The sequence below is a fragment of the Corylus avellana genome, chromosome ca7 (genome assembly GCF_901000735.1).
Source record: "Corylus avellana chromosome ca7, CavTom2PMs-1.0".
Taxonomy (NCBI): domain Eukaryota; kingdom Viridiplantae; phylum Streptophyta; class Magnoliopsida; order Fagales; family Betulaceae; genus Corylus; species Corylus avellana.
The window spans coordinates 16,056,815-16,128,903 of record NC_081547.1 but is presented as its reverse complement, the minus strand read 5'-3'; the positions used below and the strand labels follow the sequence as shown (position 1 = coordinate 16,128,903).

General features: G+C 38.5%; 1 protein-coding gene across 1 annotated transcript; it reads right to left on the bottom strand.

Annotated features, from left to right (window-relative positions):
- Window positions 1-18,317: 18,317 nt before the first annotated feature.
- LOC132186800 (metal tolerance protein C4) lies at window positions 18,318-58,284 on the bottom strand. Its single transcript, XM_059600864.1, has 13 exons — window positions 57,852-58,284; window positions 57,686-57,740; window positions 55,464-55,596; window positions 55,289-55,344; window positions 54,683-54,797; window positions 54,485-54,542; window positions 54,278-54,396; window positions 38,068-38,187; window positions 36,186-36,287; window positions 36,030-36,102; window positions 19,338-19,405; window positions 18,681-18,741; window positions 18,318-18,601 (listed from the first exon to the last, which is right to left on the bottom strand). Exons 1-13 carry the CDS (start codon window positions 58,114-58,116, stop codon window positions 18,477-18,479), a joined length of 1,350 nt encoding a protein of 449 aa, XP_059456847.1. The 5' UTR covers window positions 58,117-58,284; the 3' UTR covers window positions 18,318-18,476.
- Between the last annotated feature and the right edge of the window lie 13,805 nt (window positions 58,285-72,089).

Sequence of the window (72,089 nt, the reverse complement as noted above, 5' to 3'; positions counted from 1 at the left end):
CTTTTACATAACTCGGTAATTGTCTTAACAATAGGTTGATAAGATGCATCAAATGAAATTGTACACCAGTATGTGCGGTATAAAGGTCATGGGCTTACTATATAAAGTTGATTCTATAGTCAAATGTGTATGGATGTGATGTATGGGCCTTGAATCCAATGGTGTAACGCTCCGTGGAAATCAATTAACTGGTAATTAATTCTATGGTTTGTCTCCCAGCCTTATCCCTCACGGAACAAGACTGAGGGATTTTAACCTCTCCTAAATAAGAGAATACAGTGAAAGACTTTAACTATAGGAAATAAGGAAGTAATACCTAAATACCACAATTATAAACACCAGAGTAAAGATAAACATTATAACATAGATAGATTTCCCAAATGTACTTGTCAAAGACCGATGATCAAAATAGGTTACAAACTATAGAATAGTTGTCTGAAAATAAGATAACAGATCAATGCCTAACGCCTAATTTTAAGTGAAGCCAACATGATGACAATCTCAATCATTTCTGCCCGCATGGTTCCTCCATCGTCCCACATGGACTTAAGCCAAACCGGGTCCTTGTCCTAAAAAATGACCTGGATTAGGTCCTAGGCTACCACCATGATTTTGTCTAAAGACATCCTCCTTTATGCTAGCTAAACCGTGCAATTAAACATAATGGAGTGGGAAAATAAAAGGGGGAAGTCTAAAGACTTAGTGAGTAATAATACACATAATACTTATGCTATTTAGTGATAAACTCCGTTTGGTAAAGTATGCAACATTTTATGTATGACAGTTATCCATGAATGTAGTATACATATAGTATATGCTATAATCATGAGAATCAATGATAGTTCAATTATATGGTTTACCCGAGATATTATTGTTGTAAAAATGTTAATGTACTCGCAAGTGCATAAATCATTATGCAATATAGGGATGCAAGTACGAGGTCGAACCCACAGGGAATTGTGTTTATGAAAAACTAAATATATTTAAACTAATTAAATCTTAACCTAATTCCGAAAAAAGATTTGATTCTTGGTTTTGAAAATAAAACATAAACTAAATAAGATAAAACTAACCTAAAGATAAAGTACTAAGGTTTTGGAATCTGTACTTACCAAATCATAGCAAAATTTTCTCATATTCATCAATATATATCCGAAGTTCTCACAATAAAATCTTATGTATGTTCTACTATGTTTAAAAAATTAATTAAATCATTCAATGAATCCGTTCTTTGCACAAATCATAAAAGATATCCAGTTTAAGACCAAATCATCAAATGTATACGTAGAACGAAATACAATGAAATATCCAATATTTGGATAAAAGAAAATCCAAGCAATCAATTAAATGAAACTATCTCAAATCATTACATATATCCGTAAGTCACAATAGATATCCAACAATCATCTCAATAATTGAATTGAAATAGAACAATTGAAATATTAAAACCCATAAAATCATAAATATATATTAACTTACATGAAAATATTGTTGCTCTTCATCGGTGAGGCTTCATTCTCAACCTTAGTTGAGAAATTAGCTACACATGATTATGAAAAATAAACTCTAAACCTAAAGAAAAACTAAACTAAAAGGGAGAAAATGTGTGAAATTTTGGACTTGGTCTCCAGCCTCCTTTTCTTGAGGCTTAGCAGTCTATTTATAGGGGTTTCTAGGGTTTTAAAACCCTAAAAAGCGCGCTGGTGCTTAGCTGTCAGATGAGTGTACTTGATCGCACTCATGCATGCAATCTTTGTCTTGCAACGCAGCGCTCACGTGCTGATGGTTTGTCAATGGACGCAGGTGCGCTCAAGCGTAACCTTGCTAGGCTCAACGCGCTCGAGCACATATGTGCTCAAATGCAGGGTTGTGCACTCGATCTCACTTCCTCAGATGGCTCTTTTTCCAGCTTTCTTCCAAACTTAGCATTTTTCCCTTTAAATGCGCAGTTTTCTTTTATCAACCTATAAAACATTAAAAACACAGAACTAACACAAAATATTAGATTAGGACACACCTAAAGTATTAACAAATGCAAATTAAGAGGCTCAAATATTCAGTATTTGGCACTCATCAATTATCCTTTCTCAGTAGGGTTGACGCAATTTTGAAGGACCTGTAATACAATGCTGGTGCATCGACCATTGTACGCTACCGTCCATAACACTAGCAGCCCAATCGAGTTCAACCTTGAGTGACTCACACTACTAATAATGTACGTCCCATAGTGACCCGCCTATTAAGGGTGCGCTGGTCACAAAATAACTATTGGATCCAAGGCCCATATATCACACACACATTTGACCATAGAATTAATGTGTATAGTAAGCCAATGGCCGTTATCCCGCACGTACAGGTGTACTATGTCATACGATGCAATTAGTCTTGTCCGTATTTTACATGCATGCTTTTATCGGTCTCATTAGTTCATTATCGTGTTAAGTAGCACATTTTTATAAATGATAGAGTTCACGATGCAACAAAATGTATTTTATGAGTGTAGCAAATATGCATGTTTGGTACATAAAATAGTCATGTAATGTGGGAAAAGAAACAACGAGCATTATGTGAGTTAGTACTGTTGTGACAAATACCCCTTTAAATTAATAGGTGAATATCTGTTACGTCTTACTCGCAAGTGCACGAGATCAAAACAATAGTATAGGGTGCAAGTACGAGATCATTCCCACGAGGATTGTTGATTTTGTTTAAAACTGATTTTATGAATTAAATTGCCAAATTGTCACAGATTTGCAATGTTAACAAGATAAAGATAATGAAATGGTTAGAGATTTGACATCTACCACTAATCAGACTAGTTAAGATACAAATATGCTAATGTTCCAATCATGTTGATATATTTAATGTTTGTCAACCTAAGGGCATGATATCTACTCCTTAAGCTACTGATTTCTGTAAGCATTGAATTATGTATGATATCTACTCTAATTCTTTTCTTCTCTAAATGATTTAGCATGGTATCTACTAAGTTGTTCTGTAAGGAAACATATAAATCTATAAAAATCGACAAACATATGAAGCCTAGGGCATGGTATCTACTCCTAGTTCCCTATATTGATTACCCCAAGAACCTGTGATGAGATTCTTTTGTTACTTTATTAAGCACAAGAATCGGTCATCCAATTGACTAAATTAACAGATCCACACATGCAGATAATAATTAAGCACATTCATATGGAGAATTCAAATAAGCAGGAACTAATCAATTTAAATAAACCAAACCATGATTGTAACAAAGGAATATTTGAAATCCAAAAAAGACATAATTAGGGCTTCAATCTAGCGCCTACCAAAAGACTTAGCTAGACATAAAAATAAATTAAAAAGAAAAAGAAAAGAAGAAACCGGAAAACGATTCCTGAAAGTAGCTCCAAATTCTCCTCTCTGGAATTGTGTATTTTTCTATGAGGCTTAGAGGTCTATTTATAGGCTTAGGAAAACCCTAACGACTATAGAAAACCTAATAAAATCGGAGGATAGTCTCCTAGTTAAAACAAGAGACTGAAAACCTAATATGATGTGGAAAAGGAGTATGACTGCGTCTGGGTGCTCGAGTGCCCTCGATCCTAGGGTGATGTGCTCGAGCGCTGATACACTTGAGCCTATTTCTTGTGCGTGCGGACGCTGCTGCACTTTGGCGCTCAAGCACTGATGCACTCGATCGCATGCTCCAACTTTAAACAAAAATGCCCTTTTAAGTCTAAAATTTCTAGAAATGCTTCATTTTCTTAAAAAACCTATAAAAAGATAGAAAACACAAAAAGGAAGTAAAATATGACCAACATAACAATAAATTAACAAATGTAAATTAAGGGGCTAAAATATGTATATTTTAGCACTTGTCAAGTACTCACCTAGGTCATACAAGTCCTCCGAAAATTCCTCCAAATGGTCCGCGTTCTCCAAATCTGTGGAAAGCCTATCATTAGTCCTAAGTCCAAGCTAAAATGAACCTAAAACATTAAATAGGCATTATAGAACGTCGGGCTAAGATGGCGTTCCCCAGAAGTGTTTCTAGGCAAGTGCTCGGACCTTAGGTCGAGCGTTCGGCCAGAGAGGTTCAGGTAGAACCTCATTTGGTCCATTGTTCTCCTAAGCCTCTTCAACTGGTCCCAAGGCTACAAAAGGGTCTTTAACAATTCCTAACCCAAAACAACATCTCCATGCATAAAGAAATACGTCTAATGGAAAGGAAATGCTTATAACATAATCAAGACGTCTACTTATAGGTTTCTAACAACTAATACATTAATAAGCTAGCATAACATCTTAGGAAAAACACTTAGAGAAATGATTACCTTAACACAACAAGAACCTCAAGAAGTTCATTCTTCTCTCCAATAACACCTAGGCAAACACTCAAGGCTCACAAAAATACTCAAGCAGCAATTCTAGAGGGCACAGAGGCTAAATAAGTATCAGGGGTCGAGTGGGGGGGTTCTATATATATAGGGAAAAAAGCTAATGGCTCTGCAGGAGCAGGCCTGCAAAGCAACGAGCACTCGATACAACAATGTCGAGCGTTCATGTACTATTTACCTAGTGATTTTTGGGTTGCAGTCGTACGCTCGGGCAATAACCAGTGGCCAACAAAAAGTCAAAGAGCGTTCAACTGGTCCCTACACGAGTGCTCGTGTACTGTTGACAAGCGAGCGCTCGTGTGGTCCTCACAAGAGCGTTTGGCCAGAGCATCAAATTTCCCAAATTGACCCTCCAGTTGTCCCCAGTGACCCAAAGATCCAATTAATCCCCTACCCAAGGTATCTTAGTGTTGTGTCAAATTACAATATACTCGCAAGTGCATGAATCGTTTGTAATATAATGTATTGCAAGTGCGAGGTCGATCCCAAGGGAATTGTGTTTTTAAAGAACAAATTATATCGAAACTAATTTAATCCTAATCTAGTTCCAAAAGAGATTTGAATTTTGGTTTTTAACCTAAAATAAAACATAAACTAAATAAAATGTGTGGCGGAGCATATGGAATTCGAGGAAATTACTACAAGAATGGTTGGTATAGAGGGTGGGGAATGGCCGTGATGTCAGAATTTGGGAAGATAGGTGGATGGAATCGCCGATGACCTACTCAATTCAATCTCCAGTTCGGGTCCTTGATAGTGAGGCAAACGTTTGTGAGCTAATAGATGAGAACAATAATTGGTGGAATAGGCTTCTCATTGAAGAAATATTTTTGGTAGAGGAGACAGAGAGAATCTATGGAATGGCCATAAGCCCTAACCAGCGAGCAGACCACCTTGTTTGGCCAAGAAACAAATCTAGTGAATATTCTGTTCCAAGTGCCTACCATTTTGCACGGAGTAGAAGGGAGATGGAAGCCGGGAGTAGCTCTAACACATTGGGTGAAGGTCCAATGTGGAAGGCGATATGGAAAATCAAGGCACCTCGGGCTGTGACCATGTTTATATGGAAAGCATGTAGCAATATTCTGCCAACCAAAGACAATTTGTTCCAAAGAGGCATATCCAAAGACCCCCTGTGTCTCATCTGTGGAGGGGCACCTGAAATTGTCGATCATGCTATTTGGTCATGTCCAGCAGCGAAGGATGTGTGGATAGAAATGGGAAGGGGATCCAAAAATGCTAGAGCAACGTTGATACGTTCTTCAGTATAGTGGAAAAGCTTATGGGGCGCCTAAATGAAGAGGACTTCCATAGAGTAGTTTTTGTCGCGAGGCAGGTGTGGTTCAGAAGAAACAAATATATGTCTTAGGCGAAGAGCTGCTTTCCCCAGTCCAAGTGAACAGAATAGCCATCGAGCAACTGGAGCTTTTTAATGCTGGGGAATAAAGGCCCACAAGGAGAAATACACGTCCAGGTGCTCTTGTAGTAACGAATTGGGAGAAACCACGGCATGGGTGGATCAAAATTAATTGGGACGCCTCCATTGATAAAGCCGAGAATTGGATGGGAGTGGACATCTTAGCTCGAGACCATAAAGGGCGGATGGTAGTGGAGTAGTGTTTGACAAAACCTGACATTACAGAACCAGCAGTGGCAGAGGCGGTAGGTGTATGGCGTGCGGCTGAGCTGTGTCATCAGGTAGGTTTTACACAAGTCGCGCTAGAGGGTGATTCCTTGGAGGTGGTGAAAGATTTTTGTAAGGAAGGACTTTTCTGGAGTAAGTATGGGCACCCTATCAACGAAGCTAAATCCCTTCTCCAAGAGGTTCAACAGTGGGAGGTCCACCATGTCAAAAGAAGTCCTAATGTAGAGGCGTATAAACTAGAAAGATTGGTACTAGCCTTAGGAGAGGATAGCATGTGGCAAGATTGTTTCTTGATTGTATTCATGAATTTGTAAGCAACGCTTAAGTCCTTTTGGTTTTGGTCATGTGAAATCAGGGAATACCATTTAAAAAAAAAAAAAAAATACAGAGCAAAATAAGTAAAATCTTTTTTTCATTATGAGTACCTAATAAAACAAAATATTTCACTTAATATTTAATGCAATCAGATAAATTCTCTCAGAGTCAATGTTTAATTATCTCTTTAGTATTTCAAAAGAGATTCTATTCTTTTTGTTGGCACAACAATCAAATAAACTCACTATAATCTTCCATTAGCCCACTAAAAATCCAAACAATTTATTACTTAATTCAAAAGTTTCAATTTTTGTCAAAGAACAAACATTCAAACAAAGTACAAATTGAAAAAATAAACAATCTAAAAATACAGTTAGTATTTAATTACAGTTGTTTGGAGAGTGTTGTGTTATTCTTATTAAGTAGCACAAAAAATTAGTTTCATATCTATATTGATAGCTAAATACAATTTTTTTTTTTCTTTTTTTGTTAAACTGATACACAAAAGGTTAAGAATAAGAATTACCTCGAGATTGAACTTTTAGGTTATTGTTGTTGAGAGAGAGAAAAAAACAAAAGTTAATTCTTGGAGTTGTACTTTTTTTTTCAAATAAAAAACATACACATGGAAGGTTAAGAAGAAGAATTACTTTAGGTTGAATTCTTAACATCTCCGGCAGTATAGCTAAAAGACCAATATTAGCTATATTTAGCTATTATTGTTCTTTTTTTAGCTCCAATAGAGTAGCTTGCCATTAGCTAGAATATCTACATTGCTACAGTGAATAGCAATTTGGAGCTATTCACTGTAGCACACTAGATAAATAAAATATTGTTTATTTTTCTTTTGTTTATTATTTCTTTATTTCACATCTTTTCACCTAATATCTTTTATTTCTTCTGAACACCTCTTCACATCTACTACGTCTTTCTCTCAAACACAAAATTTCTTCATACAGTTAGATGAAAAAATTGAATGCAGAAAAAAATTTATTTCATGGAAACACACAAATGGATACAAATCAATTGCAGTTGGATGAAAAAAATTTATTTATGTTATTAATTTTAAGAATTAGTATATGCATGTGAGATGAATGTTCCTCATATGTGTTTATTTTTGTTTTTATGAATAATTTTTATATATGTGTTTGTTTTTCTCTTTAATTAAGTGTTGGCAATAATATAATGAAAAAAGAATGAGAAATAATATTTTAAAGCAGGTAGAGAATGAAATCCATGATCTGTTGGAGTGTGTAGTAAAAAAACAATAGCTAAAGTAAAGAATTGTACTTTTTCACTAGTTAAAATACCCAATGCTGTTAGAGTTAGGTTGTTACAGAGAGACGTGGAAAGAGAAAAAAATATTAAATTAAATCGGAGAGAGAGAGAGAGAAAAGGTCAGAAAATAAGTTAGAACCAAGAGAGAAAAAAAAAGAAAGAAATAAGTTAAAACATAATTGTATAATTTCGTAAATATTAATTCCTCAATATAATTTGATTTGTATTTACTGTATAATTTGATTTTTATTTATTTGTTTCCTTATTTGATTTAAATATTAATAATAGTTGATCTATTAAGGAATTTATATATTGTATATATTTAAAGCGGTGGCTATGGAGTGATTGTTACAATAAATTATTAAAAGACACTTCTCGCAATTCTATACTACCTTTAAAAAATGATTAAGCTATTATAAATTTATATATACTAGCTTATAACCAACATAATACGCAGAATTTTTCATTATAATTTAATTTTAAAATTTAAATGCATATTTTGTTGGAAATAATTTTGGATGATGCACAAATTTTCATTGATATAAAATCATTGCAATCTAAAAATTAACAATAAAATAAATAAAATACAAGAGATGAAAAGTAGAGTATGGAAAGATCTCACAATGTGCTATAGAATCACGCAAAAGCGTTATCCTTAAAGGCTGATTCGTGCCTCCCGAAGTGTATAACTCGGTGCGATCGGATCCTTTGACACGCAACCTCCCAGGAATAGACTATAGCGTCTACTTTCGTTAAGGACGCATTTCCAAATAACGAAGAGTAATAGAACAACCCAATTATCAAAGTTAGTGATGGACTTCAGAATATTATTTGTAGAAAAAAAAACCAATAATATAGCATATGGCTTTATGCCATAAAACAAGTGTTTTGCAACACACTATATGGCCTTAGCCTTAGATAGAAAAGAAGTGTTTTTTTTTTTTTCTTCTATCTCTCATATATGTTCTTACCTTCAATGTATTAGTATATCTATATATACAAGTGTTGGAAAGTATGTCATAAAGGAAATCTAATGAACAAACGGTCAAAACGTTAAAAAACCCCCCAAGCATAAAACTTGTTATAAAATGCAATAAAACATATTAACTTCAAACGGTTATAAAACGTAAGGAAATCAATGGGTTAATGACATAACACCAAAAAAGGGTAAAACATTTGTTAATAATCAAATGGTCAAACTATAATAAAAGTTGTTAAAGACTAACATTCAAAACTATAAAAATCAATTAAAACTAATTTTTATTTAACTCATAACCAAGTAATAAATACAAACGGTCATAAAAGTTATATCTCATAACCAAGTAATAAATACAAACGGTTATAAACCAAAATGGTTTAAGATGATTTTTATTTCTCATAAAAACTCATGAAGATAATATCAAATGATAAAATATTTTCAAGTGACTAAAAAATGAATGTTTGTAACAAATATTACAACAATCCCCCACATGTTACAAACATTAGAATAAAAGGAGATTGAAAGCATGCATCGATGTGGTACCCGAAAGTTTTAACCGCACCTAAGATAAATAAGTAGGAACTTAATGAATCGTGGTAGAGTTAAACTCTTTTAACCAAATCCACAAGTTAAACAAACTTATCATCCACATAACTTTCTCCAAAAAACAAAAAATTAAATCAAATCAAATAAACCAAAAGTCAAATCAAATCAAATAAAGAAAATTGGGTTGTTCTATAGCGGGTTGGCGCCTTATACAGGCCATGCGCCTCTGGGCTTCATGAGTGCTCTAGAGACTTGCCAAAGTCTCATAGGAAGCGGCACCACCTCCACACTCACATAGGTGGCGTCCATCAAGAATGTGTGCAGAGAACATCCCATCCCAACAAGTAGGGACTATGGACCCATTAAGAGTTTTAAACTCATCCTTACTCACTCTGCATCTTTTGTTATTACACCATAAAATGGCTTTCATGAGCGCTCTAGAGACCTACCCAAGTCTCATAGGAGATAGCACCTCCACACTCATATAGGTGGTATCCATCAAGAGTGTGTGCAGGGAACACCCCATCCCAACAGGTAGGGACTATGGATCCATTAAGAGCTTTAAGCTCATCCTTAATCACTCTGCATCTTGTACTGTCTTACACCATAGGGATGGACTCATAACTAATCTTTTCAACAAGATAGTTAATAAACATAAATTGACAGTACCATACCTCATTTCACTTGTGACTTCGTTTCCCATTAAACCTCATTCATGGGATCTCCAATCACAGAGGTTGGGTATCAATCACAGTGTCATGATTTGGGTATCAGTCCTATCCCCCTCGATGCTTCTCTCACTAGCCTTCTTGCTAGTGGCTTGGTCAAAGAATCTGTAGAATTCTTTTATGACCTCACAAAGTCCATGGACATATACCGGTCTCAATAAGCTGCCTCACAATATTGTGCACTTTCTTATTATAAATTATTTGCTCGAGCTTTGGCAGCCTGAAAATCACAATAAACACATAGGTGGAACTGTGTTAGCTTATAAAGACAAATAAATTAACCAATAGGTTCTTAGCCATTCATCTTCAGTTCCTGCCTTCTCCAAGGCAATTAACTCTGACTCCATAGTAAACCTTGCTAAGCAATTCTTTTTTAAGGACTTCCAAGAGATAACTCATTTAGCCAGAGTAAACACATAGCCACTAGTAGGCTTTGCTTATCTGAATCAAAAATCCAGTTAGCATCACAATATCCTTTCAATATAACAGGATAATCACAACATGACAAACCAAAATTAATTGTGCCTTTAAAGTTTCTCAACAATTTAGAGATAGCATCTCAATGCTCATTACCATGATTATGAGTATATCTACTCAATCTACTAACAATATATGTAATATATATCAAGGCATATAGAGTTTGTCAAAACATCAAGCTATTAATGATTTGTGCATATTTTTCTTGCAAAACACAATCACCGTGATTCTTAACGAAATATATTTTTGAATCATATGGTGTAAACATAGGCGGATAATCAAAGTGCTAAAATCTTTTAAGCATCTTTCGAGCATAATATATCTGAGATAAAATAATGTAATAATTATCTCTAATAACCTTAATGTCCAACATGACATTCGCTTTACCTATGTCTTACATATCAAAATTAGATGCAAGAAATCTTTTAAGTTCATGCACAACATCAATGTTAGTTCACAAAATAAGCAAGTCATGAAAATAAACAAATAATGACACATTCATTATTGTAAAACTTGCTATGCATTTACTTGCATCATTAATCAAATATAAATTAAACAATATCACATTGTCAAACGCCATTGTTTAGGAGCTTGCTTTAATCCATACAAGGATTTCACCAGTTTGCACACATTATATTCTTGACCGGGGATTACTAGCCCCTCGGGTTGCTCCATATAAATCTCTTCATCATTTAGAAAAATAACTTTGACATCCATTTGATGTACAACAAGTTTATAAATATAAACAATGGCAAATAACATTCCAATAGATGCAATTTTAGTAACTGAAAAATAAGTATCAATTAATCAACATTTTGCATTTACTTGTAGCTTTTAGCTACCAAGTCTACCATGTACTTATCTATTGTATCATCCGGTTTAAGCTTCTTCTTAAACACCTATATATAACGAATTGATTTGCTCTTAGAAGGTAACTCAACGAGTTCCAAAGCATAGTTAGACATAATTTATTCAAATTCGTTATTTATAGCTTCTAACCAAAAAAAATGCATTAAAAAGAGATTTAATTGCTTCATCATAACATATTGAATAATTATCAACAATATAAGCAATAAAATCATTACCGAGATTCCTTCCGTTCTAGCCTGCTTGCTTTTTTCTCAATTCTTATACATCACCAATAATTTATTAGAAGCAACAGAAAATTCATGAAAGAATTTTTCCTTATTTTTCAAAGGAAACACGTGCTCAAAGAAAATAGCATTTTTAGATTCAATAATAGCATTGCAATCTAAAATATCACTCTTGATAGTAAGGAATCTATAGCATGAACTATTACATGTAAAACCAATAAAATCACAATCATAGGTTTTAAAACCAAGTTTCCTCATTTTAGGTTTGGGTAACATAACATTTGTTAAATACCCCCACACTTCGAGGTATTCCAAACAATGCTTATGAATGTGACAAACAAAATAATGGCTTCCCCCCACACTTTGGTGAATAACCCAAAACTGACAATTATAGAATTCATCATTTATTCCAATATTCTAATTTCTTTTCATCCCCTTGATGTAGCCAAGATTTACATGTATAAATCTATCATGCTAAATATTAATGGAATAAACCAAATATTCACAAGAAAATAAATTTTCATTAATAGCTCACAAGTGCTTTAAGAAATGACTTCTATGAGCTCATCTTTCTCTAAGTCTGATGTGTCACTTCCTCTTCTTTATTTTCTGTCAATTGACAGTTCTAAAGCTGTTTTTTTTTTTTTTAAAAAAAAAAATATTAATCATCACTTGTGATTTTTTAACATGATCCTTATATATTATATATATAGGGATTGCATATTTCAAGTTCTATCTAGATTTTAAAAATAAAATCTTTTTAACTAAAGCCCCAATAAATATGCAAAGTATCAAGCTCAACCATATAATAATCAACTATTATTGGCTCATTGTCATAAATACGAGATTGGTATCAATCTAATGATATGATAAATTTATCATATATCAAATGATCATCAATATAAAGGAACACCAATAATCACATATATTTTATTCTGAACCATCATATCAGGAAAATTAAAAAACTGAATGATATAGATGAGGAATTACCAAATAACTTAATGTATTTATGCTAATCTAGAATGCCATTGCTAATAAAAATGCTAGATGCTATTTCAATTTTGAAATAGAGTAATAACCTGAGGTTCATCACTTATCAGATTACAATATTCATATAATATAAATTTTAATTCAATCAAGTAGTACCTTCATCACTTGATTTTTTTTTCTTTTAATAAATGAAATTGTATATCGTGTCTTGAAAAATATAAATCAAGATCTATGAATCATAATTTAAGAACTCACAGTGGAGCCAACGATTTTACTCAATATCCTCCAAAATAGATTGTCGCCACTACACACTAACTACGTGTTGTGAGAACCGATTGACTCAATACCCGCACCACATTTTTTCCTCTTACAATGTGCTTACCTGCAAAAATCTTTAGCAAAGTTGTATTCTCTGCACACATTTAGCAATGCTTATGTATTTTTCTCCATCACACCATGAGAAACTACTCATTGTTATTATTATTAATCTACATGGATATTTTCCAGCCAAGCTTAGCACAACATAACAAAGAAAATGCTAAGTTCTACAAATCCATAAAAAGGCTTAACTCTATTTATTGTAAGAATAGTAACCCAACAATAAAAGATTATTTGACAAACAAATTAAATTAACATAAATTTGAGTTCAAATAATCAAAAACTCTTTCAATTAAAATATTTTCACTTTCAATACCTACACACGAGATTAAGCTCTTTTTCTAATAAACAAATCAATTATCAGAATTTTTCACAACAAAATCTTTCCACCCAAGAATTGATTTCATCATTCTCGTATGCGAATTGTATACCACAAACTTTTATAGTATTTGACTTCTCATAAGTTTAAATACTATTGTTATGATACTAATCAAAATACTTGTGCAACCATCATAATTAACCTTTAAGATTGTTGGAAATAATTTTGGATGGTGCACAAATTTTCATTGATATAAAATCAATGCAATCTAAAAATTAGCAATAAAATAAATAAAATACAAGAGATGAAAAGTAGAGTATGGAAAGATCTCACAATGTGCTATAGAATCACGCAAAAGCGTTGTCCTTAAAGGTTGATTCGTGCCTCCTGGAGTGTATAACTCGGTGTGATCGGATCCTTTGACACGCAATCTCCCAGGATTAGACTATAGCGTCTATCTTCGTTAAGGATACACTTCCAAATAACGAAGAGTAATAGAACAACCCAATTATCAAAGTTGGTGATGGACTTCAGAATATTATTTGTAGAAAAAAAAACCAATAATATAGCATATGGCTTTATGCCATAAAACAAGTGTTTTGTAACACACTATATGGCCTTAGCCTTAGATAGAAAAGAAGTGTTTTTTTTTTCTTCTATCTCTCATATATGTTCTTACCTTCAATGTATTAGTATATCTATATATACAAGTGTTGGAAAGTATGTCATAAAGGAAATCTAATGAACAAACGGTCAAAACGTTAAAAAACCTCCCAAGCATAAAACTTGTTATAAAATGCAATAAAACATATTAACTCCAAACGGTTATAAAACGTAAGGAAATCAATGGGTTAATGACATAACACCAAAAAAGGGTAAAACATTTGTTAATAATCAAATGGTCAAACTATAATAAAAGTTGTTAAAGACTTAACATTCAAAACTATAAAAATCAATTAAAACTAATTTTTATTTAACTCATAACCAAGTAATAAATACAAACGGTTATAAACCAAAATGGTTTAAGATGATTTTTATTTCTCATAAAAACTCATGAAGATAATATCAAATGATAAAATATTTTCAAGTGACTAAAAAATGAATGTTTGTAACAAATATTACAACAATATTTATCGTACTTTTCATTATATATTAAACAATGTTGGAAATAATTTGGATGGTGCACAAAATTCTTATTGAAATAAAATATCTCACAATGCTATAGAATCACGCAAAAGCGTTGTCTGTAAAGATTGATTCATGTCTTTTAGAGTGGATAATTCAGTGTGATCGGATCCTTTGATACACAACCTTCCAAGATTAGACTATAATGTCTACCTTCGCTAAGAATGCACTTTTAATAACGAAGAGTAATAAAACAACCCAAATCTTGTAGAACAACAATTCCATAAAAAATTATAGAAGTAACATATATAAAAATAGATATACTCAAGTGCTCTTTTTGTGTCTCTCATAGACAAGAAAGTTGGCTTAATATATATATAAAAAGTTCTGTATATAAGTGGACTTCATTTTCTTCTTTTTACTTGAGAATGCCATTATTGCCGTATGTTATTTTTTCCTAAGAGAATCTTTTATGACCAATGGTCAAAACGTTTTGCAATTCTTTCTCTTTAAAGCAACAATCAAAATGTTAGAAAATTAATGTGCAATGATCAAACAGTCAAACAAAAATCAATGAAAACATCATACCATGCAGTTAAAACAAATCTAAGGTTTGAAGTCCCTAAGGAATAGCTCAATCGGTTGGAGATCACGCCTTATGAAGCAGAGGTCATTAGTTCGAATCCCCTTTCCCCCTCTTATGTGGACATGTCAAAAAACAAAACAAAAAATCTAAGGTTTGTAAAACGTTTAATGACCCAACAGTCAAAACCGCAAAACCCATTAAAATAGAGTTTTATTTTCCTTCATTAAAACTCATAAAAAGTTTTAATATCAAATAGTAATAAAAAAATATTAAGTAATAATAAACCATAACTGAAAAATAAAAATTGTTTGTAACATGATAACAAAAAATATGTATAAAAATATATCTCACATCTTTAAATAAATAAATATTTAATGTTATACACCAGTATATATATTACTAAACATAGTGAGTTATACACTAGTTATACACCAGGATACTTTGTTGTTTCCAAAGTATTTATGTTTCATTTATGCTTATTAATCAAATAAATGTATGCCTTGTTTTTCTTTCAAAAGCATAAAAACAATTTAAAAAATGGTCGAAAATCGACTAAATCACATAAATAAAACAAAAAATATTTTAGTTTAATTCATATACATTAAAACATGTTTAAATCTTTGTTCCTATAAGTATATATGATTTAAAATGAAAAGTATAAAACATTAAAAAAAAATTTAAAAAAAAATAGCAAGAAGAATACATGGATTATAATATAGAAAATTAACAAAAATATTTGATATTTTTAGTGTGATATCTATAATATTTCAATACAAATACAAATCAAACTCATATAATTTTGAACATCCGAAAAAGAAAAATACGGAGGAAAATAAACAGTTTTTTTTAATGAAAATTTGTTCTTATGGGTATACATGGTTTAAAATGAAACGCATATAGCGGGAAAAAAAAAAAAGTATTTATGTTTCATTTATGCTTATCTATATAGCCATTTATTTTATGACTTATATGGCCAATTATGAGTAGTTAATGTAGAATTTTTTTAATTTTAAATGTATTTTTATATTTTTGGAGAGTAATAAATTATGAGAAAATAATAGTGTACATTAACTTAATGAAATCATATAAGGAAAATTACTAAAATATAATTAAATGTCATTAATTAAGCTAATTTAATGCTTGATTTTTTACTTAAAAAAGCCGGTTCACTCTTTAAAATTAATGGGTTCAATGCTTAAAAATTATGTCTTAAAAAACCAGTTTAGCTTTTAAAAAAAATGCATTCATTCCACATGTCGCAATTTTACGCGATTCTATGAAGGGTTTCGTCTATATATATATATATATATATATATATATATATTCTAATCAAATGGAGACAAAAAGATTACAAGAGATGATCATTCTCTTGATCCGAATGGAAGAGATAATGAGAAATCCTATGAAAATGTTCCAAACACATGATGTAAAGCCGCCCATTTAACATTAAAATTTCAATATATAAAAAATAGTTGTTAATATTTAAATCCTTACACAAATGCATTTTTTTTTTCCATAAATAAACTGATAGTATAACATTACAAAAGTGAGTATAAATAATATACTTAATGACACTCACATAGTGTTACTATAAAAGAGAGCATATGTTTTGTTTTTAATCTACTAATATAGGAAGACAAATAAAATACACTCTATAGTAAACATGTATTTGTTTGTCTTCCGTATGTGCAAATTGGCTGACACAAAATGTAGTTTCAAAAAGCACCACTTTTTTCAATTACTCATAAGGAGAACATAAATTCATTCATCTTCTTCATTTGGCGGGTCATAAAGAGAAGTAAAGAGAAGTAATATTAAATCTTTGGCATAGTCCTCCACTGGTTTTAAATGGCATAACTCGTAACCAGATAATGAATTATTGTTAAGAAGAAAGCTTTGCAATACTTTATAGAGTTAAATGCAAAATTGGTCCATTTGCTTTTGGTGTGTATCAAATCAGTCATAGGATTTTTAAAAGTGATAAAATTAGCCATTGTGCTTTCTAGTAGTGTAAGATCAATCATTCTATATACTTCCATTAATGGACTATTTTTTCTTGGACCATTTTTTGTTATAAAAGAAGAATGGTGATGCAAGGGGAACAACAGTGGATTAGATGTGGAAGAAAATCCTCGATTTGATGATGGGCCAAGTGTGATTTTGTTGCTGGTGATGCGGCAAGATTGAAGTGGAGCCAGAAGACTAGATGGAGAACTGATTTAGCAATATTTAATGATTGTCGAGCATTGATTATATCTGTGGAGATGGTACACATGATGCAACATGATTGGACTAATTGGTTTTTTCTTAACATGTGGCAAATGGCCCAATAAAAAAAAATAGGCAAAAAGATTGATTTTAACCTGCCCGAAAGTATGATGACTAATTTTATCACTTATAAAAACCCAATGACTGATTTAATACGCACCAAGAGCACATGGATCACTTTTGTATTTAACCCTAGTTTACATATCTGGGATGCCATCCTTTTTCTAGAAGAGTAAAAGCTGATGATTTTATATTATGGTTAAACATGGATTAACCAAAAGAAAGGAAAAAAATGGTTCAATTATTTTAGTTCACACCGTGTGAAAAGGAAAAGAGACAAAACTAACATACTATATAAACTGTACTGCTCCCTCTCTATGGGCTTTCCTCTTTCTGTCTCTCTCACCCTCAGCAGCCACAGGGGGGGGAGTGAGTACTGAGATTGTAGGAGCTAAATGAATCAGTGGTTTTGGCATTAGATGAATGGTCGATACAGAATTGATTGAATGCATTCACTATTCACCTCGTATATACAAAACACACTCAACTTTCTTTCTTTCTTTTTTTAAAGTGAATACCAAATGCGAGCTGCAAATATTCAAGCACTTTTTGACCAGATTTAGGACAATTAAATCCTATATTGGTTACAAGAATATATAGCAGCCCAAGCTGATCATAATAAAAACGGAAAGGAAGAAGAAGAAGAAAGGTAAACCAGAATGATACAATCCTATATAAAAACACATCAAAATAGAAACTGATGGCTTTTACGTGCTGCAAGAAAATGCAATCATTGACACAGCTATCTATGTATACTAAATGAATCCGTAGATAGAACAAGTCAATTTATCCAAAGCCCAAAACTTATGCCTTGCGTGCCTACCCTACCTTTTTAAACCCTACTAACACTTGGTTAGCCACAATCAAAACCACAGAAATCAACACCTGAGAATAGGTGGGTGTGGGGGGAAGATTTTGGGAGAATATTTGTGGCTAGAGAGTAGATCTTGACCTTTGGTTAGATACTGAAAAGGAGGATCCTTCCCCCTACTTTATGAACAAAAAAAATTCTTTAATGCTGTGCAAATACAATCCTCATCTAAATAATTACAAGTACTGCAGAAATGTCTCCGCCAAAACACTGTACAAATGCCAATTTAGCTGCAAAGAATAAAAAAAAAAAGAAAGAAAGAAAGAAAGAAAAAAAAATCCTCTATTACAGCTGTTCATGCATTCTTTATAAGAAGCGTTTATCCGTCCTATTGGCAATCCTGGATTATATCATTGCTAGGGTGTCCCTTGATAGATGATATATTAAAATTGTTGAGAATCACAAAAGAATAGAGTGAAGGTATAAAAATGTGGATCACGGGGATGGTCCTGTTGGATTGTGAGCTTCAATATCGACATGCCGAATACCCGGAACGAGCTCCTGGATCTCCTTTTCTAGCCTATCCACTTCACTTCCTAAAGCTGTAACAACTTCCTCACCTGTGATGAGAACCAAAGTTATTAGCATCTTGTAATTACAACTTAAACAAGTATGTATATTCCTCATTACAATGCATACCATAATTTGACATGATCTTGAGCAGTGCATTTTCATCCTTGTCCTTTGCCGCGTCACGAAACTGTCCCATCAAGTCCAAGTCAGCTATGCATGGTAACACATGCAGAGACAAAAAAGAGGGGGAGAAGGAAGAGGAAGGGAAGGGGGGGTGTTGCTTGCCCCAAAAGGTAGGCAGATAATTTCCACCATTAATCAACAAAAAATTACTTGGGTCAAGGAGCATCTGTTAATAGACAATATTCCTCATGACTAATCACTTGCAAATATGTCCAATAATGTTTATGTCACAAGTTATGATGAAATCAAACTGATTCCAACAATGTTTACCCTCCATGATTAGACATGAAACTGAAACTGCAGCCAGGAACCTAATTAAGTGTACTAATAATCTCAATGCATGAATAATGATGATGAAGAGTGGTAATAATCATAGCATGCATTCCAATTCAAACCTGAAGAAGTTAGCTTGAATAATATGATTTGGCAAGATCAACTTATATCCACATTCGATTCATGCAAACATAAAGAAGATAGTCTAGGAATTACTATGGCAATGAATTTTACGGTAGCTTCTATCATACTTACAAACCCATTCAATGGAACTACAGATAAAGAAAAGTCAACAGATGATGAACAATCCCAGGTTAAGATGATTACCAGTCCAGCCCACTCTTCACGTCCAGTCCTACTTAGATAATTTTGCACTACCCTCACTCCATTGAAATCTGTCACATACCAGCAAGCCACCATCAAATTACATTGTTATCCCAATAATAATACCGTTACACCAGTTGAGAGATTCAAAATAAGTGGCCAGACAGATGGTAGGGCAAGAAAGAATGGATTGATTCAAAATTTCAAAAGAAAGAGCAGACCGAGATTAACTGCAATTCATGTGCTAGTCTATTGAAGTCCAGAAATAATTATGATACAAATATATTTATCCTATTTCATTTATTTCTTATCCAAAAAAGGTGAAGCACAATAGAAATGGATTTTTTTTTGGGCTATATAATAAGAGGAAAGAGAGTAGATGAAGCCAATTATGTGAAAGGCCCAAGCCCACCCCCAAACTCTAGCATAAGCAATGGGGGTGGGCTTGGGTTTAAACTTTTTTTTTATCAACTCGTCATCCAAGTCCATCATCTGACGTGGTGCACTGGGCAAGGGTTTAAACTTTTTCTTCTTGGAAAATGACTTATTTAGTCTCTAGGGTTTGCAGTTGTACCAAACCGATCCGTAAGGTATCAAAAATATCTCTTTTTTTTTGGCCAGTAATTTTTTGTTCCCAATGAAGAGTTGGGGAGGAAAGGAAGGGAAGAGAAGATTCGAACTAATGACATCAATTTCATGAGGCATGGTACTTAGCCGATTAAGCTACTCCATGGGGAAAAAGTATCAAAAATATCTTAAAGATCCTTACAATAAGTTATCTATTCAAAATGATTTGTGTCGTCAACTATTTGATAGAGAATAACGCTACACTTACTCCCACTTCTTTACACAATTTTTTCACCCATAAGTGACTTTTAAAACCACTATTGAATATGAGATGAATCTTTATTGGATTTTAATCCAATGGTAGTTTTAAAAGCTACCTATGGGTGTGAAAAAATTGTGTAAAGAAGTGGAAGTGTAGCATTACAGAAACCGTTAGATGCACACGTGGATCTACGTTACAACCAATTGTTAATTGACATGTGGGATGGATTGGCTACGGACTCAATCTATTATAAAATTACATTTTTAACCCTAAATTTAAAAACAAAAAATAAAAAATTTTAAAGGGCCAGACTGCCCCTCATCTTTTGTGGTCAGTAAGGCAACAACTGTGGCCGTGGGCACTTCTCCAATGGTCGTGGTCAAGGATCATACTTTCCTCCTCTTCCTCTCGGTCTGTCTGTCAGCTGTGTGGGAAAATTGGCCATGTTGCTATCTGGTGTCTGTCAGCTGTGTGGGAAAATTGGCCATGTTGCTATCTGGTGCTACTACCGTTTTGATCAAAACTATCAAGATGAATCTCATGCCCAACCTTAGGCTCTTTACTCATCTCCCAGCCTGTCCACTAATGAGAATTGGTATCCTGACACTAGAGCCACACGCCATCTCACCAATGAGATGTCCAATCTCAACTTGGCTGCAGAAGAGTACTCTGGAACAAAGCACATCCGTGTAGGCAATGGGTTAGGTTTATCTATATCCCATATTGGTTCTGCAACTATTGCTCTTTCATGTCGTTAATACCTTCTTAGACAATTACTCAATGTTCCTGATATCTGTAAAACCCTGCTCTCCGTAAGCAAAGTTGCCTGGGATAATAGTGATTTCTTTGAGTTTCACTCATCTTTTTTTTTTTGTGATTAAGGACTATCAATCCGGGACTCCACTCCATTGCGGTCCACTTAACAATAGCCTTTACGAACTGCATCCTTCCACCTCTTCTCCACAAATAAGTCAAGCCCTTGTTGGTGAACGAACTATAGCTCATCATTGGCACAGGCGCCTTGGTCATCCAACTTTTCGCACCGTGCAGCATGTCCTCTCTAAGTTCAACCTTCTAGTCTACCCAAATAAAGAATGTGTCCCTTGTTTTGCATGTCAACTTGACAAAGGACACCAACTACCTTTTTCTTCTTAACTTCTAAAAGCTTGTAATGCTTTAGATTTAGTTTACTCATGTTTGGCGTCCTTCTCCTGTTATGTCTATTCATGGCAATAAATATTTGTCAATTGTATTGAATGCCTCTCAATGTGAGGGTTTCTCATATTATATAGAAATTGTCTAACTAATTACAAGCTGTATCTCAACGATTACAACAATCTAAGAGAACAAATAAGGCAACTAAAATCTACCTATTAATTACAAGATACTATAGCTATAATACAAAAATATGCCATAACTAGAGAGACTAATTATGGCTATATATATATATATCGTATCTGACTGACATCCCCCCTCAAATTGATGTTGGTCGATCAAGAAGCATCAATTTGCCTACAAGGAACTGACAACACTGTCGGGTCATGGCCTTCGTGAATACGTCAGCTATCTGGAGATCAGTGAAAACATGAGGAAAAGATATAACACGAGTGTCCAAGGCTTCCCGAATAGAATGACAGTCTAACTCAATATGCTTCGTACGTTCACGGTAAACAGGATTAGCAGCTATTTGAATGGCACTAGTATTATCAGCATGAAGAGGAGAATCAGATTGAGAAAAACCAAGCTCAACTAGAAGCCCACGAAGCCAGACAATCTCAGAACAAGCAGCAGACATTGCCTGATATTCGGATTCAGTAGATGATTTAGAAATGCGAGCTTGTTTCTTAGTCTTCCAAGAAATCAAAGAATCACCAAGAAACATGCACCAACCTGTGACAAACCGCCGAGTATCAGGACATCCGGCCCAATCTGCATCACTATAAGCAACAAGGCGAAGAGGAGAGCTGGTTGGAAAGAACAACCCACAGCCAGATGACCCCCGAAGATAGCAAATGATACGGCGAACCGCAGCTAAATGAAGATGGCGTGGAGTTTGCATAAACTCGCTAACTTGCAGGATAGCGAAGGAAATATCAGGCCGAGTAATAGTCAAATAGTTCAAGTTGCCTACCAACTGTCGGAACACCATCGGATCAGAAAGAAGATCACCCTCCTCACTTCGATATTTCACATTAACCTCCATAGGGGTATCCACCGAAGAAGAATCCTGAAGACCAGCTAGACTAATCAAGTCCTGGGTATATTTATGTTGATTTAAGAATATACCTGAAGAATCGCTGTGCACCTCCAACCCCAAAAAATACGTAAGCGGACCAAGGTCATTCATGTAAAAAGAAGCCTGAAGATTCTGCTTGAGATGACCAATCAAACTGGAGTCAGTGCCAGTAATGACAATATCATCCACATACACAGGTAAAAGAACGAGACCAGTCGGAGTCTTGCAAAGGAACAAAGAGGAGTCATATTGGCTTTGGACAAAGGAGAAGCGAAGCAGCGTAGACCTGAATTTTTCAAACCATGCTCGGGGAGCCTGTTTTAAGCCATAGAGAGACCGCTTTAACTTACACACAGCGGCAGATGGAGAAGAAAACAAACCCGGAGGAGGAGTCATATAAATATCCTCTTTGAGATCACCATGAAGAAAAGCATTTTTGACGTCCATCTAGTGAAGTGGCCAGCCTTGGGAGGCGGCAATAGAAATACCCGTACGCACTGTGGTCATCTTCGCTACCGATGCAAATGTCTCCTCATAGTCCACCCCATATTCTTGCTTGTTCCCAAGAGCAACTAATCGTGCCTTATACCGATCCAGAGTCCCATTACGGCAAAGCTTAATCGAGTAAACTCATTTACAACCGATGGCTTTAACATTAGAGGGGCAAGGAACCACGTCCCATGTATGATTGTCCTGGAGAGCCCAAAGTTCCTCATCCATCGCTTTCCACCAACATTCATATTTAACAGCCTCGGAAAAGCATGTAGGGATGGAAATAGAAGACAAAGTAGCATTAAAAGAAGTGTGGGAAGAACCATACCGATCAGGAGGGCGTGGTACTCGGGCAGATCGTCAAGGACTAGACTCGGGAACTGTCTCAGATGGAAGGTCAATCTGAGGAGAAGTTGTCGGAATAGTTTCAGATGAAGGGTCAGTCTCAGGAAGGGGCAAAGTCGGTAGACGTCGAGTATACACAATTCCAGGTTTGAACCGTTCAGGCAGAGGAGGCAATTCATCAAAACAAGGTAGAATACTAATCTCGGTAATGACGCAACGTGTAGAAAAGAAACATTGATTCTCAAAGAAATCAACATTACGAGATATACAAAATTTGTTAGAACAAGGATCATAGCAAACATAACCTTTGTGAGACATACTATAACCCATAAACGCACATTTAACAAACTGAGCAGAAAGTTTGTGACGTTCATAAGGAGGTAAACGAACAAAACAATCACATCCAAAATTATGCAAATTAAGATAGCTAGGATGTTGATGATGCAATCGATAATAAGGAGAATCAAAATTCAAGACCTGAGAGGGCAGTCTATTAATTAAGTAAACTGCAGTAGATAATGCCTCAACCTAGAATTTAGGAGGAACAAAGGACTCAAGCAATAAGGTGTGAACAATGTCCAAGGGATGTCGGTTCTTTCGTTCCGCCACCCCATTTTGCTGAGGAGTATAAGGACACGAGCGCTGAGAGATAATTCCTTTGTGGTGTAAGAAATCATGAAACTCGTGAGACATGTATTCTCCACCAGAATCAGACCTCAAAATCTTAATACCTGTAGAAAATTGGTTCACAATATATGCTACAAAGGTCTGAAAAACAGACAGGACCTCAAATTTGGCCCGAAGAAAATAGACCCACGTATACCGACTGAAATCATCTATGAATGTCATAAAATATTTATATCGAGCATGAGAAATTACAGGAGAAATGCCCCATACACCACTATGCACAATATCAAAGCATTTTGCAGCACAACTACCATGAGAAGAAAACGAAAGAGTCTTACTCTTACCAAGTTTGCATATAGAATAGTCAAATGACAAATTTTTAGAAACACGTTCTTTATTGCCTAACAAACCAGAATTTAACATAAGAGACAGAATAACAGAGTTCGGATGACCCAAACGTTTGTGTCATACTTCGTTCGGAGTGTTAATTGTCATACAAGCCAAAGATAAACAACTAGGAATTGAAAAGTGTAGTGGAAATAGTCTGCCAACTTTAGGCCCCTTTGCGAGTATCTTCCTCGACACTTGATTCTACACAAGACAACCATCACGAGAGAAATGGACATCATAGTTTTTTTCAACTAACTGGCCAACTGAAATAAGACTATTAGAAAGTCCAGGAGATACATAAACATCTTTGAATGAAGAATTGGTATCTCCTATTTCATTAATAGCTAAATGACTCCCATTAGTTACTTGAATATGGGATGAACCATGATATGGATGAACATTGCAAAGAGTATCAGACGATCTGGTCATACGATTAGATTCAGTAGAATCAATAAGCCAAGATTTAGACAAACTAGTACCATTACCTTGGAGCCCTAAGGTGGAAAGGGCTGACATAATCATCTGCTGGACCATTTCAGGAGTAAGAACAGCTGATCTAGCCGCAGAAGAAGAAGCTGAGGACATTACTAGAGCAGAAGAGGTGTTCACTGCAGCCTGATAGGCGGTAGCTTGACGATTCTGAGGTTGAGTAGGACATTCTCTAATAAAGTGGCCCGGTTTCTTACAATAGTTGCAAGATTTCTTTGCACAGTTGGCGGCAATATGACCATACTCCTTGCAGCTAAAACACTGGACCTTGTGCATATCCTTACCCTTCCCTTTCCCATAGGCTGCATAGGCTACTGGATTCGGGTTGGAATCTTGCTGGAACGTAGCCTGTGTGAAAAGACGCTGCTCCTCGCGAAGTAATTCTCTAAAACAAACACCTAAAGATGGAGAAGGATCCTGGTTCATTAAATTTGAGCGAGTAACCTCAAATTTAGGGCGCAATTTCATTAACCAAAATTGAATATCAAACTATAGAAATGCAGAACGCTATCCAATTCCTCCATTTTTCCCCAAACCCACTTCGTTGCAATACGAATAGCAAAAACTCCCAATTCACATGATCATACGCCTTTTCTAAGTCCAATTTACATAACAAACCGGATATTCTAGATCTAAGCCTGCTATAAATGCATTCATTGGCTTATCAAAATCGAATCTAGAATCTGTCTCCCCTTAATATACACATTTGACTTCGATATTATCTTCAATAACACATTTTTCAACCGATTTACTAGCACTTTAGAAATCAATTTGTACACAATTCCCACCAAACTAATAGGTCGATAGTCCTTTAACTCCTCTGCCCCTGCTTTTTTTGGAATAAGTGCGATGAATGTGGCATGTAGACTTTTTTGAAACCTCCCCTTGCTGTGGAAATCTTTGAAAACAGCCATTATATCTTCTTTAATCACTTCCCAACATGTTTGCACAAAACCCAATGAAAAGCCATCAGGCCCGGTGATTTGTCTCCTTGTAGCTCCTTAACTACCTCTATCACCTCATTTTCTTCGAAGTCCCTTTCTAACCACAAAACCTCCTCACTTCCAATAGACTGAAAGGATAAACCATCCAGTGTCGGCCTCCTACTATAGCTTTCAGTAAACAATTGGGTATAGAATTGAACAATGTGTGCCTTGATGTCAGTGGCCTCCAAAGATAAAGAACCGTTGATAATTAAAGACTCGATGACATTGTTTCTTTTGTTTGAGTTTGCCACCCTATGAAAAAATTTGGTATTCTTATCCCCCTCCCTTAACCATAGAGCTCGAGATATCTGCCACTAGCTTATCTCCTCACACAACAACAATCTCTCTAACTCCAAAAATAACTCATCTTTGCTACTCATTTCCTCCTCGTTCAACCATCAGGCTTCCCCACTGATATCAAGCTCCCTGATATCATCCAGTAACATCATCTTCCTTTTCACGACATGCCCAAAAACCTCATTATTCCATTGTCACAGATCAACTTTCAAAGCTTTTAGTTTGCATGCTAGCACATAGCTGGAACTCCCATTAAATTGATAGGATTGCCACCAGATTTTCACCTGATCCACAAACCCCTCAGATTTGAACCACATATTCTCAAACTTGAAGTATCCTCCTCTTCTTTTCCTTTCTCCATCATCAAGTAAGATAGGAGAGTGATCCGACAAGAGACAAGGGAGTCTTCATTGAACCACATCAGGAAACTTCTCTTCCCATTCAGGAGATAATAAAAATCTGTCAATTCTAGACCAGCTATTGTTATTTGACCAAGTGTATTGCCCACCAACCAAAGGGATGTCCATCAGGCCTTGATCAAAAATGAAACTAGAGAATTTTGCCATAGGCGTGGCATATCGCGTAGCACTTACCCTTTCACTCGGATATCTAATGGCATTAAAGTCTCCACCAATGCACCAAGGCACTTCCCACCAACTCATGATGCCGACAAATTCATCCCACAATAGTTGCCTATCATTATCATTATTAGGACCATACACACCTGCGAATGCCCATTCAAAGTTATCACTGACACTTTGAAAAAAACACGCAATGATAAAACGCCCCACACAAACCTCCAACTTTTCCACCACCCTTCTATCCCACATAAGCAAAATATCTCCGGAAGCTCCTTGTGACCCTAAATAACACCAATCCATATGAGAGCAACCCCACAAGCTCCTTGCTATCTCCCTAGGAACATGCTACAATTTAGTTTCTTGTAAGCACACAATATCCACTTTCCACTCCCCTATAAGGCCCTTAATCTTCATTCGTTTTTCCTCCAAATTCAGCCCCCTTACAATCCAAGATAAAATTTTTGGCTTCATTAAACAACTGTTGAGCCCCACCCTTTTCCATTGACCATGGTTGTAGTCCCTTTCTTGCCATCATAATTAATAGAACATGACAAATGTTGCAACTCTCGTTTACCTTTGAAGTTTGTTGGTGTAGGTTCCACTACTATGCCAGCCACCGGAGGACTTGTTTTGTTCGTTCGATCAGCTTCAATTGCTCTAAACAACGCCATCATTTCTTCCTTGTGCCCTTCAAGTGACAACCCAACTACATGGCAAAAACCTTTCACTCTTTTCACAACCCATTCACAAGCCTCTTTCTTATTCACCTCATCAACCTCCAACATGTTCCCGATTTGTACCATCAGAGGCTCACAATCCACCACTTTCATCACAAAAATGTATCAATTCCATGCCAGTGAGCTTCTTGTCTTTAGGAACAGAGTTACCAGTGACAGAATTTGTGTTGTGATCACACACATCTTCAGTTTGCTGACCATCCACACAGCAGCTCCCCCATTTAAATCCATTGCATCAGCATATTTATTGTTTTCCCCTTCGACAAACAGCACTGACCGGTTTAAGACAATTGGCTCACTGTCCATTGGAGTCCACCAACGCCTTGACGGAACCAGTGTTGCCTCTGTTCGCTTTAGCCCCTTACCCAAACAAATGCTCTCCTATGCAGCCTCCTTCGCAGCTTGCTTAATCTGGTCTTTGTCCTCCTCTGTTACTGTTCTGCCCAAGCTTGGAATCTCCTTCACCTCCAAGCTACCGACATCCACCGCACTGATCCATTGAGCTCCCTCATTCATCTCCCTTGTCTACCCAATAATCTGGTCGGCCTTGTCTGAACCCGCAAGGGTGACTAGGTGACTGGCCGGCTTTGAGAGAAAATGCCCACTGCTTCTGACCACAACCACAACTAGCAGCGGTGGCTCCCCCTCGCCACCCTTCAGAGATTGCCCACAGGCCAAATCAGCCTTGTCTGCCTCATCTGGTTGAGTGGGGCAACTTAGTGGCCCTGTCTGCCTTATCGGTGACATCTTCTGACTATCGGCCGGGTCAACGTTGCAAGATAGGTCACTACTCTTTCGAGAATGCCCACTAGCCATATCGGCCTTGTCTGCCTTGATTGGTTGAGCGAAGTAGCTTTGCGACCCTGTCATTCTTATCAGCAATAGCTTCTTTCCACTGGCTGGAGAGGTGTTGCCGAACATGGCTAACGTGTTGCTTGCTAGGACTTTAGTGGTTTTCAAACGCCAACGTGGCTTCGACTTCAGTGGTTTCCTTCGAAAATAAGTCTTCTTGACCATAGGTTTGGGCTGATCTTCATTCTACCTGTTGGTCTTTCATTTTGTTGTTCTCTAGGCCCATTTCCTGTCCTGCCCAAGAAGATATCCCGCCCACTTCAATCTTCTCAGACAGCTGTTTATTTCCTCCTTAAATCCAATCAGCATATTTTGAATTGCCATAATATTACCTTCCATTATAGCTGCGAAAATATCTTCCCATTATTTCCAATGTCCATGAGCGCGATTCCAGTCAGCTTGTCTTCAGCACTTTCCTAAATGGGCGTCTCCTTGCCCATCCCAACACCATGGTTACCGGCATGCTGAGCGCCGCCCAGTAAATTTTGTGTTTGCGTGATGGCCAGTGCTGGAATCCTCTGCTTAGCCTCCATCCCCTTACACATCACCACATCTGCGTAAGAGACCTTTCCATGGATTCCTTGCGCCCCTTTTACTACGTTCCCACATGTGTCTCTACCGGAGCCTTACCCGCTTGCGTTCCTTCTTATCGTTGTTTTTCATAATGCTGTTTCAGCCATAGTAATTGCAAACGACATTCCTTCCGGCCCATTCCTTCATCTCCCTCCAGTATGATAACAAAGCTTCTCCTTCCACCCTCGCCATATTCTGATTGCTCCATGAAATTCCCATAGTTATTACTTCGCCTCTATAACACGTATACGGTGTTACCGAACCGGAAGGTCCTCCATTTCTCCTTTGTCTTCTCGTTAGGTGACATTAAGTCCCATGACATTAAGAACTAGAACGCTGTCGGCCATGCCATGATCACCGACCGAGAAACACGTTTACTTTTTTCCGCCAAACGAACACCCCCTCGCACTTCTGACCTGAATTCAAAGGACTTTTTTCTAAGTTAAAAAAACCCTATGTACCACATTTTCCTTATCGAACGACTAATACCTGCCACTAGATGGGCAAGGGAACCACTCTTGTAATAAAGTATACCACACATCGGAGTAAGGTTCCTTGAAGAGTGGCTTTCTTCGCTTGGTCGGTTGCTTTAGGGAGGATTCTCACTATGCATGTTGAAGTGAGAAATGGCTCTCTAGTGATGTCATCTCTAGTCGTCACCGGAAGCAAGTTGTAACCGGAAGTAGTTGTGTTTGTTCTTCTGTTTTAGGCACTAGTATTAACGATGGGTTACTTCGGTTTTTTCTACGTGGATTCTAAATCGCTTGACATTTGTTCTGATGTGAACGGAGGCATTCAAATAGCTGAACGAAGTAAAGGGGTCTCAAGATCAGTGATCATGGCGTGGCCGACCGTGTTTTGGCTAGTGAATGCATGGGATTTTCTGACCACAGGAGAAACAGTGCATGAGAATTGGAGGACGTTTCGCTTCGGCAGCTTTGCATATGCGGTGCAGAGAAGAAACAATTCTTATGGAAATTTTTTGAAGTTGTCTGAATATGGAGGTAAAGGGCGAAGAAGTTTTGTGATTATCACCGAGGGTAGTGACGAAAAGGCTGGGTGGTATGCATGGTTCAATTACGCTGTTAGAAAACGTATTTCAAATAGCAATGCCCAGTCATTCTACCGGTTGGACGGCAGCCAGAGAAGCTACTGGTAGGGCAGCAGGGGGAGGTGCCAATGGGGAAGGTACTGCTGGGTTCACAGGGGGCACAGAACCGGGAATCATATGCAGAGGTGGTGATGGGGAAGAGAACCAACGAAGTGGGTAAGATTCCAGCCATTGTTATGGAGGAAAATTCTTCTCACGTGGCCGGAGAACTCACCACCGGTAATCAGGCTGCCGGCGAACAAGAGACAAGGCTTATTCTAGAAAGTGCGAAGGACAAGGCGTCATTGTTTACTCTTGGTGATCGTGCCATACCAAATATAGTTCCCCACCATAACAAATATAGAGATGCAGTCTGCTCACGCTTGGGAAGAAAATATTCAGCCGTTGAAAGAGATACTAATATCCTTAAAGAGGGAGATGGACAGCTGTATGCACAAAATTGAGATGGGCTGGAGAACTTGGGGGGAAAGCATGCAGATGGACTTTGTTACAAACGAAAAGGTGGGCTCAGAGATACCTGATACCTGTGTATAATAAGGAGGATGGGCTAAATCAAATTCAGCCCAAACTGGACCAAGTGGAAAATAGAGCCCAATCCATACATCGGTTCGAGCAAACTTATCGCAGTAGGAGTGCACCCAAGAGACTGTTCCGCTGGCGTGTAAAAAAAGTTGGCCGGGAAAATCAATTGACACTAGAGAAGTTGCTGTAGAGCAGCCAGAGCAGACCGCCAGAACTAAAACAATGAGCCATACCGAGCCGCCCAGACAATATTTGCAGAGAGGAGGATCGGCGATGGTCTTTTGCAGCTCTTAGCGAAGGAACAACTAATGCCGGAGAAGCTGTCGGAGAGCAGCCAGAGCAGGCTGCAGGAACTGAAACTTGGCTTAAATGGGCCAGACCAAGTCGCCCAGACAATTTGTGCAAAGAGGAGGACTGGCGATGGTCTTCTGCAAACAGTAGCGGAGGACAAGGTGAGCTCGATGGCGCTGGATAGCTGTCGGCGGTGAGTACGAGGAGCCAACGTCAATGTCGGCAGGTCCCATAACCAGCCCAGATGATTTAGACAAAGCCAACCAGGACATTGGGCAAACGGAAGATCACAAGAATGGAAACCTATGGATTGTCGAGGTCGCCAATGGTAGCCCGGAGATGGAGGAAAAGTCAGGCTTGGGAAAAACAGTGACAGAATTGGTCGATGAGCAGTTGGGCAAGAAATTGCGAGGAAGGCTACATAGGGGAGCGGTGCACTGAACTGGACACTAACGGACATTGGGATAGGGGTTGTTTTGTGCTGCAACCTGGAAGTGAGAACAAGGGGGAAAACCTGACAGGGGTAGCTCCGGAGCCTACAAAGTGTTGGACCCCAATGGACAGCGAGCCAATTGTTTTAGCACGGTCAATATTTTTGCTGAAGGGGAAAACATCCAACAAGATGATGAAATAGATGCAAACAGGGGGAACTTCTATGTGACTAATAAGCAAACAGACCCAAGAACACATTTCGTAAAAAGTAATTTGTCCAACCTCCCTACGTATTTCTTGTCTTTATTTCCTATTCCTGTGAGTATGGTGAATAGATTGGAGAAGCTACAAAGAGATTTCCTGTGGGGTGGTCTAAATGAGGAGACTAAGTTCCATTTAGTGAAATGGGCTCAAATTTGCTCTCACATGCAAAATGGTGGTTTAGGAATTCGAAACTTGTGCACTTTCAATCTCGCTTAATTGGGTAAATGGTTATGGCGATATGCAACGGAAAGGGAAGCGTATTGGAGGTTGGTTATAGAAGTCAAGCATGGGTGCATGAACGGTGGATGGTGTACCAAGGTGGTGGAGGGCCCTTATGGAGTTGGGGTGTGGAAACATATTCGAAGAGGGTTTCTCGAGATTTATTAGCTTTGGAGTAGGAGATGGCTCCCACATTAAATTTTGGCACGATATTTGGTGCGGGGATCAATCCGTAAAGGAAGCTTTTCCTGCATTCTTCCGAATTGCGAGTAATAAGGAGGCATGGGTTAGGGTTCATATGCAGCTAGCCAATGGTGTTATATAGTGGAATGTTCCTTTTTCACGGGCGGTCCAGGATTGGGAGGTAGAGGTTGATGGCCTTTTTTGGAAAGTTATATGCTTTCCATAATCACATGGGGGTGTCGGATTGCATGCGGTGGACTCCTAAACGACATATCTTTGAGGTCAAGTCTTTTTTACGTATGCTTTCATCTTCGGGGACAGATGTGGCTTCCTCTTTCCCGTGGAGGAGTATATGGAAAGTTAAAGTTCCATTGAGAATTAGTTTCTTTGTGTGGATGGCGACTCTTGAAAAAATTTTGACCTTAAATAATTTGCATAAAAGAGGTATCATTGTGGTGGGATGGTGTTGTATGTGCAAACATAGTGGCGAGTCTATAAACCATCTTTCTCCTTCACTATGAAGTGGCCCGAGCTTTATGGAGTATGGTTTTCTCTTTTTTTTTGCTGTTACATGGGTCATGCCTGGAGGAGTCGTAGAATTGTTAGCCTGTTGGCGCGGTCAGCGAGGCAATATTTCAGCTAAGGAGGTATGACGAATTGCACCACTGTGCATAATGTGGATTATTTGGAGAGCGGAATGGAAGATGTTTTGAAGATCAAGAAAGGTCAATGGAAGAGCTCAAAAAGTTGTTTATTCAAACTATGTTCCATTGGGCCGACACTTTTAGTGTGCCTCAATTTTCCACTATCTCAATTTTTATCTTTATGTTCCTCTTTCTGCTTTTAGTGGGGACTTTCTTTGTATACTTCCTATGTACTAGAGTTATGTCACTCTGTGCTTTTCAATGAATCACTTATTTATCAAAAAAACATAAAAAAAAATAAAGTATACCACAAAAGAGTTACTGGTCCATTATATTGGTTTTCCGATATATATATATATATATATATATATATAGTTGAATAGTGAGAAGAAGGTGATATGCTTTGCCTCTCATTTTACAAACCCTAGAATTAATGGAAATCAACCAAGTAACCAACACACTATGCTCCTTAACTATGATATTCAATTATATATACATGTCACCATGTCCACAAAGTATTGATTTTTTTTGATAAGTTGTCCACAACCTATTGATTACATCACCAATGTGATGATATCAACAAACATCAACCTTTTAACACGCCAGACACCTCAACAATATGAATATTGGAAACATTGGTGAAGATAACAAAATGCAGGAGGAGATGGACGAGGTAAGAGGCTTAGCCCAGGAGGAGAAGGTTCGAAAGGCGGATATGGTGAAAGATTTGGAGAACACCTTGTTGTGTGAAGAAATTCATTGGCGCCAAAAATCGAGAGCTTTGTGGCTCAAGGAGGGGGACCGCAATACTCGTTTCTTTCACAAGATGGCTAACTCTCATCGCAGGTTTAATCGTGTGGAAGTGCTTCGTATTAATGGCGTCCTATCCGATGATCCAGCTGAGGTAAAAGGTCACATTGTGAAGTATTATCAAAGCTTATACTCGGAACAAGTACGTGGCGGCCTAGAATGGACAACCAGCCTTTTTTGCCCATTAATGAGGAGGATAATAGGTGGTTAGAAAGAGATTTTGAGGAAAAGGAAGTTTGGGAGGGGGTTAAAGGCATGGATGGTGATAAGGCTCCGGGTCCGGATGGCTTCTCCATGGCTTTTTTTCAAGCCTGTTGGGGTGTTGATAAACATGATGTTATGGCGGTTTTTGCCGAATTCCATCGTAGAAAACAGTTGGTGAAGAGCTTGAATGCAACTTTTATTTCCTTGATTCCAAAAAAGGCGGATGCGGTGGAGATGGACTTTCAGCCCATTAGCTTGGTGGGAGGGGTGTACAAAATTGTATCTACGGTTCTTGCCAACAGGCTGAGAACTGTGTTGGGTAAGATCATATCCTACTCTCAAAATGCTTTTATTGGGGGTCACCAAATCCTAGATTCGGTTCTTATTGCAAATGAATGTGTGGATAGTCGCATGAAGTCAAGGGTGCCAGGTGTTCTTTGTAAATTAGACTTGGAGAAGGCCTACGACCATGTGAATTGGGACTTTGTGTTGTATTTGCTGCATAGGTGTGGTTTTGGTGAGAGGTGGAGGGCGTGAATAGAGTGGTGTATTACGTCAGTAAGATTTTCCATTCTTGTGAATGGTTCTCCGGAAGGCTTCTTCAACAGCTCGAGGGGAATTCGGCAAGGGGACCCTCTTTTTCCGTTACTTTTTGTGCTTGTCGGTGTACTTTGGGGTGTCTTTACGCTTTCAATAAAACTGGCTTTTACTTATCAAAAAAAAAAAAAAAACCTTTTTGTGCTTGTTATGGAGGCATTGAGTAAGATGGTGAATGCGACGGTTGAGCAAGGCTTTTTGACTGGATTCTCGGTGGGAAATAGGGTATTATCGGAGTTAGTGGTCTCTCACTCTTTATTTGCTGATGACACCTTGATTTTTGTGAAGCTTCTATCGAGCAAATCCGGTATGTGCGTCTCATTTTCTTATGTTTTGAAGTTGTTTCGGGTTTGAGAGTGAATCTTGGAAAGTCTAAAATTGTGGCTATTGGTGAGGTGGAGAACATAGGGGTTTTAGCTAATATCCTTGGGTGTAGCGTTGCCGATTTGCCTATGAAGTATTTGGGTCTCCCTCTTGGGGTGGCGTATAAGGATACGGTTATGTGGAATGATGTGATCGAAAAAATGGAGTGTCAAATGGCAGGTTAGAAGAGAATGTATCTCTCTAAAGGAGGTCGTTTAACTCTCATTAAGAGTACACTCTCTAATCTTCCGACTTACCTTTTGTCTCTGTTTCCGATTCCTATGAGTGTAGCTAAAAGACTTGAGAAAGTTCAAAGAGATTTCTTATGGGGAGGGATGGGAGACGAGCCTAAGCTACATCTTGTAAACTGGAATCAAGTCTGTCGTCCCCTTGGGTACGGTGGACTTGACATTCGTAAGTTGCATCAGTTTAATTAAGCTCTCCTGGGTAAATGGCTTTGGAGATATGCGAATGAGAGTGAGGCTCTGTGGTATAAGGTTATCAAAGCTAAATATGAAGACCAGAATGGTGGGTGGTGCACAAAGGAGGTTTCGGGTTCCCACGGTGTGGGCTTATGGAAGCACATTCGTCAAGGTTGGAATTTTTTGGCCAAAGGTATTTGTTTTGAGGTGGGGGTGGGTTCGAAAGTTCGTTTTTGGCATGATATTTGGTGCGGGGACTCCTCTTTGAAGCATGCTTTCCCGTCCTTGTTTAGCATCGCCAGACATAAAGAAGCTTGGATGAAGGATAACTTTATTTGGAGGAATGGGGTTGTCCAGTGGAATGTCATTTTTGTGCGACTCGTACAGGATTGGGAGATGGATTTGATTTCTTCTTTCTTAGATCGGTTGTACTCTTGCAAGATATCCACAGGTTCTGTAGATCGTATTCGATGGTCATCGTCTAAGAAAGGCAAGTTCGAGGTTAAGTCTCTCTTCAAGGCCTTGTCCAAATTTGACAATGAGGTGTTTCCTTGGAAGAGCATTTGGCGTACTAAGGTGCCTTTGCAAGTGGCTTTTTTCGGGTGGACCGCGGCCTTAGGCAAAATTTTGGCTCACAACACCCTGCGGAAGAGGAACCTAGTGGTAGTGGAGTGGTGTTGTATGTGCAAGAAGAATGGAGAGTCAGTCGATCATCTTCTTCTCCATTGTGGGATCGCAAGTGTTCTTTGGCATACTATTTTTGATCAGTTTGGGTTGCATTGGGTCATGCCTTGAGGTGAGGGGCTTGTTCGATTGCTGGTGGTCGGGAGGCCGTTCTCGAAGCGCAGTAGTGTGGAAGATGATCCCTCTGTGTCTTATGTGGTGTATTTGGAATGAAATGAATGCTAGATGCTTTGAGAACTCCACTAGGACTATAGAAGAATTGACTCATTTTTTCTTCTTTACTTTGTATTCCTGGACGGCCGCTTGGCTAGCTCCTATAGGGATTAGTTTCTCTGATTTCCTTTCTCATTTTTCTCCCTCTTAGGCGCTCTCTTTTATACTTCCCGTGTATTTGGGTTCCGCCCCTCTGCGCTTTTTATGTCATAATTACTTATCCAAAAAAAAAATAACAAAATGCAGATTAAAGAGCAAAACGTTAAAACTTAGGAAGGGATAGGATATGGCAGGATAGTCACCTATTTCAGCCTTAAATCTAAAGAATCCAGGCCCAATAACCTCACTTTTGCAATCATATAGAGCATCTACAACCTACAAGAAAAACTTCATTTTTCAAACCCATGAAACACAAACATAACCAAGTGATTTAAGTAAAATCATTAGTAAAGAGATACCGGGTCGTTTCTCAGGAAATGCAAAACCTTCTCCATGTCATGGTCTTCCATCGCTCTACCGATTAAAGCATGTCGATTCCTCTGGATGAGGAAGATAGCCACCTGCAAGGTAAGCTCAGTTCAATTACACTAACGTTTAAACCAATTACATAATTGTGACACTTTTTTTTTTTTAATATAAGTAATCGAGATCATAAAAAACGTAATGCACCCCAGGTACACAGGAAGTATACATGAAAAAACATTCAACTAAAAGTAGAAAAGAGAGCAAGGAAATCATGATAACTAATCACTAAAGGAAAAATAAAAGCTGGTGTCCAAGTAAACAAAGTATAAAAAATAACGACTTGAGCTCCTTCAAAGTCCTCTCACTGTCCTCGAAAGGCATAAAGGCACCATCTCTCAATTAGGTGTTGTCATCATGGTTGACAATTGTTGTATGTGTAAAAGGAACGGGGAGTCCGTTAACCATATTCTTCTCCATTGTGAGGTTGTCATTGCCTTATGGGATGTATTCTTCAGTCGATTTGGGTTGTATTGGAGTGGGTGTTGTTCTAATGAGCCTCTTGGGGCATATGGGGCGAGTCTATGAAAGAATATAATAGGAGGAGTTGGGGGAAGTTTTCTAGCCATACCAGATTTGAGGTGGGAACTAGCTCCAAGGTTAGTGTCCGGCATTATATGTGGTGTAGGGATATGGCTCTTAAGGTTGTGTTCTAAATTGTTTTCACTCTCTTCTATGGTGAATCGTTCTTGCTTTCTATCCAAGAACTAAATTTATGCATTTGTGAGTGAAACCAAGCATTTGACTTCCACTGCTTAATTAAATTTTGGCACGAGATCAAGGTAATTTTTTTTTTCTTTTACTTCACAAACAAGAAAGGGCCCTTTTGGGGTGGGGGTTGGGGGAGGAGGCTCAAACATTGGCCTTAAATTTTACACCCAATATCAACAAATTAACATATCTATAGCACTAACACTTGTATATATTAGCACCAACTTGGAACATAGTGGACAGCAGCAATTACACGCAAAGATTAGGCACGGTGGGGTGTGGATAAAACTTGTTGGATGCCTTCGAAGAGAAAGAATTTTGAGGTGAAGTCTTACTATCAGGTAAGGGTTAATTCGGCACTGAAGGATGGTCCTTGGAAGAGTAAAGCTCCTTCGAGAGTGGTTTTTTTTGTGTGGAGGGCGGTGCTGGGGAATATTTTAACATTGGACAATTTACGTAAGAAGAACATTATAGTGACTGAGTGATGTTATATGTGCAAGCATAGTGGTGAATCAATTGACCATTTATTATTGCATTGTGAGGTTGCTATGGAGGTATGGAACATGGTTTTTTAGATGTTTGGTGTTACGTGGGTGATGCCGGGTAGGATGAAGGCATTTTTGGGAAGTTGGAGAGGTCAAATGGGTAATCATACAATTATGCACATTTGGAGAATGGCTCCTCTGTGTGTAATGTGGATCTTATAGAGAGAAAGAAATGCACAGATTTTTGAAGACCGTCAACTTGGACTCATAGAGTTGAAGAAAACGGTGCTCCAAACGCTGTTCTCATGGAGTGCAACGTGACATTCGTCGCAAGCTTCAACGCTTGTGGAATTCTTAAACTTATGTGCTTCATTTTCAGCTTAAAAGCTTTTGTATACATGGGTTTTATTGTATACTTCTTGTGTACATGGGTACGCTTCTTATATTGATATTACCTATCAAGAAAGGGTAGAGCTTGAACAACCTTTCAACTAGAGGCTACATGTACCCAAAACCAATTCAAGCTAGTAGGTAAACAAAAATACCTAGGGCTTGAGGACAATAAGAAGTTATCCTCAAAAACATTATGCATAAATTTTGATGAGAAAGATACATCACATACCATTCCAAGTAGATTTCCAACAACTATTGAACCTATAGGGTCATAAATTGCATTCCCTGTGCTATTCACTGCAACCAACGATGCTCCAGCAATGACAAGACCAGTAACTGCAGCACCATCCTGCACATTTGAAATCATTAAGGAACATAATATAGTTTGAGCAATATATGTTATACAATACTTATTAAGAATAATATGATAGGTAGACTAATCACTGCAAATCATTTCTATTTTTTTAAACAATAGTTGCACCAAGGACAACATGTGCATATCAGCATAGACAGCTGAAGGATAACAAGAAGGTTGAAAACATGTTTGTGTGTGTGAGAGAGAAATGGGGTTTGAATAAAAATGTGATTCATATCTGTGTTGCGGGAACCTAAAGAAAAGCAAAGACATGCATGGGAGAAACATGATAGCAAATTCAAAATTCAACTAACTTGTTCCATTAAATGTACAATATACCATTTTTTACAATATATATAAGTTGCATAGCCTTGAAATTCGTTTGAACGACTATATGAAATATAAACATCCCGGTCTATAAATCAATGAAGATAAGTGGCTTTAGAGTGTTGAAGCCATGCCTCAGAAAAGGGACTAAAAATTATTTCTTCAAGCACTGCATTGAACAACTCACCTATTAAGCTAACACGAGGTGTATGAGCCCTCCTCAACTATGCCTCATGCATGATAACTTACGCAAAGCCCCAAAGCCAAGGTCACTTAAAAAAAAAAAAATCCCCCCTCCCCCCTTCTTAGACTTCTATTCCTTTTGGCTGCGAAGGGAAGGGAGAAGGTAATTAGAAAACAACAGAGATAATGACCAGACAAAGAGAAAATGAGAGCAAAAGCTGCTTTAAACCAAGGACAGACCAAAGATACCCAAAACAAATATTTCTTATCATAGGCTGTTAAATATGCAGCAGTTATGCAAACAGCTCAAGCTCAGCTGTAGTCATATGAAACATAAATGCTTTATATATATATAAAAGTAATAAACCAATCTCATTAAAAGCATAAGGCGCCCCTAAGTATACTGGAAGTACTAAGGTCACACCTCTTATTGTAACTTCCACAATTGGCTCAAAAGAATAACCTTAAGGCCATGATGGGATTGTGAGAGCTTGGACAGTGGAATCTAAGGAGTTTGCAATGAATGTGAAGGATGGAGATACGGAGTTGTAGCTACAATAGCATTGCAGAGGCAAGTTGCGATCGATATGATTGGACTGGAAAGAAGCGGAATGGCTAATGAAGATATTTGATGAGCTGATGGCCGTGGAGGACTCAAGGGTCTTTAGGGATGAGTCCATTCAGAGTTTTCCACGTGTGTTAGTCCAAAAATGCTTCAATAGGCACAGGAGTTTCCTGGTTTTAGAGGAGTATGATGGCAGAGTTAGCGAGGGAGAGTTTTCGTGCCTGAAGGAAGGAATAGGATGGGCTGGGACCGGTTCTAGTCAGAGATTCGGATCACTGTTGATTATGTCCAGCCATTCGTTGGGGATGCAAGAAAGGTAACGATAGGGAAATAAAGATGGAGCTTTTCAGAGGTTTTGTTGTCTACAACGAAACAAGGAGAGGAACCGTTTGGGTCTTTCGCAGAACCGATTGCGAGTTCCCAAATGGCTATTGGGTGGCTCTGTTGAGAATGGTAAAACGTTGGGGCCAAGCTCCTCTGTAGATTGCCGTGTCAAGGTAGTTGAAGCTGGTCCAGAGGTTCAGAAGTCTGTTCCGACGATAGGTACGGTGGAGAGGACTACTCTGGACAGTGGTGTTACGTTCGAGGCAGTGCAGAAGAGATTTTCAAGTTCCGAGGAGAAAGTTTCTGAAGCGGACATTTCTGGAGTGTGCTGTCCCTGTTGCGTGTCTACGGGAGGGAAGGAAAAGCTGAAGAAATCTCTGTTGAAGTTATAGGAGGAGATTAGGATTTGCCTCGAAGGGATCAACTCAATCTCTCGCTCCCCTTGTAGCTGTGGGGCTAGATCATTTGTGTCTACAAGAAACAGCATCATGGAGAACTCTAATGTGGCCCAATCCAAGATTATGCCTATTAGTCAGCCTAAGACCCAGCCCAAGGCCCATCCCAAGTTTTCGGCAGGCCAGAAGGATAAGGCTCCATTTGTGGGTTTTGGGCCCAGCAAGGTGCTAAAAATTTACAGCAGGAAGGCAGTGACATCAAGCACTCCTGGGCCTTTGGGTGCTTCATCTTCTTATACAGAGTCTCGCCCTCACTCGAGTTTGTCGAATCAAGCTGTGCCGGTCTCTCCCTGCGCCGCTGGCAGAGGTGCCAGTGAAGGAAGCGTTGATAGTGAAGGAGTCGAGGAAGGTGGTGTCAACAAGGGAAGGCCATCGGGGAGCTGACAAAGTTGATGGGTCTTCTCCGGCGAGCGGTTCTGTGGCACCACCTTCTTCGTCGACGTGGCTGAGCGACCCAGACCTGGGCATTTTGGGTAAGGCGCCGACAGTTCTCCCAGCATGTGCTCGTAGGGAGGTCTCAACTAGTTCTGCTCTGCCGACTCTCTGGGTCTATTGCCGGTGATCATGCGAAGTTGAAGAAGCCGGCGTGTGGGAGGGGGATGGAAAAAGGGGAGGAAGGAGGTTTAGGCCAGCTAGTTTCTGTCAAGCCGAGGCAGCCGGTGCAGTTGCCTGGAAAGGAGTGGTCCGATATTCAGGGAGAGCTTTCTCCGGAGCTTGAGAAATGGGATTCGCCGGGTACGGGACAGGAGATGATGGGGAAGGAACTGGGGGAGGGAAAAGTTTATGGGCAGAAGCCGCTCGAGATGCAGGGGGAGATTCCACTGGGTCTTAAGAAATGGGAGCTGCCAAGCTCGGTCCACACTTTGAGGTTGAATGGGGCTTTGGACAGTGTCTATGAGGAGAGTCCTTCGTCAGTATCAGACTCCTTAGCTTTGGTACCTTTTGCGGATCAAGAGCCGATTACGGTGGAGCTTGTGGGCATCTCTTGTGACGGAGAAGCTAGGAAGTTGTTGGAGGTCTTTGGGTTTATCATGGCTGATACTGAGGGCAATGGCAAGGAAGTGGGAGAGGCGGTGGAAGACCGAGTGGCCTTGGAAGCACATATGGGTAAGCAAGGTAAGCGAGAGCTCAACAACCTTAATTTTTCCGTTAATTATGAGGGGCACAGTGGAAGTTCTTTGAGGGTTAGAAATAAGGGGAGGCGTCATCGAGTTGTTCAATGAAGCCTAAGATTCTTTCCTGGAATGTGAGAGGCTTGAATGAAAGGGGCAAAAGATTGAGGGTTAGAAATCTTCTTAGAAATTGAAAGGTGGATATAGTGTGTTTTCAGGAGACAAAGGTGGATTTTATCTCTAACAATTTTGTGAGGAGTTTGTGGGGATGCCCTTATGCAGAGTGGTGTTATGTCCCGTCTAGAGGGGCTTTGGGTGGAATTCTAGTTATGTGGGATAGAAGGGTAGTCACGAAGGTTGAGGTTACTTTGGGCAGTTTTGTGGCGGCATGCTCCTTTAGAAACGTAGATGACGGTTTTGCATGGGCTTTTGGGGGGGTGTATGGTCCCAACAGAAACAACATTAGGTGTTATCTTTGGGAGGAACTGGGGGGCCTTATGAGTTGGCGGGATATGCCTTGGTGTATTGGTGGGGACTTCAATGTAACTCTCTTTCCTAGTGAAAGGTCGGGGGGAGCTTATTCCCAGTCCGCAATGAGGGAATTTGCAGATTTTATTTCGGAGCACGGTCTTATGGATCTCCCATTAGCTAGGAGGGGTCTCTACTTGGTCAAACAACCACTCTTGGTCACGGCTAGATCGATTCCTAGTTTCCCTAGATTGGGAAGTTCATTACCCGGGTGTGCAACAAAAGAGGATGCTTCGCATATGTTCGGATCATGCTCCTATTGTTCTTGATTGTAACTGCTTCTTGGGAGGTAAGAGACCCTTCAAGTTTGAGAATATGTGGCTTAAAGTGAAGGGTTTTGTGGACAAAGTTAGGAGCTGGTGGGATTCATATCATTTTCTTGGCACTCCGAGTTTTATTTTGGCAAAAAAGATGCGAGCTCTCAAGGAGGACATTAAGAGATGGAATAGCCAGGAATTTGGCAATGTGGGAGGGCACATTAAGGCTCGAATGAATGATTTAAAGGCTCTTGATAGGGTGGAGGAAGAGAGAGGGTTATCCCCTCAAGATATTGAGAGGAAGAGGTTGCTAGCCAGAGAGTTGGAGACTCTTCTCTTACAAGAGGAAATTAGTTGGAGGCAAAAATCTAGGATCCGTTGGTTGAAAGGAGATAAATGTACGAAATTTTTCCATCGGATTACTAATGCAAATAGAAGACATAATACTATTGAGACGCTGACTGTGGATGGCTCTACCACTTCAGATCAAGAGGTCATTAGTAACCATGTTACCCATTTTTACGAGTCACTTTTCACAGAGAGTCTCATTTGGAGACCGAGGTTGGATGACCTTGATTTTGATATATTAAATGTTGGTGAGGCCACTAGGTTGGAAGCTCCTTTTGAGGGAAGGGAGGTATGGGAGGTGGTGAAAGGTATGGATAGGGACAAGGCTCTAGGTTCGGATGGCTTTTCTATGGCTTTTTTCCAGGATTGCTAGCTAGGATGTGATCAAGGGCGACATTATGGCGGTCTTTGCGGAGTTCCATGATCGAAGTAAATTTGAAAAAAGTCTTAATGCCACGTTTATCTCTCTTATTCCGAAGATTCATGGAGCTACTGATATAAAGGATTTTCGTCCAATTAGCCTTGTGGGAGAGACATATAAGATTATTGCTAAGGTCTTGGCCAATAAAATGAAGAGAGTGATGAACAGGGTTATCTCTAAACCCCAGAATGCTTTTGTTAAAGACAGGCAAATCTTGGACTCAGTTCTCATCGTCAATGAATGTTTGGATAATCGAATCAGATCAGGGGAACCCGGCTTATTGTGCAAATTGGATATGGAAAAGGCCTATGATCATATGAATTGGAAGTTTCTTCTCTACTTAATGAGAAGATGTGGTTTTGGAGAGAAATGGTGTTCCCGGATTGAGCATTGCATCTCGTCTGTGAGATTCTCGGTTTTGATCAATGGATCTTCTTCCGGTTTCTTTGATAGTTCACGTGGAGTGAGGCAAGGAGATCCGCTCTCTCCCTTCCTGTTTGTTTTGGTCATGGAGGCTTTTAATAGGTTGATCAATGTCTCGATAAACAGGGGACTCATCTCTGGTTTCTCAGTGGGAGCTCGAGAGACGGATCAGGTTATCATCTCTCACCTTCTCTTTACTGATGACACTTTGGTTTTTTGTGGGGCAGATCCTACTCAAGTAAGAAATATTGGTGCTTTACTTGTTTGCTTTGAAGCTGTTTCTAGGTTAAAGGTGAACTTGGCTAAATCCGTCTTGGTCCCTGTTGGTAGTATGGACAATGCAGGCATGCTGGCTGGCATTTTGGGATATGGAATAGCTTCTATGCCGTTGAAGTATTTGGGTCTCCCGTTGGGGGCCTCGTTCAAGGTCAAGGCTATTTGGGAGGACATGTTGGAGAAATATGCTAGAAGGCTGGAGGAAACGCTTGTATTTGTCTAAGGGGGGGAGGATCACTCTCATAAAGAACACCTTATCCAATCTCCCCACCTACTTTTTGTCTCTGTTTTCTATTCCTGAGAAGATTCAACGTGATTTCTTATGGGGTGGGATTGATGAAGAGTTCAAATTCCATCTGGTCAACTGGAATAAGGTCTGTTCTCCGATCTCTGAGGGAGGTTTAGGCATCCGGAATTTGCGTTTGATGAATCAAGCTTTGTTGGGGAAATGGTTGTGGAGATTTGCTCATGAGAAAGAGGCTTGGTGGAGAAAAATTCTAGTAGCAAAGTATGGTGCGGTTTGGGGTGGTTGGTGCTCTAGGGTACCCAGAGGATCACATGGGGTGGGGTTATGGAAACACATATGTAGGGGGTGGAGGTTGTTCCAATGCCACATTAGATTTGTCCCTAGTCTTGGGTCCAATATTAGGTTTTGGGAGGATATCTGATGCGGTGACATGTCTCTCAAGGAGGCTTTTCCTGGACTTTTCAATATTGCCACCAATAAGGATGCATCTATTGCAAATAACAGGGAATGCTTAAATGGCTCTGTTCAATGGAATGTTTCCTTCATTCCCAGGGTACATGATTGGGAAGTGGAGGTCTTGGCCTCTTTTTACACGCTATTGTATTCGCATCCGATAGGCGGGGAAGGGGAGGATAGAATAAGGTGGATCTCTTCACGTAAAGGAAAATTCGAGGTAAGATCTTTTTATAGGATCCTTGCGTCTAAAGAACCCATTCCTTTCCCTTGGAAAAGTATTTGGCGCACTAAGGCTCCTTCGAGAGTGGCTTTTTTTGTTTGGACGGCCGCGCTTGGAAAGACTTTAACCTTGGACAACGTTCGGAAGAGAGGTATTGTGGTAATAAATCGTGTTGCATGTGTGAATCAGATGGGGAGTCTGTTGATCATCTCTTTCTTCATTGTGGGGTGGCGCGTATCTTGTGGAATGCCATTTTCATTCGATTTGGCTTGTGTTGGGTTATGCCAGGTAATGTAAAGGAGTTGTTTGCTTCTTGGTGGGCAGGTGGCAAAACTCGCAGTGCCGTTGTGTGGAAGATGGTTCATCTTTGCCTCATGTGGTGCATTTAGAACGAGAGAAATGCTAGATGTTTTGAGGACTCGACTAGGAATATTGAGGACCTCATTCATTTTTTCTTGTACACCCTTTTCACTTGGATTGCTGGTTGGCTAGCGCCTCTAGTGATCAACTTTCAAGATTTTCTTTTTATGTTCTCTTCTTCTTTTTCTTCTTCTTAGTCGCTCTCTTTTATACTTCCCTTGTACTAGGGTTGCACCCCTCTGCGCTTTTGATCTATATATCTTTACTTGTAAAAAAAAAAGTATACAAAAGGAACCACCTAACTAGCAGGGGCAAAACAAACAAGAAAATCATTAAAACTAATCAATAGAGGAGACACATACGCCGCCATCCATAAATACAAAGTTTCATAGAACAAAGATAAAATTTTCCTCAACATCCTCTCTCTATCCTCAAAGAACCTATCATTCCTTTCCTTCCATACACACCAAAAGAGGCACGTAGGCACCATTTTTCACACCGCAGTACTCCTAGGCCTGCCATAGGACCACCAACAATTAAGCAGATCAACAACAATTCTAGGCATAACCCATGACATCCCGAAACAACTAAAAAAAACACTCAAAATGGCAGAAGCCACATCACAATGGAGAAGGTGATCCACCAACTTCCCATCCCTATTGCACATGTAACATCGGTCCATCATGATGATGTGCCACCTTTTGAGATTATCCAAGGTGAGGATCTTGCTTAGAGCCACTGACCATGCAAAATGGCCGCCCTCAAAGGATCCTATGTCCACCAAACACTCTTTCAGGGGAAGTGGCTCCCTACAGGAGAAACCATCAAGCAGGAGTAGAATTTAACCTTGAACAAATCTTTTTTTGGAAGAAGCCCACCACAGTTGATCTTCACATCCTCCTCTCACGCTAACGGAGTGCAACGCCTAGTAAAAGGAAGCAAAGACATCCACCTCCCAATCCTATGCCGCTCTAGCAAAGCTCACATTCCACTTATTGGAACCACCCAAAAACTCCAAATAAACTGCTATAGAGGCATCCTTTGCGTAAGCAAGACCAAATAAAACTTAAAAAGCTACCTTTAGAGCCGCTTCCCAACACCACTGGTCATGCCAAAAGCTGATCTTGGTACCACCCCCTACCTCAAATCTAGTAAAGCTAAAAAAATTATCCCACCCCTTCCTAATATTATTCCACAACCCCACTCCAAAGGCTCTAGCAGGAACAAGAGAGCACCACCCTCCCCATAAACTTCCATATTTCAAATTCACTGCAACTCTCCACCAAGCCTCTCTCTCATGCCCATATAATGAGCCAAGCTCTTTTTTTTTTTTTTTTTTTTTTGATAATTTCAATATCATTAATAAAGCGCAGAGCCAAGCTCTTTTTCTATTTCTACTGTGGTTTGGGAACGGGATGGCCAGTGAAAACCTTGACCTGCACCCCTAGTGTCAGCTGATCCCATGTAATGAAGGTTCTGCACTATGATAATAGTTCTTTTTTTTTTTTTCTTTTTTTTTTTTTTTTTATAAATAAGAGATTCATTAAAATGGGCAAAGGGGTGCAACCCTAGTACAATGATAATACTTCTTAGTGCAGCTCAAACCCAAGATCAAATCAGGTAGGCTTTTGTACAGGGTAGCATACAAATTAGTAAATGTCGAATACATGGTCACTCCCTAGAAAGTCTAATATATTTCAAGCTAGTGTCTTAAAAAAGGCTCACTATATTAATTAACCAACTCACATTCAATCAGTTTTACTAAAATTTTCCACAAAATGAGCCCATGCTAGAAGAGTCAGTTGTTACTACAATATCATCCCATTTTTAGCACGCACAGATTCTACATTACAATTAACAACAGGATAGCCACAGCCTGAAGGATATAGTGACCAGCAAGATAGAGCACATCCCACTCAAGCCCAGCTCATTTTTCACATATAAGGACCTAGCTACTCTCCTGCTACACCAATTGATTCAAACTAAGTCTAACCAAAGCTTAACATAACTCACTTTCAATTGAGCCATAGCTAGAACAAGTAGACATTGAGACTCTTTGCCACGCTTCCACACCCCTATATTCCACAGCAAGGAACAAAAGCTTTCATCCATGTCTAATGGAACAACATAAAAATTTCTTCTATACATTATTAGTCTCTTATGTAATATATTGTGAGAAACAAGTATTGTAAGTAGTACATTTAGTAGTCTTCAAAGGGTAGCTCAATCGGCTGGGGATCACGCCTCATGAAGCAGTCATCTCTAGTTCGAATCCTCCCTCTACCCTCTTGTGTGGACATGTCAAAAAAAAGAAAAAAAAGCAATACGTTTAGTAGTTTTACCTAGTGTCAAGGTTTCCAAGATTTGGTGCACATCATTTGAAAATAACTTTTGTAAACTCCCAATCATGTTTATGTTCATACACTTGGACAAGATTCAACCTGTGTGCTTACCCTCCGCCACTTCTTTATGGGAGAGGACCAATTGGTCCAAAGACCATGGCAACTTAAGCTCAACAAAATACCGCATTCATATATGATATTTTTACCTTAGTATGGATATTAAATCATGACAGGAATTGATTGATCAGACTAATAAGGATATCAAAGCAAATACATCCACAACAATAATAGCACCCTAACACCGAACAAGACTTAATGCCCACAATGTGTGAGACTGTGAAATATGTGTGATATTGTTCAAGATTGATGGCCATAATCTGTTTTCCCTTTTAGTGACCTTTTATTTGTTGGGCTTCTCTGCAAGGCTAAAGCAATTTAAGTCACAAGTTCAGAATAATAAGAGTTGATGATTGGATAAAACTGTATAATCTAAAGAATTAATCTCGCCACGTCAACATGAAATGCTCTCTCGGCCCATCGGCGCATGAGGCACATTGATAGAGCGTGTGACCGTTCTGAACAGTGTTCAGGTATTGTCGTTTGGTTTTTCATCGAGATTGATCGGTGAGATGGGTTATCTGGGTTAGTTCTACGTGGAAACCATATCGTTTGAGATTCGTTCTAAAGTTCAAGGAGGCGTTCAACTAGTGGAGAAGAGTAGAGGAAAAACTCAATCAGTGATCATGGCATGGCCGACCATTTTCTGGTTGGTAAGCGCATGGGATATTTGACAAATTGTGAGATAGTACATGAAAGTTGGAGGACGTTTCGTTTTGGTTGCTTTGCGTATGTGATGCAGAGAAGAAAGAATTCCCAAGGAAATTTCTTGGAGTTGTCTGAATATGGAGGTAAAGGACGAAGGAGTTTTGTGATAATACCAGAGGGGTCTGAGGGGAAGGGATGGGAAGCATGTCGGTTGCAATTGCAAAGGCTGAAGTTGCACTATGAGAAGCAAAGACAAATGGAGTCCCCTGTTGGTGCACCGGAGGAGAAGAATCCATTAGGACAGACGAGTGGGTGCACAAGGTGACGCCACCGGTGGGGTTCCAAGATCGGCGATTGTATGCAGAGACGGTGGTAGATGAAAAGGTCATGGCCAGCGATCTCAAAATCCAAGCAGCCGGAGATGGGGCTCAAAATTGATTAAGGAAGGTGCGCAATCCATGGAGATCGCGGCTGGGGATCACGCTTTGCAACAACTGGAGATTCTGGCGCCTCACAATAAGGAAGATATCACGCATGGCCTTAAGGAGATGTTACTTTCCTTACAAAAAGAAATAGCCAATTGTTTGCTTAAGCTGGAGATGGGCTGGGGGAATAAGGGGAAGGGTATTTAGCTAGGTCAAGGCAACAAGGAGAAAGGGATGAAGGAATGGGCGCCAAGGGGGGAGGAGGATCGGCCTGGCCACTTTCAAGCCAAACAATTAATGGACCCAACTGGCAAGCCCACTCGGCAACAACCCATTAATAGGTATTGTAAATTTTATGTTCGTAGGCACCTACCTAGATGACAGGTTCAATGGTGCTCAAAAACCATGGAACGTATGGACCAACCGGCGATCGAGGAGCCGCCGGAGAATAGCCGGAGTAGGACGCCGGAGCAGACAAGTAGTGTACCTGCCATAGAACAAGCTGACAAGAGCATTTGCCACTAGAGGAAACCAAATAATGGAATTGTCATGGCCGTAGAGGCGGCGACAGGAGGAATGGAGGCTGAGTGTTCAGTTGGGCAGTCCGGAACTGAAGCAAATATGGCCGAAGAGGATGGAATAGAACTCATCGGCGCCGTAGAGGGTATGGATCAGCTCTTGGGTCAGGAAACGCAGGCTCTAGACCTTGCCAACGAATCACAGTTGACTGTCGGAGACTCACAAGGGACTGATAAGGATGTAGGATGCACAGAAATTGCCGGAGAGGCGGTTCTGACAGTGGAGAAACCTACGGAGCAAACTAAAAATGGGAGAGTTGAAGAAGGGGGAGAGAAGAGGGAGGCAGAGAAGAGTTTGGGAGATGGAGATGGGGATTATGCAATGATAGAGAGGGCCGGGACAGTAGATGAGATGAGGGGGATAGAGATGCTGGATATCCAACCGTTGGCCATTATGGGAGCAAATGGAGGAGCTCAATCCGTGTCTCCAGATTGGGTGTTAGAGAGGGTTTTAGAATTTTGTCATGATTTGGGACTAACATGTGATGGGCATGAGGAGGATTTGCTGGCTCTATTTATTGCCATTGAGGCCAATAGACCTAACAGGAGAGTGGGTAGTGCTCAACAGGCGAGTGACAAATCAGGGAATCGAGTAAATCGTGAATTAAAACAGTTGGAATGCACGATGAACTACGATGTGAAGGGATCATCTAAAGTGAGTGAAAAGGGGAGCGCTGGTAAATATTGTTAGAAGCCAAAAATAATTTCGTGGAATGTGAGAAATATGAATGAGTCTGAGAAAGGAATGAAAATTAGGAGGAGGTTACGAGAGTGAAAGGCGGATATTGTGTGCTTGCAGGAGACAAAAATGGAGGTCATTAAATATTGAGGTGATTTAGAGTGTGTGGGGGTGTACTTATGTTGATTGGTTGTACTTGAGATCTACAGGTGCCTCCAGAGGTATATTATTAATGGGAGATAGGCGAGTGGTGGAGAAGATTGAGAAATGTGTAGGGAGATTTGTAGTAGCCTGTGTTTTCAGAAGTGTTACAGAAAATTTCGAATGGGCTTTTGCTAGAGTTTATGGGCCAAATGAGGATGGTGTTAGAAGCAATCTATGGGATGAACTGGTTGGTTTAATGAATGTGTGGGAAAGGCCTTGGTGTATGGGAAGGGATTTTAATTTAGTTCGAAACCCTGGAGAACGATTATGTGCTTCCAGACACACGCAAGCAATGATTGATTTTTCTGATTTTATTTTTGAGTAGGGGCTTATCGATCTCCCAATGGTAGGGGGGCGGATCACATGGTCTAATCGGCATGCAGGGTCTAGACTAGATAGATTCTTGATATCTACAACATGGGAGGAATATTTTCCAAATGTATGTCAGAAAAGGCTTCCTCAGGTACTACCGGACCATTTTCCAGTGATATTGGAGTGTGGAACAGGAAGAACGAGTCGAATACCTTTTAGGTTTGAGAATATGCGGTTACAAGCGGAGGGTTTCGTGGGGCAGGTAAAGGTGGTGGGACTCTTATTACTTTGAAGGTAATTCGAGTTATGTGTTGGCTCGAAAGTTGAAAGCTCTGAAAGGTTATCTCAAAAAATGGAATGTGGAGGTGTTTGGAGACATAGGGAAACAAAAAAAGGAGTTGGAGGAGGAATTGCGTGACTTGGATCGCATTGCAAAGAGTAGAGCTTTAATGGACAAGATAATTAAGTGAGAAGAGTGTTCTCACAACCACTTTTTATCAAGAAGAAGTGAGCTGGAGGCAGAAATTTAGGGCATTGTGGTTGAAATAGGGTGATCGGAATACAAATTTCTTTCATATGTTGGCCAACTTGCATAGGTGAAATAACACAGTTGCTGCCATGATGGTGGGTGGGAGCAGGTCAGAAGATCCAGCAATTATACAAGATCATATTGTGCATTTTTATAAAACACTGTATTCTAAACAATATCAGGGGAGACCAACCAGGCTTTTAGCTCCATTGATGGAAAATTTTAGTTCCATTGATGAAGGGGAGAGATCGTGGATGGAGCGAGAATTTGAGGAAGACGAAGTTTGGGAGGTGGTGAGGAAGTTGAAGGGCAACAAAGCACCCGGACCTGATGGTTTTACTATGGCGTTCTTTCATAAATGTTGGGAGGTGCTAAGGAGGACATGATGGCAATTTTCAAGGAATTTCATGAGTGGAAAATTTGGGAAGAGCATTTAATGCTACATTTGTTGCGCTTATTCCAAAGAAAGCTGGAGCGGTGGAGATCAAGGATTTTCGCCCTATTAGTCTTGTAAGTGGGGTGTATAAAATAATTTCGAAGGTTTTGGTTAGTCGTTTGAACTCATTGTTGGGGAAGCTTGTGTCACATACACAAAATGCGTTTATTCTAGGTAGGCAAATATTGGACTCTATTTTAATGGCGAATGAATGTGTGGATAGTCAGATTCGATCTGGGGAACCAAGTATTATTTGCAAGCTGGATTTAGAGAAGGCTTATAATCATGTCAACTAGGACTTTTTATTATAGATGTTAGAGAGATGCGGTTTCAGGGAACGATGGAGAGGTTGGATTCAGCACTGTGTCTCTATGGTATGTTTCTCCATTCTCATTAATGGAACGGCTACAAATTTCTTTAGTAGCTCTCGAGGAGTGAGACAAGGGGACCCTTTGTCCCCTCTATTATTTGTGATGGTGATGGAGGCGTTTAGCAGGATGATGAATGCAACGGTGGAGACAGATCTTATGTGTGGATTTTCGGTGGGTTTGCAGCATTTTGAGGTAATGGAAGTGTCACACTTATTATTCGCAGATGACACACTTATCTTTAGCGAGACAAAGGTGGAACAACTTCATAATTTGAGATGTTTCAACTTCATAATTTGAGATGTTTGCTGCTGTGTTTTGAAGCGGTTTCAAGGTTGAAAATAAATTTGTCAAGTCTATTATTGTCCCTATAGGTGAGGTGGGAGATGTGGAAGGCTTGTCAAGAATACTTGGGTGTGAAGTGGAATCGATGCCGTTTACGTACTTAGGGTTACCTTTGGGTGCTCATTATAAGGATCCATCTATATGGAATAATGTCATTGAGAAGATGGAGACTAAGTTGGCAGGATGGAAGCGGATGTATTTATCCAAGGGTGGTAGGCTAACGATGATTAAAAGTATCTGTAACATACCCACGTACTATTTATCTCTGTTTTAAATTCCAGTGAGAGTGGCGAAGTGTACAGAAAAAATACAAAGAGATTTCTTGCAGAGAGGTGTAGGTGACGAATTAAAGTTTCATTTGGTAAATGGTCCAAGGTTTGCATGCCAACGGAGGTGGGGGATTAAGGGTAAGGAATTTAATTCAGTTCAATCGAGCTTTGTTAGGTAAATGGTTGTGGATTTGGAGGTTTGCCAAATGGTTGTGGAGGTTTGCCAATGAGGGAGATGCTTGGTGGAGGAAATTAGTGGAGGTTAAATATGATACGATCAGGGGTGGTTGGTGCTCCAAGGATGTAGGGGGACCTTATGGGGTAGAAGTAACAATTGTTTTGGCAGGATGTGTGGTGTGGAGAGTTACCATTGAAGACTTTATTTCACACCTTGTTCAATATATCATGTGCAAAGGAGGCATGGGTGGAGGAGAATATGGATACAGTAAATGGTGCGATTCATTGGAATGTAATGCTTATTCGGCTTGTTCATGATTGGGAATTGGACGAGGTTTCGCGATTTTTAGAATTGTTGTATTCCCAACAGGTTATTCATGGTGGGGTGGATAAAATTTGTTGGATTCCCTCGAAGAGAGAGAATTTTGAGGTGAAGTCATACTATCAAGTAAGGATTAATATGGCACCGGTGGTTGGCCCTTGGAAGATTATTTGGAAGAGTAAAGGTCATCCGATAGTGGCCTTTTTCATGTGGACGACGATGCTAGGGAAAATATTAAGGAGAAATTACCTTTTTCCCTCATCCACTACAACGCAATGTTACTTTGCCCCCATAAACTGACAACCCTGCTGCCCAACCCTATCAAACTACCATTTTGTTCCCAAAACCCCTATTTCGTCAGTCAAACGCGTTAACTCAGACGGTCAACCCGTCAAGTGCGTCCCACATGCCATCTTAAAATTTTCTATCCCACTTTTGCCTACAGTAGGGTTGTCAGTTCATGGGGGCAAAGTGACAATGCGTTATAGTTGACAGGGAAAAAAGTAGGATAGAAAATTTCAAGATGGCATGTGGGGCGCACATGACGGGTTGACCGTCTGAGTTAATACCTTTGACTAACGGAATGGGGGTTTGGGGTGCAAAATGGTAGTTTGATAGGGTCGGGTAGTAGGATGATCAGTTCATGGGAGCAAAGTGACAATGCGTTGTAGTTGATGGGAGAAAAAGTAATTACCCCAAATATTAACGTTGGACAATTTACGTAAGAACATTATAGTGACGGAGTGCTGTTGTATGTGCAAGAATAGTGGTGAATCTATTGATCATTTATTATTGCATTGTGGAGTTGCTATAGAGGTATGGAACATGGTTTTTCAAGTATTTGGTGTTATGTGGGTGATGCCGGGTAGGATGAAGGAATGTTTGGGCTGTTGGAGAGGATAGAGTTTTGCAAATCGTACAATTCTGCAAATCTGGAGAATGGGTCCTTTGTGTGTAATGTGGTGCTTATGGAGAGAAAGGAATGCAGGGAGTTTTGAGGATGGTGAACTTGGACTCATAGAGTTGAAGAAAGGGGTGCTCCAAACACTTTTCTCTTGGAGAGTATTGTCGCATTCATCGCAAGTTTCAACGCTTGCGGAATTCCTAGATTTATGTGCTTCATTTTCAACTTAAAAGCTTGTATATGTGGGCTCTTTTGTATACTTCATGTGTACATGAGTTGCACCCCTAGCGCTTTTTATAAATTGATATTACCTATAAAAAAAAAAAAAGAATAATAAGAGTTGAATCTTTAATTAGACCATTATTAAAATCAGTCAATAGAGATTCTTGCTGTAAAATAAATAGAAGGACAAAACAATCATATTTTGGGATGACTTGGATCATGTAGGAACCCTATAGGGTTTGCAAAGATCAGCCAATTTTCAACAATGACCAATTAATAATGATCTCTATGTGGTCTACAATTACATGAGCCATTTTCATAAGTAACAAGAAATTTTATTAACAAATGAGAATATCAAAATAAGTTTTCACCTGAAAAAGTACAATATGAAATTTCACAAATCAAGAAAGTGTAAGAAAGAAGTACAAGAAACATTCCCAAAAGCTGTTTTCCAATCAGACAAGGATCTCAGAATAGCTATTTCAGATCAATCACAGACGGCACAACCCCATTAAACAGTCAATTTTTATGTCTCCAAATAGACCATAATCTTCTTCTTTTTTTTTTACTTTTGCTTACTCATCTATTATTTAATTATTATCTTTATTTATTATGATCTTTTCATCCTTCATATTAATCCTGAAAAGAAAAACAAAAACTGTAACTAGTTAGAGGACTGATGGTGACAAAAGCACAATAAATAACCTCTGTCATTACTGCAACAGATGTAGGATCATGACCACGCCAGATGTAGTCTCTCACTGTCATTCCTTCAGCAGCTGCACCTTTCTTGACAGCTTGTATGGCAACAACCAGAGAAACACCTACAGGAAAGATTCTTTATTTTAAGGGGGGAGAAGTTAAAGGAAAAAAGTGAAACTACATATAAAACCATAATTCAATGAGTTATACCTTCAATAACAAATGAACCACCAATCACTAGAGCTGCATACAGAATATTTTCAGGGGGCTGACGAAGAAACACTTATTTATTAACAATTTACAAGTGGATTTAACAAGGCAACAGCTAAGAACCAGGAATTTATAAAAGAGAAGATTTGGGATTTGGAATAGAAAAGTTGCCAAGTAAAGTTTCACTTGAACAAGTACCTGTGCAGTCCACAAGTTTTGAAAGCCATGAACAATTGTAGCTCCGGAACCAAGACAAAAGATACCGACAGCAGATATCAAAGACCAAACAAATCTTTCCTTGGAGTAGCCATAACTGTACAACAATGAAATAATAATTTCAGCTTATAAATAATAAATAGAATAAGAATTAGATTTTTTGTTTTTACTCTATAAACCTATGCACATATGTGAGTGTAATTTTGAAACAGAAAACATAGTCACTGGCCACTCTATGCAATTATGTTTCAGGTGTGTTAAAAATAATCATTTGGAATTAATGATGTAACAGGATAATCATAAACACATTCAACATTTCTAATTCCAAACAGAATGCTACTCAATTTGTTCAGTCAATTTAACTCATCTATAGTACATGAAAAATAAAGAAGCTATGACTAGCTCCAGGTGGAGATCTAAAGAAAAGAATGTAAAATTTTGAAATAAGAGTGCAAAACTTCCAAAAAATGGCCGACATTAATTTCATTCATTTCAATTCCTTTCAAAGTAAAGCCTGCAAATATAAATCTGATTTTAAAATACAGTTACTAATGGTGGGCATAGGTGGCTCATGCATCATATACTCACGGATGTAGAGCATCTGGTGCACGTCTTGAACTACTCAAACCATAAGCAAGGAGCACCTACAAAGTGAACACTAATTAGTCTCCATTCTATAATCAATAAATTGAGTTAAATTCAAAGTAACAAGTCAAAAACATGAATATTCAAAAGAGCATGGCTGACTAACTCAAAAGTGTACCTGATTGGCAAAATCTGCAACTGAGTGCACAACTTCAGCCAACATAACATGGCTAGAGGTTGCTAACCAAACCCCAAACTTGAGAGAAAAAACAAGGAAGTTGCACCACAATGCAGTCGTGACCGCTCGTTGACTAGAATAAACATATGGCACAAAAAAGAAAACAAAAGGATTAGATTGTAAATATGCGGACTAAAATTGTTGGCATTCTATGCATTATAGGCAAGCATCAAACAGAAACAAATATGTCCTTTTAAGTATAGCATTCGAATGAATGGCAAAAAAAGCATGTGCCTGTCAAGGGGAACATTTCTGACTCTCAAATATCTAAATGGTCCGCTAAATTCTTTTCTCTAAATATACGTATACATATCAACTTCTTTTTCTAGCTCAATCCTCTGGAATCCATCTGCAAAGAATTCCCTGTTTTCTTCACAACCTTGTCAAAGCCCTAATTCTATCAGAAAAGCACAACCTACTACTCAATAAGAAGGAAGCCTTATAGAGTTTTTTTTTTTTTTTTTTGAAAAAAAATATATATATATATATATATGAATAATAATTTATTGAAAAAGAAGAAAAGTTCGCGTACACAAAAAGTATAGAAGAGAAGCAACAGCCCTATTGGGGTTGAAAATCCAAAAGGTTAACAAAATCTACAAGATTAGATGATGAGAAATTAAGAACAAAAGTAACAGCCTAATTTAAAAGGGAGCTAAAAAGTGAGGCTTTTAATTTAACCACATTTGACTCGCGGTCCTCGAAAAGACGTCTATTTCTTTCTCTCCAAACGCTCCACATAAGTAAAGTAGGGATGACTTTCCATATGGCCTCTTAGATTCTCTCTGCCCTTGCTTCTTCCAACATTGAAGTAACTCTAGAATATTGCCCAGCGTCTTCCAACATTTAAGTAACTCTAGAATATTGCCCGGCATGACCCACGAGACTCCAATAAAATTAAAACCAAGTGCCCATATCTCGCTAGTCCAAGTCACAATGGATGAGAAGGGGGTTCACGGTCTCCTTCCTCTTTTTACAAAGACAATACCAATGAATCCAAATGCTCCTATGGTTGACAATCGTAAGGACTTTACCCAAAGCTGCTCTTCAAGTGAAGAAAGCAATACGAGGTGGAGCCTTCACCTTCCAAACGCTCTTCCAAGGAAAAGGGGAAGACCATCTAGGTTATAATGTATTGTAATAGCTCTTCACTTCAAACCTGTGATTATGTGCTAGGTACCATAACATTTTCTTTGTCTCTCTCAGAGAGGTTTTTGAAGGGTATGAAAGATCGAGGAATGCTACAAGAGACTCAAGTTCCCAATCTTGGACCGCCTTGTAGACATCAAATCCATACGGAACAAATCTGCTTCCCCTCCTCTTATATAAGATCATCAAGGTTTCTAATGGAGCAATATCCAGGCAGATAAAACATTCAATGTTAATTTCAGAGAAGAGGTTGCAGTTTATCTCAACATCCCGGGCAAACTATAATTTTCCTTGACTCTTTTGCAGCAATGTCCAGAATCTAGAATTGTCTGTTTTTTTATCCGTTATAAAATAATAATAATTATTATGTTCTTCTGGGTAAATTCGATATGCTGCACTCTTATTTGAGGTCAAAACCCCGAGGCCCTCTCATGCTCGGTGAAGGCTAAGCTCTTTTAGTTGAACAGTGAGCCCCACCATTGATAATATTCTACCCGTTAGATCAGTGACGAGAATGTATCTTATAGCAGTTAGCTGTGCCAATAGAAAGCAGAGTTTATAAATTTCACATCAATAACTGTATTTTATAGGTAGCTTCCATCTTTTCATATCAGATTATTGGGGTTCAAGATATCCTGGGCTTTCTACCACGTCTGCAGAACAGGAACTACACCCACAAACTGTACAAACTTTTTAATTATGTATAGGTACTTTCACCATCTTCCCAGCTATTCATACTGCTAATTATAGTCAAGTGTTTCTTTTGTATTTTGTATACTTCCTGTGTACCTAGAGTGCCTTATGCTTTTAAAGATATTTGTCAATAACTTACTAAAAAAATAAAAAACCTATTCGTATTGTCATTATTGAAATTCCACATATGCTACTATTCTCCATACAATATTATACCCAGCTTCATCAAATTAGAAACATAAACATTTCCAATCTTTCTTTTAGATGCAAAACAAATAACAATGTAAAGGAAAACCCAGAAAAGGAGGCAAGACTCTTACCTGTGTTGATCACTGATTTCAATATTCTTCACATGTTTGGCCCTCGTAAAAAAATCTGACCAAAAAAAGAAAAAAGAAACGTTCATTGTTAAAATTAAAACAGAAATCTCTCATTTCAAAGAAAGAGAGCGAGAGAGAAGAAAGAAAGAGGAAAAAAAAAACTTACTGCGATGGGAGGCGTACTGATAGTGGTAACCGGGACGGCGAAGGCCGTCGAAGGAAACCCATCCGAGTAAAAGGAATTTTTTGGAGGAAGTAAATGGGGAGGGATTGCTCTGGTTTTCGTGGCGGGAGGGGTGAGACGGCAAAAAAAGGGAGAGGGTGCGAGAGTGAAAGGAAGAGCGCTGGTGTTGGTGATGGTGTGGGTGGGAGGAGCAACGGCGGAGGTAAAGGAGGAGAAGATTAAGGCAAGGCTCCGCTTTTCTCCGCATGCTATTGAGTACTACTATTTGCAGTGTTAGGTTTTTTGGAATCTCCTGCTATTCCATTTTCAACAGCCTTCTTCTACAGACTACAGAGGAATGAATAAAGAAGGAGAGATTCTTCTCTCCCACGCAGAATATCCCTGCCCTGCGTGGGCGTCGGTTAATTAAATTCCTTTCTTTCCCTCTTTTCTTTTCTTTTTCTTTTTCTTTTTTGGTAAATAAATTTTATTAACCAAAGTAATAGAAAAACTGACAGTTGCTTAAAACTAGAGCTTTTATCTTTATTGATAAACAAAATTTGTCGTTAAAAAAAAAAAAAAAAACTTACAATTAGGAATGTATTCAACCTGTGAGTTGAGTGGGCGTATTTGGCTGCTCTAACTTCGGTATTCGAGTTCCAACTTGAAATTGTGTTCAAGCTCCCTTAGGTGCTCCAGAGTAGTGCGACCACCTCAAGTACCGAAGTGGGTGGCCGGCAATCCATTTAGAGGTGGCCGGCCATCCTTAGGAATAGCCATTCTATTCATAAAGTTTATTTCGCGAATCAAATGGGACCTTAGTCTAGGCCGAGCTCAAATTTAAACTCATGGTAAAATATTTAAGAGGAGAAACTGAAAGTGAAAGAATAATAAAACAAAAAATACAAAATTAGTTATTATAGTTGCACTAATTTGTAATAAGCTCTTTGTAGCATAAATAGGTTATGAGAGCTTCACGTGGTACACAAAAATAACAAATAAGTACCTATTATTAACTTTTGTCCAAAAACTGGACGGATTCCATTAATGTGCCACATCAAATTCAATTACATAACGACATGTGTTACTCATATTCAAATATATAAAATACAAAAATTATAAATATATAGAAATTACAAAACAAAAAACATTGGAAGATGAGCCACCTTTTTGGCAAAATGGGGGCGGCTGAATTGCCACCACCAAAACCACAATGTTACTTTCCCTCCTCTTTCACGTTCTCCCACCTTTGGTAAAAAGACTGTAAATTAAGAGTTATAGACCGAAGGGCGAGGTGTTGGGATCTATTAGAGTATTTACATTGGTTTATGTATATTTTTATACAAAATGACTAATCAAAATTCACTTTATCTAGTTTAGCTAATAAGTTTTAAAAGAGACCATACGTCCAATTATCTTTTTTCTTTTTTTATCTTTATCATTTAAATTTTGTTTTTTGTTTTTTATTTTTGTTGATACACAGTTTTCCGGGATGGTGACGTGGCACACTTGAGGTGGTGCAGACAGCTTCGAGGATGCTTCAGGCTACACACACAAGAGAACAAATAGGATTAGAGCCCACGGGGGTGTCCCGGCGGGAGAGCTCCGATGCCTAAGTCAGAAAATGAGGAGAAAGTGTTTAAGCCACCAAAGTTTATGGAGCTAGGATTGCGCTTACCTTTGATAGGGATCGAGAGCTATATTTATAGGCATGGAGTACAATTTGTTTCCCGCACATCTTGGGATTCTTATCCCTGAATATCTGATTTGCAGTTATTTTTATAAGGGAGGAACCTTGGGACGAGGTGATAAGGCCTTTGTTTGAATTAGATTGCCTTTTGGTTTTGAATAACAACTTATCCCGTTTGTGCGGGGATTGTTTGCAAAATGCTTCTTTTGAATGTAGGATAATGTTCACTGGGATGAATTTGAATATTTGCATATCTTTAGTTGTAGAATGACAGTTTCACCCTTGGCACTTGTTTGTTTTGATCCGAGAAGAAGCGTCTCGGGTCTGGCATCTGATACTTACCGAGTAGTCTCGGACTCGGAGTCCGAGTCCGAGACCTTCTCGGTTTACGAAGCCTCCTCGGGGAAAGCTCGTCCGAGGCCTTGTTGGGTTTTGTTTAGCTTAGATCGGGTTTGGGGCCCGTTGGGCTTTAACCGCAGATCCATGGTCCAACAATTTTATTTTATTTTATAAGGATTGTATTTTTCCTAAATATCATATCTTTCAACTTTTAGGAAAAAAGATATATGGAGAGAAAAATAGTATATTAATGACATGGATGTGTGAACAGTGCCTACTACATATAGCAATGAATTGTTCACAAATGTAAAAAAAAAAAAATAATAATAATAAAATGTATTTGCATTTAAAATGCATAATCCAATGTAGATGGTTTTTTAGTATTTTCCTTATCTATTTTAGATGAAAGTAAGATATGGCTAAGCTATTGTGAGTGATAAGCGCCGAATGTTGCACATTCAAGCTCCTTAATTTGCATATGTTAATTCATTAGCATTGTTATTTATTTGATTTTGTTTTGTTTTTATGTTTCAGGGCTTTAAATGACAAATACAAGAAAATTATTGATTTTGGGCTCAAAATGCATTTCAAGTACTGTAGCGGGTTCACTGTAGCAATTTACTGTAGCACGTTACTATAGCTACAGTGCGCTCGAGCGCAGCTACAGTGCGCTTGAGCACACACACGCGGTAGAGACAAAAATGAGTCTGAATTTGATAAGGAAAGTTTTTCTAGGTCTCCCAATCCGACTGGGAGACTGATTTACGATTTTCCTGGGATTCCTAGGGCTTCTAGGGTTCTCCTAATCCTTATAAATAGGCCTCTAAGCATTGAGAAAAATGGACACACCGCTTCCTAGAGCTAGACATCAGAAAATCGTCTTTGGAGCTTAGAAGTTCATGAGCGGCTAAACCCCTTCGTGGGGTGTTGATGTAACCCTATCCAAGCACAATGGTTTGATTGTATTTAATTTCTAGATTTTCAATTTATGCATGTTGATTGTGTAACTATGAGGATTGCTACAATTAGCTTCTGTTCTTTATATTAAATGCAATTGTTCTTAAATTCCAAAATCAATATTTGTGAAATTCTTCTCTTGTCTTAGAAAGTATTTTACTTTTATTGAAATCAAATCATTCTTGTTTTCTGTGATTATGAGGATGGTGGTTATACAATAGGTTTAATTGACATATGATCAATAGGATTTGACAGGCCATGCCTAGGGAAGACGGATTGTACTACACCCTAGTTTAGTGTAATTTAGGTAGACAGTCTGTGCCAACCGAAGATGGGTTACACTTATTCATTGATTGTATGTATCCTGTTAAAGAATTTGATAATTTATACCTAGGGAAGACGGGTCGTACCGCATCTTAGTGGTTAGGTGGACGATTCGTGCCAACCGAAGATAGATTATGCTTATTCTTTAATAAGGTAGTTTCTTGTTTATTTATAATATGCATGGAATGAATTTCTAGGATTAATTATGATTAGCCATTGTTGTGCGGATAGAGGTGAAGTCAATACCCTACACTCTCTCTTATTTTAAATCTCTTTTATTTTCATGCACTTTAAGTTTTAAAGAAAATCAAATCAATTCTATTTTTAATTAAGTTAATTTTAATCTTTCGAATTTTGATAATAAAACCCCTGCAGTCCTTGAGGTTCGACACCCTCAATATAGCTCTATCCCACAGAATTCGTACTATTGCGAGTAGTTATTTTTATTATTGATATTTTTGGACACAAAAATACCACAATCAATTTTTGGCGCCGTTGCCGAGGACTACTTAACGGTTTCATTATCTAAATTTAAGGATCGATTTTAGCTTAATAATTTATTTTTCTGCTTTAAGTTGTTAACTTTAATTCTGTTTTGTGTTTTGTTTTTATTTTTTTTTTATTTTATTTTAGAATTTGCAAACAGGTCCGAAGCTGCCTTCTCTGTGACTACGATCGAGCGTAGATCGCGTGCGATCGAGTGCACAGACGCACTTCAGCAGGAACCAAGCCAGTAGTGCTCGAGCCTTCCCCTCCTGCGCTCGCACCCATATGCGGCAGTACGCTCGAGCGCACCCTGCCGTGCGATCGAGCGCACTTGCAGCAACCTGCATCCAAAACCCTAAGTGCATCTAAGGGCCGTTTGTGAGCTTTACTTTTCTGTTTTAGCTTTGTTTTTCTTTTCTTTCTATTTTGTTTATGCTCGGTCGCCATTCTTTGTCGTTTCCAGTAATTTCTTGCGACTTTGAAATTGAACGCACTCTTAGACAAATTAGATCCCAAAGGACTCCTAATTTGCTAGAAGAGCGTTCCACTGAGACCATGGGAGATGGTAACCACGTGGCTTTGCAAGATCATTATCTTCCTACCACTTACACTACTCCCACATGTCTCCGGCTGCCAGAGGTTACGGCAGCCCATTATGAAATTAAGCCCAACACTATACAAAGTTTACCTTCTTTCCTAGGGCTTAGCACTGAAAACCCTTATGACTTCCTCAGTGATTTCGAAGCAATTTGTTTTACCATTAAAATGAATGGATTCACTGAGGATGCCCTAAGATGCGTCTTTTTCCTTTCTCCCTCAACGAAAGAGCCAAACATTGGTTCCAGTCTTTAACACCCAACTCTATCACTTCTTGTGCTCAATTGCAACAAGAATTTCTTAAGAAGTATTTTCCCATAGGAATGACCAATGACACTAGGAGAGCTATCACTAGCTTCTCCCAATATGAGGGAGAAGATTTCCATGAGACTTGGGATAGGCTGCAGGGCTTACTTAGATCATGTCCACACCACGTTGTCCCGAAATGGCAGCTAGTGCAGTGTTTCTATGATGGCTTGACCGAGTCCAATAGAAAAATGGTGGATGCATCTTGTGGGGGAACATTCATGTTAAAAAACGAAGATAGAGCATGGTCTATGTTTGAAAATTTGAGTAACAATTATCTTCAGCAGGTTTCCACCAGACGAAGGGCACCAACACCTAAAGCACTCAAGACAGAAAGTTTGTATGAAGCAGGTCATTCCCTAAACATGGCCAACCAAGTGGTTGAGGCTATCACTAAGAAGATAGATCAAGTTTTGATGACTGCTGGTTTTGCTCCTAATACTGCCCACATACACACACCACATGAATCTTGCTCATTTTGTTCAAGTCCTATGCATCATGTAAATAACTGCTCTCTTGCTTGAAATTTTACTGATGTTGGTTATGAGCAAGTTAATGCAGCTTTCTCTAGACCGGGTAATGATTCATATTCCAATACTTTTACAACCCTGGGTGGAGAAATCATCCAAATTTCTCATGGAAGAACTCAAATTTGGGCAACCCAGCCCTAGGGCCACACAATCAAGCTCAATCCAATAGGCAGCCCTACCAACCGCATTCCACTTACCGGCCTCCACAGCAGCAATACCAGGCCGCACCACCTCCCTCAGATTCTAATTTTGAGGATCGGATGTTAAAAATGATGAGTGAGCTGGCGGGCGAGATAAAGTAGACGGTGAAATCTCAACAGGAGATAGTGAACTCACATTCTCAATCCATCGCCAAGCTGGAAGCTCAAGTCGGACAACTTGCCAACACCCTCAACAGAAGGGACGAAGGAAAGCTTCCAAGTCAGCCAGTGGCCAACCCTAGGGGACTATACATGGTAGAAGGAAGCACATCTTATTTAGAGCAAGTTCAAGCCATCACCACATTGCGAAGCGGAAGACTGGTTGACAATCATGTGGAAGAAAAGAAGGATGAGCAAATTGAGGCCCCACAGAATCTACATCAAGACAAGGGTAAACAAGTAAGCATCGAGGCATCTTCATCATCTGCCCCCACTCTTGAGGTACCATATGAGCCTAAGGTCCCATTCCCAGAGCGGCTTAAGGCACCCTCCCACTTTGGGAAACAAGGAGAGAAGATACAAGACATAATGGAAACCTTCAAGCAGGTTCAAATCAACATCCCACTCGTTGAGGCCATCAAGCAAATTCCAGCCTATGCAAAATTTCTCAAGGACTTGTGCACTCAAAAGAGGAAGAATCAGAAGCACATTGCCAAGAAGGTCATTCTCACCGAGCAAGTAAGCTCCCTGATTCAGCATAACACTCCTCCAAAGTTCAAAGACCATGGAGCGCCTACAATTTCGTGAGTCATCGAAAACACTGAGATTGAGAGAGCTCTCCTCGACTTAGGAGCTGGTGTTAATTTGCTTCCATACTCAGTATATCAGAAACTAGGCTTAGGGGAATTGAAACCGACAAATGTCTTGCAATTGGCTGACTGCTCGATCAAGAAACCCCGTGGGATTGTGGAAGATGCCATTATCAAGGTGGACAAGTTCTACTATCCAGTTGACTTTTAGTTCTGGACACATAACCGGTCCCAAATCCAGAGAAGCAGATTCCTGTCATCCTTGGGCGACCTTTCCTCGCCACAGCCAATGCATGCATCAATTGCCGGATCGGAGTAATGAAGATCTCTTTTGGGAATATGAAGATCAGATTGAACATCTTCAATACCTTCCAGAATGTGCTTGATCAGAATGCATGTTTCTTCTTGGATGACATTGGAGAAATTGTGGAAGACCCACCTCATGATCCTCTATTTGGAGCCCCATCATGGAGAAACCCACCGAAGCCTATGCCTCTCACTTCAAGTACTCCACCACCTGATGACAACCCCACATGGGACATATTTCATTCAGAGGTTGCTGAAGTGGATTTCATTGGGGTGAAAATTTTTTTGGCAAATTCCTTGGCTACCCCAGTTTTTGAGAACTCCCATAGAGACAAGAGGTTGATCATGAAACCAGTTCGGGACAAACACCCTGAACATCGTCATGGGGAACATCAAGACCTATTAGCTGGGAGAAGCAGTTTTGGGATGTTAAGAGGAATCCTCTTCCTTGTGGAGTGCCTCATGATCATAAAGAATAAGGGATGGAAGAGCTTGCTTGGACTTTTGAAGGATCGAGGTAAGATCCTTCGGAACTCGTACTTACATTGAGAAATACCTTATAGGATCAAGCGCAAGCCCTGTGCACTTGACTCCTCATTCCACCAGGGTACATGATCTCCATCCAGGTTTACTTTATCCATTGTTGTTTCCTTCCTTGATTATATTTTTGCAACAATGTGTGCACTTGATTGGTATTTGGTTGGAGTATCACATTTTTTTTAGGACATGTGTTTTTGCATTCAAGTTTGGGGGTATGATATGCACCATCTGCTCATTCAGGTATTCCTATCCTCTTACTCTTGTATTTCAATTCTGTACATACATTGTGGACAATGTATGATTCAAGTTTGGGGGTATGGAAAAACAAAACACGGTCCATTTTTGTTGTTATGTCATACTTAAGCATCTGGTTGAGCTTTAATTCTGGTTTAAATTTCATTGATAGGCTTAAAGTTATGAACACATGATTATATGACTTAGAGATTTTAAGTCTTGTTACTTACTTTTGGCAACATGAGATGCTTCTTGTTTCAATTTCAATCTATCTTGAGCACACTAGCACATGTTTGTGAGGGATGAATTTTGAGACCAATTATGTTTGTTTTCAATGTCTTGAATTCTGTTGGCTGACATATTGGATGAATAACTTTGGCATGCTATACATGTATAAAAAAACAAAAAAAAAAAGATCAAGTTAGAATTTTTCGCTGAGTAACCGGACCTCTTGTCTCATTAAGCAGTAAGTGTTCGCGTCAAAAAGTGAAATTTTTGGGTTGATTAATAAAATGGCTAGCTTAGCTTCGTAGCCTTTTTTACTTGAGTTAGTAAGTCCTTAGGGGTGTCTTTACACCTAGTGCCCTAAAGCCATTTGGTTTGGGAGACATTGACTTAACACTCGATACATAGGTCCACTAGAAAGCTTAAGGGAGCTAAGCATTGCAAAGCCTATAAAAAAAAAAAATAATAAAAAAAAAAAAAAAATGCATGCCTTATGGCATGCATTTTTGAGATGTTGATTCATTCATATTCGAATTATTTTGAAGTCTCATGACTATGTGTTAGTTCACTTTGCACTAATTGAAACTTGTGTATCTCAATCTGCCATTTGTAAGTGATTTGACAAGTAAATTCCTTGGAATTTTGAATATGAAGTTTATAATTTTAAGCTTGCTAATGAATGAGAACCATTATTTTTGTGATGCTTTATCCTTTTTGACATAATGATGACAATGTTTGTGGGTATCATTCCTGGAAAACCCTCACGAGACTTCACTCGTCCTCTAGGGAATGCCTAAGGGTTGAAAAGGCTTGTTGCATACGTTAAACGCAATCGTATATCCCACGAAAGATGGATTTATCTTTTTGTTTTTCAATTTATTTTCTGTTTTGTATTGCTAAGGGACTAGCAATATGTAAATTTGGGGGTGTGATAAGCACTGAATGTTGCATATTCAAGCTCCTTAATTTGCATATGTTAATTCCTTAGCATTGTTATTTGTTTGATTTTGTTTTGTTTTTATGTTTCAAGGTTTTAAATGACAAATACAAGAAAATCATTGATTTTGGGCTCAAAATACATTTCAAGTACTGTAGCAGTTACTGTAGCGGGGTCACTGTAGCTACAGTACGCTCAAGCGCAGCTACAGTGCGCTCGAGCGCACACACGCGGCAGAGACAAAAATGAGTCCGAATTTGATAAGGAAAGTTTTTCTAGGTCTCCCAATCCGACTGGGAGACTGATTTACGATTTTCCTGGGATTCCTAGGGCTTCTAGGGTTCTCCTAATCCTTATAAATAGGCCTTTAAGCATTGAGAAAACACAGACACACCGCTTCCTAGAGCTAGAAATCAGAAAATCGTCTTTGGAGCTTAGAAGATCATGAGCGGCTAAACCCCTTCGTGGGGTGTTGATGTAACCCTATCCAAGCACAATGGTTTGATTGTATTTAATTTTTAGATTTTCAATTTATGCATGTTAATTGTGTAACTATGAGGATTGCTACAATTGACTTCTATTCTTCATATTAAATGCAATTGTTCTTAAATTCCAAAATCAATATTTGTGAAATTCTTTTCTTGTCATAGAAAGTATTTTACTTTTATTGAAATCAAATCATTCTTGTTTTCTGTGATTATGAGGATGATGGTTATACAATGGGTTTAATTAACATATGATCAATAGGATTTGATAGGCCATGTCTAGGGAAGACGGATTGTACTACACCCTAATTTAGTGTAATTTAGGTAGACAGTCAGTGCCAACTGAAGATGGGTTACACTTATTCATTGATTGTATATATCCTATTAAAGAATTTGATAATTTATACCTAGGGAAGATGGGTCGTACCGTATTTTAGTGGTTAGGTGGACGATTCGTGCCAACCGAAGATAGATTATGCTTATTCTTTAATATGGTAGTTTCTTGTTTATTTATAACATGCATACAATGAATTTCTAGGATTAATTATGATTATCCATTGTTATACAAATAGAGGTGAAGTCAATACCCTACACTCTCTCTTATTTTAAATCTCTTTTATTTTCATGCACTTTAAGTTTTCAAGAAAATCAAATCAATTCTCTTTTTAATTAAGTTAATTTTAATCTTTCGAATTTTGATAATAAAACCCATGCAATCCTTAAGGTTCGACATCCTCAATATAGCCCTATCCTACAGGATTTGTACTATTGCGAGTGGTTATTTTTATTATTGATATTTTTGGACACAAAAATACCACATCAGTGAGTACTCTTTAAAGCATCATATGCACAACGAAATTATTCCACGAATCAATCTTAACAAAAATATGTAGAGATCATGCATTATAAAAAAGGAAAAATTACAGTTTACCCCCCCAAAGTTGACAGCATTTTTCAATTCGAACACCAAAGTTTCAATTTTTGCAATCCACCCCCCAAAGTTTCAAATTTTTGCAATTTGACCAATTGTATCCAAAACTTCTCATATTGCCCCTAATTTTTATTTTTTTATTTTTTATAAAAAAAATTTTAAAAAAAATTCGAGGTGTCTATGGCCATCTGGCCATTTTTTCAACCCCCAAATTTGTTTTTTTCATAAAAAATATAAAAATAAAAATAAAAATCAGGGGCGATATGGGAATTTTGGGATAATATTGGTCGAATTGAAAAAAATTGGAACTTTGTGGGTGTGGATTGCAAAAATTGAAACTTTGATGTTCGAATTGAAAAATGCTGTCAACTTTAGGGGGTAAGCTGTAATTTTCCCTTATAAAAAATAAATAACAAGAAGAAACTAATGAGATACTCACAAAGGCATATTCGGCCTCTTCAAGGTTTTTTTTAAGTAAACTGAATTTTCTTCCTCTATTATCTTGGTACATGGTTGTCCCCAACATTATTAAGACCTCAAAGTCTTGTCTTCAATAACTGAATATGACCAAAGAGAGTGGCTCTCAAGAGAATATAAAACAACTTTCTAGTGCATTGAGAGTGAAAGTGCAGACCTTCCTTAAAGTGGTCCTCAAAAGTGCATATCTCCAAGGAACCTGTTGTCACCACCCTTGACTCATTTATTGTGATGCCCCAAATTATCGAAACCCTAAAAAGAGAATTTATTAAAAACAACCACTTGTTTTAAATTAATAACGTCCCCTTTAATTTTAAAGAGTTTTAATTATGACCATAAAAGTCCTACTTTTTTTTTTTTTTTTTGAAAAAAACATTTATTTGAAAACCAGCCCAAAAGCCCAATTTCAGCTTCTAACCGAACGTTCGAGCCAACCGTTAGTGTGAACATTCACCCAGGGACCACTCCGAACGTTTGTTGACCAAATTGAAAACCACTAGGCATTAACTAAATGTTCAACCTGCAACCCTAAAACCACTGTGTAAAAATACCCCGAATGCCACACATAAGTATCGAAACGTTCGGTGACAGTCTGAAAAGCAATTTTAATCAATTATCCACCTTTTCAGACCAAGGCACGCCCCTCCCTTTATAAATACAACCTCCTTCTTGCCCCAGACTCCACCCCTACACCAAAAACCCTAATCCTAAAGTGAGAAGATATTTTAGAGATAAAGGGAGAAGATTTTGAGGTGGTTGCCATCTTCAAGGTAAACTCTTCTAGATTTACTTGGTTTTCATGTTGTTCTTGTGATTTTTCGTGCTCTTTACAAGTCTTAAGATTCCATGATGAGTTTGTGTTATCATTCTCTTTAAATGAGAAAAGGGTTTTCAAACGTTTTAAAGACACCTTATGTTTGCTTAGGTTGGCATGCTATTATAGTTCGCTATGTTTACGTAATGATTTGAAGATATGAGCTTTGCATGCGTTCTAGCCTTTGATTGGACGTTCTCTACATTATAACTGAATGTTCGCCCTTGAGCCCAAATGTTCAGCCATAAGCCAGAACATTTGAACAGTGTTACAAATGGGTGAAATTAGGTTTTTTGTGACCTTAAGCTAGTTTGTTTCTCGATAGGCCCTTAGGGGTGATTAAGGAATCAAGCGAGCGTACGAAGTAAAGACTTACGACTGCTTTTCTTAAAAACGTGTGATATGTCAACAAACTTAGCACACATGTTTTGAGCATAATTACGTTTTTAAGCAACTTTGTAAATGTCTTAATAACAGATTAATAAGATGAATCATATGGCATGGTACACATGTACGTGCGGTATAATGGTCATAGGCTTATTATATAGACTTGATTTTATGGTCAAATGTATGTGTGATATATGCGCCTTGGATCCAATGGTTATTTCGTGACTGGCACAGCCATGTTTGATTGGCGGGTTACTACAGGACGTACATTATTAATAGTATGGGCCACCCGAGGTCGAACTGCTAGTATTATAGATAGTAGCATACAATGTCCGGGGCACCCTTTCCCTCTAAAACACATGATGAGTTTCAAATATTGCATATTTGGGCTCCTTAATTTGTATTTGCTAAGCTGTTAGCTTTATTATTTTCTAATGTTTGTGTTAGTTTTGGTGTTTTAGTATTTTGCAGATTGTTAAAGGAAGATTGCGGTCTAAGTGTGAAAGTTGCAAAGAAATGGAGGAAAGATAATATCTGGAAGAGACACAATCGAGCGCAACACACTAGTGCTCGAGTGCACCTGCGCTCGAGTAGGGCCGCTGCAGCACACAAGCGCAACTGCGCCACTTAAGAAGATCTAATGCACGAGTGCGCTCGAGCGCACCCGCGCCCAACACCAAGTCACCAAGGCGCACAGTGTGCACCTTAGAAGAGCTGAAACACGCACAAGTATGCTCGAGCACACCTAGTGTGCAATCGAGAGCACTCATCCGACCTGTCAGCATCGAAACCCTAATTAAACATTATAAATATCAACTTTTTTTTATTGTAAATGCACCAAGGGGGCACCATTCAGTCTGTAATTCTGACTTTTTGTCATTTTGTAGCTTTGAAACGATTTTCCTTTGTAAGTTTCTTTGTTTCCATGAATTCAATTAGTATTTTTTATACTTTTTGTAGTCATGAGAGGCTAGAATCTTCAACTAAGGTTGAAAATGAAGCCTCACCATGGGTTGGTTTTATATTTCTCATATATGTTCGTACAATTTTGACATTTATATATATATGATGTTCTATTTCAATTCAGTTATTAGATTAAACCCTTTCAATTGATTGTTTAATTATTTGTTTGATTAAACGTTGGATATTCATTGTGTTTCATCCAACAGATATATCGAATCTTTTGACTAAAATTGAATATCCATTGTTTTTCGTAATTCAAACGGATACATTAAATGCTTTGGTCTCAATTGGATATTCGTTGTGATTTGTAATTAGGATGGATTCATTGAATGTTTCAATATATTAATTTTATAAAAACAATAGAACATGCATAGAGTTTGATTGCTTGTCGGATGTATGAACAAACACATGAGAATATATGCTTTAATTTCGTGAGGTGAATTCTGAAACCTTAGTGCTATTTATCATTTGGTTTTAATCAATTTAATTTAGTTTATCTTTTTGTACAACAAAATCACATCAAATTTGGAACTAGGTTAAAATAGGATTAATTTAGATAGAAATTGAATTTCACGACACAATTCCTTGTGGATCGACCTCTTACTTGCATAACCTATATTGCATACGACTCGTGCACTTGCGAGTATCATTTTAAAACTGACAACAAGTTTTTGGCGTTGTTGCTGGTGATTTGTTTTTGTTTGTGAAATTTATTTTTTTGTCTCAATTGATTTTATTTTTCTACTAGTTGTTTTCTTTTTGCAATTTTTTTTTTTTTGTTTCTGTTTGCAAAACTAATAATAAAAAAAATAAGAATAAAAAGAAGAGAAAGTGTTAAAAGGTTGTTTTAGTTTCTGTTGTAGGTCTCGGATGAACATACTAGGCGAAGTACGCTCAAGTGCACACCATTGCCGCTAGAGCGCACCAGCGCAGCAACAACACACCCAGCGCACTTCTGCGCTCGAGCACATCTCTGCAGACAACATCAGCAGACCGGCAGCAGCTAAGTAGAGATTTTTGCAAATTTTCTTTGTCAATTTTGTTAATATTTTGTTTTCTGTTTCTGTTTTTATCTTCTATTTCTTTTTCTTATTTTTCTGTAATTATTATTTTTTTGTTAGGTTATTTTAGAACTTTTTGTTTGGTGTATGCTTGGTCGGAGATCTTTTGTAACGACCTAGGGAAAAGCGCTAGCCATATCTGTGCTATCACCCCAAAAGGACTAGTCAATTTGGAGCTTCCCTAGAATTCATTATAAAGCCCAGCACTTAGTAACTTGGCAATGTGGGACTTAGCACCCATGATTATCTCTATAACCATCTACTCTATGTGGGCTTCTTCACATCTTTCCAATATGGGACCGGAGTGTTACAAACTTTCCCTCTTAAACTCCTGACGTCCTCGTCAGGTCCACGTCATGCAGTGCTCCAGTACTACATGACTTGGCGTTACTAGGTGGCTCTGATACCACTTGTAATGACCTAGGGAAAAGTAGCTATATCTGTACTATCACCCCAAAAGGACTAGTCAATTTGGAGCTTCCCTAGAATTCATTATAAAGCCCAGTTTCACCTAGTAACTTGGCAATGTGGGACTTAGCACCCATGACTATCTCTATAAACCACCTACTCTATGTGAGCTTCTTCTCATCTTCCAATACGGGACCGGAGTGTTACATCTTTGAACTTAGAATTGATACCCTTAGATCCCGACATGGAAAAAACTTTTAGAAGAAATCGGAGAGCACCCGTTCAGAGAGGAACT

Excerpts from the sequence above, each read along its gene's own strand:
- LOC132186800 (XM_059600864.1), bottom strand. The coding sequence starts at position 58,116 with ATGCGGAGAAAAGCGGAGCCTTGCCTTAATCTTCTCCTCCTTTACCTC. Across the intron at positions 36,288-38,067 it reads TTGGAAATCTACTTGGAATG|GTGGCTATCTTCCTCATCCA; the intron begins GTATGTGATGTA and ends CTTACCTTGCAG. Across the intron at positions 18,602-18,680 it reads CAAGATCATGTCAAATTATG|GTGAGGAAGTTGTTACAGCT; the intron begins GTATGCATTGTA and ends TTCTCATCACAG.